Here is a 67839-nt window from a genome sequence, read left to right on the forward strand (position 1 = left end):
GTGTAAAACCATTCAAACGGGAAAACCAACGGTCTTATCTATATAAACAAAGGTATGGTTTGTTCAATAAAAGGACATCATCAATATATCTGAAAGTAAAATTAAAACATTTCTTAAGGTGCTTTTTTCTTTTTGTCTTATAGACAGTATTGAATGAATTCTGCTTCATACGAGTACAAAACCAAATCGGCCAGTAGGGGTGCACAATAAGTACCCATTTGAATACCGACTGTCTGTTGAAATCAATCCTCCAAACTCAACAAATATATTTTCGATCAAAAACTTCAGTATTTTGATTATTTCATCTTCAGTATATTTTCTGGTAGATTCAGTGTGGTTCTTCACAAAATATGAAATTTTGGTACCCAAAACAAGAAATTTGAACCTACGATTCCCATTATTATAAAAAAAAAAATCTGTTTAATGGGATGTGAAGTCGATCTTTCAACCCTGCATGGGGAATAGTGGTGTAAAAAGGTAGAAAAATAAAAAAATCTTTATGTTGCTGCAAATTTCAAAGATTGTGATAATTAAGCAGTAGATCTTTCGAACTTTTGAGAATCCCCATCCGGTTAACACCACTGGTGGAATATATCTCATCACAATATTTTTGAAGCCCATCTTTAACTGAAAAAAGAAAAGTAGTCAGTATTTTAGAAAGATGTTTAGACGAACATTTGATGACCCAGCTATGTATCGCTCTTTGTATGGTGTTTTGTGAAGTTTTGTATCCAGTATAATGACGATAAATTTTCTTTGTTTTTCTTTTATGTTGATAAAAAAAGAAAAAAGGACAGATTTGTGATTTTGTAAAATTGCATCCTAGGTAAAAGATGTCAAAGAATATGTAAGAATAATAGTTGATGTTTTTAGTCCAAGCTCTATTGTAAGGCCTTGCAAATAATGTTTTTACATATGAATACAATATTATTGGACGCTTTATCTCAATCTCCTGGAACAGGTCATATTACAATTTGGTATTCTGGACTTTTTTGTATATCTTATTACATAATGATGTGCAATAATATGTCAGACAGACGGACTGGTGTCTAAACAAAGATGAAGGCATATCAGCAAATTACGGGCACTCTTGCCGACACAAAAAATGCAGAAAATTATATTTTATTCGTAAAAGTTATACATGAATAATTTACAAATAATATAGATGTATTCAATATCATCAAGTGTTTGTACAATGGTTTGTACAAAATAACATTCTATCCCAGAATCGTCAATATAATTTTTATAATTCATACATGTACAACAAAACATAAAAAATCTTAACACATTATGCATTTGCTATACTGAAATGTTTCTAACGTTACAACCTAGCCTTTTCACATAGTTACACAAAATGTTAAAATACCATTGTGATTGAAGATTGAAGTGTAACAATAATGTTCATCGCTTATTCAAATTATTAGATTTTAATCAAGGCTGCTCATAACTTTTGGCAAAAATGGCCAGATACAACTAACACAGCCAAGTTTATTCCAAGACAAAACAGTTACAGCTTGGCAGGACCTAATTATATTAAGTTAAATGCATTTTTTGTTTCGGAAAATTATAACCTTTCATGAGTTTTAATTAAATATGGAAGGAAAACTTGTTTATTCATGACACATACCAGTATTTACTATATGTACATGGGGAAAATACAAAAGGGCAGAGCTTGTTTTGGTTTTCCATTTATTTGTACTGTTGAGACCACCTTTTATCGTGCATATATCTATTATGACCGTGTCTTTCTTATGTCCATATCAATCAATATAAAACTAGTCTGTATCTACCGGAAGTGAGCTTCTGGATTTGTACACAACCGAGTTCACATTTTACAACTGTAACATAACATTAATAGAGCCAATTTTACTGCACCAGAAAAGCATTTTAAAATTAATATCTCTTCATTAATGTCCGATGCCAAAGTAATTGAAAATCCAAAACCTAGTAGAAACATCTGATAGCGCCAAAAAAGACCTAAAGTACAGACAAATCTGGACAAAGAATCAGATCATTGTTTGAAAAAAGGATTTTCGAAATTTATTAATTTCATTTTTAGTGAATCACATTAAATCAGCGGATGAGTAAAATAAAAGAAATAGAAACAGATTGATGCACCCATCCATCGACAGGATGGTATATGTTATACTATAGTTTGTCCGTTTGTCTTTTTATAAAAAAAAAAAATATACATATATCGACATGTATTACGATAACTTAATTTAGCTTTACCAAAATTATATGAAATTTTAAGACAGCATTAGAATTTCCAAGGGAAAATTCACTTTCGATTTAGAATTTGATTAGGTTTGCAGCTCAAAGGTTATGAAACTATAACTATCAAATCTATAACAATTTATTTACGTATCACGCACCAACTCCAGTTGACATAGATCAATGTAGTCCTAACACTGTTGCGTTGAGTGATAAAAGTAGGTTCCACTTTGAAGTGTTATTGTCGTTCCAGAGTAACAGGACTTTGTCTTTTATGTTTTATACAATTTTTCAGATGATTAGATTTATTAACTCAAAACTTTATACTATTACTTGGATTGAAAACTCCCTTTTGATTTTGAATATGTTTTGTTTTATATCTTAAGTCTTTAAATACTTTTAGATTTGTGTTGGTATAATAACTATTTTTTTTTTTATTAAAAGCAAGTTCACATATGTTAACCGCCATATGTCTTTTATTTGGTTGGTATCTCATTTGGGGTATATCCAAGCGAAGAAACAGTTCAGAACAACACGTTGGATCATTGTATGCGTTCGAAGCTTATTTCTGGATTTACCTTCATCAGGTACGCGCAAGACCAAATATTTGTAACCCAATGATGTATAAGTACCGGTACAGTTGAAAAGCTATATGACAAAAATAACTTTAAAAAAACCAACTCCTTCTAAGGTCAACTTTGCATGAGGGAGTTGAAACCTTAGAGAGCCGTGGTGTAGTGGTTAGTGCATCGGACTACTAACACAAAGGTTCCTGGTTCGATTCCCGTTTGGGATGAAAATTTCAGGAACTCAATTTTCGGCTCTCCCTTGACACCATTTGCGAGTATGGTCTTGAGGAAACGATGATAGTCCGTCGGACGGGGACGATAAATGGCTGGCCCGTGTTAAGAGAGAGCCATATCTCTTGCACGTTAAAGACACCCTTGTAGATTTCGAAAAAGAGTAGGCTAATGCCGCTACAAGGCAGCACTCGCACCCGCAAAGTGGAAAGGGATTAATATAAGTTGTAAAACTTGTTTCCCAATCCACTATAAATAAATATGTTTAAACTAAAGTCCTTAGTTTCTTTGAAAATTTAAAAAAATTAAAATTTATGAACGGACATAGGTTTGTTATAAATCATGCCAGTACCGAAATACTGATTACTGAGCTGAGGTACCCTCGGGGACTGATAGTCCACCAGCAGAGGTATCGACCCAGTGCTGTAAAAAAAAAATGAAAACAACACGTTTACTATTAAAATCGGACACCAAATTTAGTCATCATCCGTTCCTTCCACATTGATTAATTACTGTAAACATCTTTTAACATTTTAAAACTAATATACCAAGAATTATACGTAAAAAAACCCTCATCTAGATAATTTCTGACGCCACTATCTCTTATACGTATTTTGTGCTAATAGATTACAGGTGAAAACTGTTACCGCTTTGATCACAATAATTGTTTGATATTTGAAATACTTCAAAATAGTTTGACATTCATTCATTATACTAAAAGACACTTGTAAAAGCATAGGGATGTGAAATATGATAATAATGTTTATTTTGGAAAGTGTTTCAGTTAAATAAGAATGATAACAAGCCAACGGTTTAAAGCAAAAATAGCTTTTGACATTTAAAATACTTGCTTTAGCATGTCCTTAAATTCACACTCGCAGATATTTGTAGAATACAAAAAGGGATTACTTATGAGCCGGTGAACTATTGCATGTCAATCTCTTTTGCTTTATTATATTTGTTTTGGATTAAAATTGCTAGTTCAAACCAATTTTATTTTTATTCAAAAATGTTATGGTGGGTTTTTGTTTGAAAGTGATGTTTGGTCTGTGGACCAATCTTGTTTATTCTGCTTAGTTAGTTGTTTTGGATGAAACACTCGCTGAATTCATTGAATATCTTGCAAAAATACACGATTTTATATGTGTCCTGTTTGTTAATAAACGTTAAATTTCACACAGCAGCTGTTCGACTGTCCGAACGGAGTTTACGGTCACTAATTGTGATTTTTTTTATTTTAGGAGCATTTTGATATGAGACTCTGTTGTTTGAGCTGTTAAACAGCAGTATACTACTAATGCTTTTATTTATAGATATGTATAGTGGTCTCAGTTTTGATGCTTTCTCACACGCTGTTTCTGGAGGTCATTTCTTCTATTTTTTGTTAATAAAGGGGCTTCTGAGAAAAATAGCCATAGAGTAGACCTTAGAAATATATGAATGAAGGAAATTTGTGGAAAATATCAATAAGACAGCTCACCATCAGTAGAAATGACAAAAAAATATATAGAGGTCAACATACATTATATATATATATATATATAACTTTTATCACGATGAATAATACAGCGATAACTCTCTTTTATCACGATGAATAATACAGCAATAACTCTCTTTTATTTCTCACTACTTATTCTACATGTTTTCTTGAGAAGAAGAAAAATTAAAAAAACCGGTTATTTCTTTTTTCATATAAATAGTTTTTCTAATAAAATTTTGCGTCACCACAAAAATTCTACATAAGAAATTTCTAAATGTTACATTTATACAATATACATAATATGTGCATAACCTGGACAATAAAATTGCTGAATGATAATACTTTGGATCATAGATATTCGTGGATTACTAATTGTTGTGGATTTCTTAGGCTTACGTGCACCATGAATTCAAGTGTCCAACAAAATACCAATATTCCATAAATCTGTTTGGAGAAATTGTTAAAACTATGAATTCAAGTTTCCATGATTTTTTTTTCTCAATCCACTAAAATTTGTAACTACGAAAATAAATGAATCTACAAAAGTGTCACATCTTATATCTTAAAATTCTGAAGAGCAAAACACATATATTAAGTTTTTTGATACAACAGTACAGAATTCTCAGGAAAACTGCCATATCTTCTAAGTTCTTTTATTTAGTTTTTAGTCTTTCTTTTCAAATCAACTGAAATGATTAATACAGGCTAAAAATTGAACAACCTCTTGAGGGCTATTGATCCACCCTCGATTCTTTAATCCACATCTGTGTATAACTAAGAATTGTTTTGCTCAAATAAAAAAAACCATATATATATTACAAGACAGGCTACTGTCAAATAAGTTACTTCTCTCGACATACAAAGCTTGATATATATAACAGCACCTAATGAAAAACAAGATAGGAGTCGCAATGCATATATATAACATGATAAGGGATGTAACAGACTCAAAACTGACAGCTCCATTTCACAAAGCATTTTTATTTAAATAGTATTAAGTTTTGTGTTGAAAGTTTTAACACTTGATTAGAATAAAAAGATGATATGTTTGTTTATAACACATCAATGAAAGCTATAAACTATTTGTTGTAAATGGTTTCAAGTTTTTTATTTGAAGTTAACTTAGAACGCACTAATTTTTTAAAACAAAAATGGTTTACACCTCTTAGAATCACATCTTTTCCCTGGAAAATATATTGAATCAAAAGTTTGTAATCAAAACAAGTTTTATGTATGGGCTAAAATATGTTTTTTTATGTTGATACATCTCTTTATTTCATTTCAAAATGCAAAAATATTCCTAAGACCCATTATCTACCCCTTACAAGCCACTCAAATAAAACTTGTTGTTCTTTTGAATTTTTTCTTTTGAATACAAGGAGTATCTATACTTTAATTTCTCTTTTTTAAATCTACAAAAAATTAATGAACAGACATAACAAATGTTGATTAAACAAGAATAGTATGTCATTCAACTTTATATAGGAGCTTCTTTGGCAGAGGAAAACTTTTAAACTTAACTTTAAAAAGAATAACAACAGAATTTAAAAAAAAACCCATTTCATTTGGGTTGGCCTTATGTCATATACAACTTCTCACCATTGGAACACTATTACTTGCGGTTACATCCATACAAAATGCATTACATATACATGTATATATAATAAACAGACGCAAAATATGCAGTGTTTGATTACTGGAGATATATCACTTTGTGAGAAAAAAAATTAGCACTCTGGATCGGTCTGCATTCTATTATTCTGCTCATTTATAACAAATGCATGTTTAATTTCTTAAAAGTTAATAAATATCATTGAGAAAATCGTTTATGAATGTTGTGTATATTTTCTTAATATAAGAATTAGTTTAGAAATCCGTTAATATGTATGAAAATTTAACAAACTTTTTATGTATAATCTAAGAATGACAATCATTGCTTTATGGTTTATATAAAGCATGTATCCTGACTAAAATAATATATCTACAGTAAAAATGTTCATGATTTTGTGAATTTGACTTTTGCCTCAATTCGAATTTTATTTTAAATTATAAGATCTTTATACAGGAACGTCATATAAATCCTTCTATATAGTTTATATTATAACAAGCCGTTTAAAGTATGCATCAATATTGTCATTACAACCAAAACCTTACATGTTTTAACCAATTAGCCACTGTTAAGGCACTCATCATTCATCTTTTTAAAGGACTGGTCATGTTTTTTTTAATATGGCTAGCCATTTTTTCGACTTCAAAAAACAGACTTATAAACAATTCATGACTGCTAAGAAGGCAACAATCAAACATGATTTAGATTTAAACAACTATAAAACGGATTGATCTTTGTAAAATTTGTCAAACAAATGTATGGTTTTGGTTGTAAAAATATTTGTCAATCCTGTGAAGCACAAAATTGAAACAATGTACAGGGTGCACTCTATCAGTTCATCATGTTTTGTGTACCTTTCTGTCATCATGGTTCATCTAATAACGATTGAATAAACAGTTTGGTCACCATCATATGAATGTCATAACAACTGATATTGATGGAGATGAATCCGTTGAATTATGTCTCGACAGTCCCGAAACACCCGTTTTATATTTTCTGTATCCACGGCACATGTAAAATGTGGATAGCAATGATGGACTGGGTTGTGATGGCCACCATGTTTACCTTCATCCGGTGGCATACTTATTCTCTGAAATAATTCAAACAAATTTCATATTTATTAATCATTTTAAAACACTTGTAATAAGAAAAGAAATTTCAATTTCTCAGTGTCATGAATTAATTTATATAACAAAAATACCGAACTCCGAAGAATATTCAAAACGGAAAGTCCGTAATCAAATGGCAAAGTCAAACGAGCTAACACGTTAAACTGAATGCCATCATGTAAATTCAGATTTTTTTAGGTTATTTTTATTAATGGGGAAAATTGACAGTACAAGGTTTATAATAATGAAAACTTTGTTTCACAATTTCTATAGTTTATACTGTGAATCATTCATCAATATTTTTAAATTCGCATTTTAAGACTTCACAGTTTTGCCACTTGCCAATGATTCACAATAATAAATGTCACAAAATTTTAATTTTTTAACGATGCTTTATATATAGATGTTATTTTCATTTTCTGCTGTTGAAGAAGTCTACTGTTGCTTTTTTTTGGTTGTTTGATACAATGTGTTAATTGTCTTCCAACAGGAATTCTTTTTTAAGATGAATATCTACATTATGAAAGGTTTGGTCTAATTTGATAAGATAATTGATATAGATAAATCACAACTTATTTTGACCTTTGCAAATGTCAGTAAAACAAAGGCATGTTCAGATGTATAAGATATTAAAGGGAATAACATTTTTAAAGATTTTTCTGACCAAGTAAGGAGATTTTTTTATTCTGACCAAGCATAATTGTCAGTTTTTTTTTAGATCTACTTATTTATTAATTAAATTACAGAAAAGAGTTTTTAATTCATGACAATTAATCTCTTTGATGACATGGAAATATTAAATCAAAGAACATGTTTTTGTATGATGCACAAGTAATTAAAATTAAGCATTGCCATAGTTTGTGAACTTGAAGCTCTACAACATTTAAGAGTAAAATATAATTTATGATGATGATCTATTATTTGTTAATCTTGTATTGATGACCCAGTTTCTCTCTATCATTAGCTTTTCCAAAACACAAACAAATTGCCATTGATATTACTGTTATCAGCATTTTTGAATTTGCGGTAAACTGTTTTTGCCAAAATCGAGGTGAGGTTAACATGTTAACAGACCACCTATTGTCCCCTTTTTCACATGATAAAGCCAGACAAACCAAATTGGAAAATATGAAAATGAGAAAAAGTAGAATAATTGCCAATAATAGTAGACAAGTCTCCAAAGGTGACCAAATGAAAAAAATTGAACAACTGTGGTCACCGCACATTCTTCAACCAAGAGCTAAACCCAAACATAGGCCATTAGAAACCCCAAATGACAAATGTAAAACATTGTTTAGCCAGCCTAGTAGATTGGTCCCTTTCGAAGGACACGATTCGTCACAATCAAGTGTGTAGTGTTCGCTAGATCTTTAGTTGTCTGTGTTGTGTGAACTTGTGTGTCGATTCGTCGCAAAAATTGAACGAAGCCAGAATTCTTCAGGAAATTTGCTAAACCAAATGACAAATTTCACTTCAAAACGGTCCCAGTCTTTTTAATCCACATAATCTTCGACTTCAATAAAAACAAAAACAAAAAATCTACAATAAAGTGGTTGGCATTATTTTCGAGTCGTTTGAAATCTTAATATGTACTAAGCCATTTCTAATGGTATAAATACTTTTTTAGTTTTCTTTTTTGATTGTCATTTTGAAGAAAGAACATACTAATAGACGTATACTCTGTCATATTTTTTCTATTAATGCAGCTCATCCCCGAGCACTTGTGTCTGAACAAAAATTACCATTAGTATATACTTTCAAGTATTTTACCGGTAAAACAGAAGAGGTAAGACAAAGTGAATGCGAGCACAACCGATCATTTACCATTCTATTTAGAGCTTGCTGAAGGGGCTTAGTGATTGCTCCTTGTGGTAGGTGCTTGGTAATTGCTCATTGCAGTAGGGGTTTGGTAATTGCTCGTTGCTTAATAAATTTCCTGTTCATAAAACTTTGAACTTTTCGAAAAACTAAGGATTTTCTTATTCAAGCCATAGATTACCTTAGCCCTATTTGGCACAACATTTTGGAATTTTGGATCCTCAATGCTCTTCAACTTTGGTATTTGTTTGGCTTTATAACTATTTTGATATGAGCGTCACTGGTGAGTCTTACGAAACGCGCGTCTGGCGTACTAAATTATAATCCTGGTACCTTTGATAACTATTTATTAATCATTTCAGTTTTCATTTTCTTTAGTATTTGGAATTGCACCTTTTTTGTACATAAATATGCATGTTAACTTGGTGAATTATGTGTTTTAGTCAGATTTGACAAAAATAACACACCACAAAAGGAGCCTGCATATGGCAGAATTTATCAAATACAAAACTAGTTTACTAGAAATGGACGTTAAAACAAATTACAATTGGTGAAAGTGTAACATAGTTTGAACTTGAAAAAAACCCTTACCAAGATCTTTTGAGGATTTTTTATTGGCTTGTTGCAAGGAAATTTTAGTCCCCTTGGTGAAAACAGTCTATTCCTTCGTCCCTGTCAGTTTTAATGCAAAACGCAATTCTTCGAATTTTATTTGTTTCGTTCTCATCCATTGTGAAATATTGGTAACTCTACGATAAGAATTACAATTCAATGACAATTTTATAAAAGTAGTTTCAACTGTCTGAAACTTTCATGTGTATAGTACTCAACTGCAAAGCCTCTGCATTCAAACTATGAAATGTACTTATGCTCATCCATTTACCATAGAAACTTATTATCATTTAGGCATGGGACTAGTATAAAAGTCCCAGTTTAGGATGTATTAAATATTGTTGACCTCTAGAAGATATTCATTTGTACATTTCAGATTTATTTTAAAAACAGTTTTAATACATCCTGTCCTTCAATTCTTAGTTTCTAGTATATAACAATCCTTCGTTTATTGTGAAAGAGAAGAGCAAGAACACATCAATTAGGCAAAAAATATTCTTTACTGGGAAAAAATGGGGTATCCATTCCGAAAGTGGCCTGTATTATAGTAAATTACACTCTTCCTACTTGCAGCATTAGACATGAAATGTCATGGTGTATAGCCACAACTCTACACACCTGCACTATCCCTACTTGTAGCATAAGACATGTTTTCTCATGGTATCAAGCCACAGCTCTACACACACGTGCACTGTCCCTACGTGTAGCATTAGACACGATATATCATGGTGTCCAACAACACCTCTACACACACGTGCACTGTCCCAAGTTGTAGCATAAGACATGATATCTCACTTGCACTGTCCCTACGTGTAGCATTAGACATGATATCTCATGGTGTCCAGCCACAGCTCTACACACATGTGGACAGTTCCTACGTATACCATTAGACATATCTCATGGTGTCCAGCAACAGCTCTACACACACGTGCACTGTCCCTACATGTAGCATTAGACATGATATCTCATGGTGTCCAGCCACAGCTCTACACACACGTGGACAGTTCCTACGTATACCATTAGACATGATATTTCATGGTGTCCAGTCACAGCTCTACTCACATGTGCACTGTCCCTACTTGTAGCATAAGACATGATATCTCAAGGTGTCCAGCCACAGCTCTACACACACGTGCACAGTCCCTACGTATGGCATAAGACCTGATATATCATGGTGTCCAGCCACAGCTCTACACACACGTGCACTGTCCCTACGTGTACCATTAGACACGAAATTTCAAGGTGTCCAGCCACAGCTCTACACACACGTGCACTGTTCCTACGTGTAGCATTAGACATGATATCTCATGGTGTCAAGCCACAGCTCTTCACACACGTGCACTGTCCTTACGTGTAGCACAAGACATGATATCTAATGGTGTCCAACCACAGCTCTATACACACGTGCACTGTACCTACGTGTAGCATAAGACATGATATATCATGGTGTCCAGCCAATCTAATCAGGTCAATAGATGTTCACCAAATTTTTATACGAATTGGTAGAAGCGTTTTAGACTTATTGTCCGACATGTTGATGATGGAGGAACAGACGACGTTATACCATAATACGTCCCGTAAACGGGCGTATAACAATAACAGTAAAAGGTTATCTGATTATAAAAAACTCATTAGGGTTTTCTCTTTGACTACAAGTTCTAATAATAAGATTCAACAAGTTTCTATTGTGTGTGATAGTGTTCTATCAAACGACATGAAACAGACCTTAAAAATCTCAAAACCTATAGCAATAACTTGTGAAACTTTTCTATCCATTTAATGGAATCAAGTGGTATATAGAATTATCTTTTTTACATATCTGTAAATAAGTCATGAATACTGTAGATTCAGAAACTACTCCAGAGGTTTTTAAAATTGGGACTTTGTGGTTATTCTAATAAGGAGAACTCTCATCCTGCTACTTATATGTCTGTTGTTGAAATTCCATATATCAATCTCACTTTTTTTTTATCTTCAAAAATTGCAGTACACACAATAATTTCTAAATTGGTGGTATTCAGTTGTATTTCAGTTGTATTTTTGAAGAAGACGTAGTTTGCCTTGGTTTTTGGCTAATCCATTTAAGTATATACTGTGATACTGAGATCTGTTGTGAATATCTTATGTAAAAATATCCATTAATTTGTAACCATAGTATTTTCGACAGGGACAAGTGCTTACTAGAGCCACAATGTTATGTTTCTATAATTCGTTTTAATGATACAGAAATTTATATATCCAGAGATTATACTGTATCTAGGAAACACAGTTGTCTGTGTTGATGACCAATCATTCAACAACAAGCATTCTGAGAGTATTGCATGGCATTACACAGTCCCCTAACAGTTAAGCATAAATTGTACTGGAACAAAATGCAAACAAGATCTATAACTTGTCATGGTGTAAACTACATGTATATCACAAATAACAAGTCAATCATAACGAAAAACAGTGTCGATTATTTAAGTGAATTACCTAGGACCAAAGACCATATCTCGGTACACAATCATCAGCATTGAGGACCTCAAAATTTGAACTTGAACTGTAACTTATCATGATAAAACAATATATCAAATATATGTCAGACAGACAGACAGACGTAGTGCAAATCTAAGGTCCCCTTTGACTTTGTCGGTAAGGGACTAATAGGCATTCTAAAAACACTTTAAAGGTTATGCTTTATCATAATCCTTACGAATAGCAGTCTAACATTTGAAAGCCAGGGATGTGTAAAAACAATGTACATATAAAAATTGGCTTTAAGAACAAAAAGGACCTCAAAAGAATAGCCACTATCTTCCCGTTAACTGTGTCTAGGGGAAATGAAAACCAAAGTTACCAAAAACATGAGTAGACTTAACTTCACTTTACATCACATGACTACAAATTTCACTGAAAAAATACTAATTTCATCTTTGAATACTGTAAATTCAGAAATTAATGCGAGGTTTTTATTATTGCGAAAAATGCGACGGAGTTGTCAACAAAATAATCTAAACTTGCATTTTGAAATATTTTATATGAATTTAACAGGATTTTTCTCAAAATCGTAATTAAAATCGCATTTAAGTCTAAAATGACAAAATCGCAATAATAAATGCATGTAATAATTTCTGCATTTACAGTATGTATATTCAATTCCACTTTCAGATTTGATTGGTGGTTATGTCCCTTAATCATCAGATTTTTGTGTAGTGTTAATATGTGGAGTGTTGTTTTGTCTTTTCTTCTGTTGGCAATGTATTGCATGTCTTTTTCTGATTGTGTTTTTCACTGCTTTCAGTCTTGTATCTTTTTACATTTTTCAAATTCCTTTTTCCATTTGTCAGTCAATCAACTTGACAAACCTTCTGATAATTTTGGGTAAGAAATTACTTATATAAAAAAAATAATAATATAACTTTACAAACGTAATAAACTGAAGGTCATAAACTTTAGCTCCCTATACTTTTACATTTTTTTTTATCAGATATTTTTTCTCACCTTTATTTGTTTATTTTCAGAAAAAGCAACTCTTTCTTATAAAAGTTTTAATAGTTTAAGATTTCAACTGATTACTTAAATAAAAGTTCATACAATTTGTTTGCTGTCTTTCACATTAGATCTGACATATTACACTACAATGTATATCTTAGGATATACACTGTCATTTACCAAAAAAAATGTGCAGTACTAAAATAGGTGTGTAATTTCCAAAACTGTTCTCTTGTCCTGCATTTGTGTATTTCAAAAATTGTGAACTGGTGAAACCTGACCATTCTTGTACAATTTATGCCCATCCAATAAAACAAGTTTTACCGCCACAAAAATTTGCAGCATTTTTTAAAAATTCCAAGTACATTAAAACATGTAATTTGTATGGTAATTCTGCATCCCTTTTTAAAAACAAAAATGTCCTGAATATATGTCAATCTTAAACAAGAGACAGGCAGACAATTTCTTTAACCACACTGCCCTTGTAAAACAAATCCGCCCATGTGGGCAGAAAAAAAATGCACAAAAAATAATAAGAGACTTACTCATATCCTATCAATATATTTTAGCAAATTGCATGATTGTATAAATAAGACATTTCTATCTGATATATATATATATCTGTCAACAAAATCATTGTAACAAATAGGTTACAGAAAAAAATTCAACCATAGCATTAACTAATGATTAAAAAAAGTCAACCTTAGCATACACCACTCAACAGATATAGTATCGTAACAACACTTTGTCAGTATTGGCGAATAACATGTTGTTTTGTACCCTGGTAAAACATCTTCCAGGCTTAATTTTATTATACTAGCAACTTTTTATGTACACCTGATCCATGGATTAGTCTTATTTAATCATACAAGGTTCCTTTATATTCAAACATCATCAGCAACAGAGACCTTGATAGTTTTGTGCCATCACTTAATAAGCAGCTACATATGATTGATTGGTATGCAATGCCACTTTCAGCACTATGGTGCTATCTTGTCGCAGTCAGTTTTTGCTGGTTGCGATTGAGAGAACCACCAACCTACTTAAGCTATGGGTAAAAATCTTGTCCTAATAAGCAACAAAGACATTTCAGTTATTACTCCCTTCATGTCAAATTCTTGTAACGAATAAGCTTCGGATTGTACATACATTCTTGGTTCCAGGATTATAATTAATACGACCAGAAGGCCATTCGGTCTACTTCAGTGACAGTCCAATAAAAATAGTAAGAAAGCCAAACAAGTATAAAGTTGAAGAGCATTGAGGACTCAAAATTCCAAAAAAGTGTGTAATACTCCTCAAATATATTTAAGATAGGAAAATTCCAAACTCTTATCAGATCTTTTCTCTAAAAGTAAACTTCCTTATGAAAAAATTCAAATATTTGAAACATCACTCTAATTTACTGCACTGCATGTCCAAATTTATTTATGATTTATCTTAAATATGCAAGTTTTATTGGGTATGAATTGATCCAAAAATATTTAAAAAAAACCAGCCCAAAAACACCTCTCATATATGGGAAGATGTAGCATTTTTTATTAATAATTTCATACACATGTATTGTACATTAAGGGTTAGATCCATGAGGGCAGGAATAAATATTTATCAAGGTGCCTACCACCCCTTGTTAGCATCCATCAATGTCACTGAAGCCTTCATAATTTGTCATTCTATCAAAACATATAGTAGGGTCTAACTAGTTATATGTTTATCCAAAACGTTCATTTAACAAAATGTTTACCTTTATCTTCATAAGGCTAGGATACCTTATTTTCACCCTAATTTGGGATACATTGCTTAATCTTGACTGGCTTAGTAAATTTGTGTAACCAATGTATGTTTTTATCACAAAAGCATGAGAATATGACAAAATGACATCATCATCAGGATACAAAACAACATGTGCTACCATAATGACCTAGGCATGCTTATACAATGGTTTCATGTCACATAGTTTATACAAGTGTGCAAATTTTACATAGACAACACACACATGCATTCACATTCATGTATTCCTCCACACAATTTCACTCACACGCTCACAAACAAACACAAACCTATTATTCATGTATTCATCAAACACTCATTAAAATCTGTGAATTGTTTGGCTGTAAATAGCCCACAATGAACAGACATATTCTGACCTTGTTTCAACATAAGAGCCAAGGCTATTGAAACAAGGCAGAGTCATTAAATGATATATGAAATCTCTCTCATCATTTCCAGCCTTACTGCAAATGTACGTCTACCACTAATTACTGGGTATATACTAGTAATTTACAAGTTGTTCCCTGATCATGCATACCTATAATATCTAAAGTGAATCATATTTATGCATTGTCCACCCCTCTTTTTTACTTCAGAAGCTAGGAAAGTTATCTTTATTTGACATTCCATGTATGTACAGTAAAACTGCCACTTTTTAATGTAGAGGAATTTCTTTTCTCAAATGTTAACTGGATCTCCTAATTATTTTTAAATCCATCTGATTTCTTCCAAATACTATGAATTATAAAAGTTATTGCTTGGAAATACCAATTCATAAGCTTATCACAAGTCAAATTTTTAGTAGTTTCATAAAAATAAAATCATGACTGGCGCCTTCCGATGAATTTGCCTCAGAACTTCAAGAATTTTTAATAGGAAAGAAGTTGACCTACATGTAGGTGAATATCCTATGTTAAAGCCCTGACAAATCTCAACAATGTCCAAAGCACTGTGAGGTTAAGATGTTAAGGTTAATGTATGGCAATCCGTTGATAACTTCATCTTAATAAAACATGACTAAGATGCTTGGGCTTAATAATAACTGTCATTCACCTACTGTCCAGTGGTCATTTATTAATCCCAAAGAAAATATACCTGAATGTGCACATGCAATTAATTGAATGTTTTTTTTGTGCAGTAACTTCAATATTAATAGTACAGGACCCATTTGATGACTTATTACATATCAATATTTACAAAAAATAATTTCCTTGATTGACTGATGCTGTTAACTTATGAATGTCCTGTGGCAAATACTTGAGAAAGCTATTTAATGAATTGGCCCATTTCCATTGATTTTTTTCATTTCGTCTAAATCCATAGTTATGTCAGGTATGGGAGGGATCATTATTTTTTACGCCACTACATATTTAATCAAACCATCCAAAGCAAGATTCTGTCAAAACAAATGCCCCTAAACAAGTTATTCTCTTCTATATTGTTTTCCAATTACCTGATAAATTATAGGTCATCTCCTTGGTGTTTTTCTACTTTTTATTCTCAATTCCTTAAAATAAGTCTTCCTTCACTAATGAAGGCCAAAGAAAGTGATTGGGTAACATAGAATTGCTCATCCAAAATAGTTGTCAAATTGACTGTCGATATAATTTTATACCATTAATGATTAGGATTCAAAACTTGTATATTACATTTTAGAATAATAACTTACTATTTAAACTACTTGCACAATTTATAGAACAAAAGTAAATGTCAAATTTCATCAATCTAACTTCAGTAATCAAAGACTCAACTTTAAATTCTAAACTGCCTTTTTAGATTAATTTTTAAAACTGAAAATTTCTGTTATTAGAAAATTATTTACAACTACATCCTGTACATGTGAATTTTGAGTTACTTCTGTTAAAAGCATGATGTGAATAAAAGGCCTTTATGAGACAGCAATTTAACAACACAAAAAAAACATATGACATTTAGAGGTTAATATGCCTACACTAATTTTATCGTGAAAGTCTTGTTGCAAAAATCTAGTTCTTACTGCCATTTAAAAAAAATAATGGGAATTTTTAAGACATCACTCAAAAATGTTTCAGTCTATTTCTAAGGCTGCAAATTTTTGCAAATGTTGTCTAGAAAAAAGTCATTATAAAAAAATATCAGATTATGATAAATTTGTAGAAATCATCGATGGTGGATCTTTTCTGTATCTTTTTTACATTTTAAAATATGTTTGAAAAATTTTGATGGTAGTAAACATGTATCTCCTTTATTTTTGAGCGCCTTGATTGGCAATTAAAATATTTGATTTCTTGGGTTGTTTTTGTATCCCTTTAATTTAGTTAAAAATATTTTAAACACACCTTTTTATCAGTGTACATTGATTTTATTTCTGCAGTACATTTTAAAAATTCTGTCCATTCAATTCTGAGCCCATTTTTGACTTGCAATATAACCAAGGCTTGAAAGCTTCTAAAAATATGCTGTTGCCCTTGAGTGGAGTAGTATTTTAAGTCTTGTCAATAGCAGATTATAGATTTAGTATTAACTACTCAAAATATTTGTTAAAAATTTTGCTTACAAAGTGATGCAAAACATTATTTGTAACTGGACTTTTACAACATTACTTGGTCCAAATGAGATTTCAACTTACAGGTCATTAAAGCAAAGCAATAAGAAAACTCTCTGTCCTCAGAAAGGTTAAAAAACCTCTGTTGACAAGATTCAAAGAGTATTTTGCAGTATTCAACATGATTTTATAATAATCAGAACACCAAACTTATAACAACTATACCGAACAGTGATACATTATAATTCTACAGAAGGAAAAAAATGAATTGAAAAAATAAAGTTAAGGCCAATTGTCTCTAATAAACGATACACTTTTATGTATGACAATGCTATGAGTTATGGATGGTACATGTATATGAAGATCCACTGAAAGAAACAGAAAACGATAAACACGATTTTCTTGATTATTACTAAGATCTTCACACATGGTAAACATATACATTTGCAGTAACTATACAGTACATAAACAAATAACAGTTAATACATATGGACATGTATATATGATGTACAATTATTAATGCCAATCTTAAATTCTATTTCTTTTTTCTCAACTTAAAAACAAAATTATGTTTTTTCACTAAATCTGTACAAACAAAAATTTCTTTTGTGTATGTTCAGTTTATTGAATGCAAGGTCTGTTGTAATAATAACCCAAGTAAGTTGCTAATAACATTTTGTTCACAGAAAGTCAGAAATATACTACCTTAAAATGAGAGCACTGCCAACCATTTGTTTAAACATCACTTGGATATTTGCCTTTAAGTCTTGGGTAAAATATATGGCTAAAACAAGCTTAATAAGTTCTTTCAGCAAAAATTACTAGGGTTGTAAATTTCTCATTCAAATATTAAGAGCACTTGTCTAAGATTCCTGGCTCTATTAGTCCTTAAAATGAAGTTCAGAACATACATGTTTTTTTATAGAGAGTTTAATGCCACTCGTCTTTCTGCAACCTTGGCTATATCTGTTGATGGAGGAAGCAGAAGTAAATCAGAAAACCAATAACCGTAGCAGTAAAATGGGTTACAAACAAAAACAAACCTCCACAATAAAGAGATCTTCACTTTTAGTTGTGTACTGGTTTTAGAAAAATGTCCAAACAATTATCACATAAATTTATTGCTTTATGTATATTTATAATGAAATAGACGACAAAATGTTACAGGGGTAACTGATATCTCTAAATAATATTGGCATCACTGACAACCAGGCAAATTTTTGTAACAGTTTCAATTTAGAAAATGTAAAATGCTGATGGAAAATCAAAATTATTTATACATTATTCAGATTTTTCTTCAAATTGAAATTAAATAATGAAATAGATTATCTAAAATCAAATGAAAATTAATGGAACATTCTGTGACTAAAATGTCAGAAAAATTGTGTGCAAAATTTTCAAGTTTCATAGAAGCAAAATATCTAAAACTAATGAGAGAATGAGAAACATATGTGTATATGCATTTTCTACAGATGTGAGCACAAAATATATATCATGACAAAGATCTGAATAACAAAATGTTTCAGGAGGGATAAAACCCCCAAAGTTATTACTTATAATCTTCACTGCTCTTATCTTCCTGTTTTTGCCGTCTTTAACCGGACAACTTTCCAAGCAAAAACATTCTTGTGGTCATGCAGTTACAGAAGTATGCATAAATATGTATCCAATCAGAATTAAGAATAAATATGCAAGAAATCTTTAAAATTATCCAATCAAAGCACTTTTACAACTGAAATAAAATGATCACAATGCACATTCTTCAATGAAGTTATTTGTTGATGTACTGTAGAAAACAAACATATTCTCACTAAAGAGTACAATTATAGGACCGAGTTCAGTGTAGTCCCATCCACAACTGCCCCCAGACAGTTGTATAAAGCACTTTCTATAACAAATCCTTGATGAGGTTTAACGGTAAGCGATCCTGGTACTATACACTGTAAGTTGTCCAAGTGTGTACAGTATTTATACAATGTACATGTTAAATCTATACACAAGCAATTCTTTTTTATATCACGCCATGTGTTGGTCTGTTCCCACAACAGGGAAACAGTTTTGCTAAGTTTTATATTGAAGATCACAGTAACTCATATTGACGCAGATGCATTCTCTGAATGATGTCGCGACAGTCGTTGAATACCCTCCGAATGTTCTCTGTATCAACAGCACATGTGAAGTGTGGATAGCAGTAATGTCGACCCTCTCCACTTGATGTGCTTATCCGCTGAAAAGTTAAAAAGAAATAAACATCACTCCATGCCTTGTTAGAATCAACAACTCAACATCAAAATTAGCAAAAACTTACATGAAACATAGATTTACTTCAATACATTACTTAAGTGGTATATGCTAAGGTTATAAAACAACTTGTGTTTTATATGGACATGTGAGGTAGACATCAATGAGACACTGTAGCCCAACACAATATATTAACAAGAATGTTAATGGTAAATAAAAATCTGTGTGACAGGTAATTATCAAAATGTTACATTTTTTATTACAAGAGATTATTTTTCCTTTTCAAACCCCCATCTAAACTGAAAATAAAAAGTTTTCTAGATATAACAATTTTTAAGAAATATTTAGAACAATAATCTGATACCTGTGATATCTAAAGTAACTTGCAACCATGTGAACGATTTTTTTCTGAGATAATTTTTTTCAGTTTTCTATTTTGTTTCAATGACCATGATGACCAATGTATTTGAACAGAATTGAACACCAACTATCACCCCACATAGATATACCAATATCATGTACAACACTGACTTAATATTTTCATGTCTATATTCTCCTTACAGATGCAGTTTACACTATTTTCTAATCTTTTAAATCTAATTATGTTGCATATTTCATTAGATTGCTTCATCAATGACAATATTTGGCCTACAGTCAAACCTTTATTTAAGGGTCATCCTAACAAGGGAGACGAGTTTTGATTTGAGTTATAATTTATTTTTACCACAGCAGGAAAAGCAGAAAGTGACCTGGGAATATAGGTTTTTGTTAAATCAAAAGAGGTTCAATTAATGACAAAATTTCAAGTCTAATAAGTATCCAATAAAAAAAATGTTGCTTACTAGAAATATATAAATAACATTGGATCAGAGCTCTTCATCTTTCTTCTGGAATTTTATTTACTATTGATCTTGTAAGACTCCATAGTTATGCATTTTGGATATATGCAAACTTCCGCTTAATTGCATATTTTTTTTTATGACAATGCTATGCAAATAGGCAGATTTAACTGTACTTATACAATGTATAAATACTAATTAACAACTTCAAAATATCATATTTTAATAAAATGCTGGTGTAACTGTCATCAAAGTCCAAACAAATTAATTACCTTAGTTGCAATTTGTTTGTCTATGTTTTCCAATATATCATGTGAAATACCTTTAGTTTAAAAGACTAAATTTGACACCTATTAAATTCTTTGACCACAAATGAGTTTTTATCAAACTTGAAATTATACACATTTCTTTTTTTTATTCAAATTCAATGCCTCAATTCAAGTACTTAAATAAGAACAAATTAAATGCATACCAATAATTGGCATGGGAAAATGAAAGTAAGCAATTTTTTCCTTCATTGTAAACATTGCTTTGTATTATCAATGTAACATAATTAGGTAATATCCTGTTTGAGTTATTTCCCTTTGTTCATAAGTGTAGGTCCATACATTTTTCAAAACATATTGCAACTATTGTATCATTTACTTTACAAAAAGTACACATACATGTTATTAGTAAATACAGTGTCCCAATTTATTTTCTGACTTGCACAAGTAAAGAATGTTCACCCTTATTCAAGTATGTTATTTGTCCTAGACTAGCACAAGCTAAGAAAGCTAACCAGCCAGAGTGCAATCTGTATACACCAATAAAATCAGGACATGTATATATGTCAAACAAATGGTAAACCTATGTCAACAAAACCAATATAAATCTAAAACTTATCAGTCATTTTATACACAAAAAAATTGTCAATTGTATCTCAAGCTATTTAAGTAAAGTCTAAACAACTGTTATACTTTGGAATGTCAGAATAACAGGAGAAATGAAAGGGTAACAAATTAACCCCATTCACTTGCTGACAAACTGTGAAGGGATGAACTATCAGGAGTATTGCACCAAACTAGGATTCCACAGCATCCTTTTACATGTTGCTATAAACAGAACTTGACATTATGCAAATGCGTTATCATTAATTATAAATGTCAATATAACTGTTAATTTCTAATGCCCAATGTTGTCAAGTATAAACCATTTGGAATGGTTAAATAAAGGTCTATAAGCTGGCTCAAAATTCAAACATTGATGAGCAACTGCAGCATATTTTCAAACAGTTCATTTCCAACACTCCACTTTACTAAAATACTGAAAAGATCAATGAGTCTTTCTGCAGTTAAATCTTGACTTTCAAGGACTTTTAATGACTGTTAATGACTGTCTATGAATGTCTGTGACTGGACTTTACACAGACCAGTTTCTGACAGTTAAAAACAGTACATTTTTGTTCAATTCTTTCATAACTGAAGTGTTTAGAACATTTACTATCCAAGAAGATCTTGAATGGTCAGTATTGCATTAACAAAGGATAAATCACAGAACTTGCAAGATAATGTTGATGTTTTTACACAATTGACGTGGCAATTTTTAACTACCAAATTACATTTACAGTGGGCTAGGCAGTAATTATGTGGCATTTAACCATAACTTGAAGTTCATACTTAACTCTTGGACTTCTAGTAGGACATTTAGAATGTACAATTTGAACACTTACCCACATACAGAAGTTTTTACATCAAGAAGACAGAGGAACAACAGTATTACAATGTAAATGACCAATTTTAAATTTGTCAACGTTTTCTTTCAATCCTTGCAAACATTGATTTCCACATTTTTTTCGTTTTTTTTTTTTATTAAACTTGTTATAAAATCATTAATGTAATGATAATGAGCAAGAGAGAAAAGGTAGCAAACAATGAACTATGATTGTCTTTCATAGGGAATCCAGATTTACTTCTTCTGACAAACCCTCAATAAAAATAAATAAATATCTTTTTTCTTAAACATGAAAAAATAGTTAGTTTTTTGTTCTTTTTAGGATCAATGTTTGACTTGAGACCAACAGCTTCAAATACTGCATTTACTTAAAAAGAGAAGGAAAAATACATGTGTGATAAGAAAATATACTCTGCTTTGTAATAGATAACGTTCTGAACATGACGTACAACCCTGTAACACTATATTGGAGGGCATTCCACCCCATCACAACACATTGTTTTTCAGTCAAAACTGACAGTCATTTTGGGTTATTTTGAAGCTATGCGGTATTTAGGTTTGCTCATTGTTGAAGGCTGTATGGTGACATAGAATTGTTAATCGTCTCTTGTGGAGAGTTGTCTCATTGGCAATCATACGACATCTTCTTGTTTTTACAAAGTCTTTGTTCTTGCTCTTGAATTCTTAATTGCTGAAAGCAACATATATCAATGTATGAGGCAACCAACCATGATAGTCAAAACATTTGGAGTAATAAAACATCCAACTTAAACAGATTTAACATATTTAACACAACAATAAAAGTTCGGGAAAAAAATCAACAGAAGGGAAACAAGGAAGAAAGTAACAAATGTAGAAACATTGTCTTACAACTGAAAACTCACCACTTCAGACATTCTATATCCAGTTATAAGCTAATGTAGCACATAAAGCAAAATAAATAATACACAAAAATATGTTAACTAAAACAGAATGAAAACTTACAGCAAATAAATGAATAGTTTCTACAAAAATATCAAATTATGGTGGCACCTGTTGACTAGAAATCTAACTAGCTTTAGCAAATAATATCAAATAATAGAGCCTATTGCTGAGAGCATATTTGAGCCTGAAGCACCTTGCCAACTTTTGATACTATTGATTGTTGCTCGTTTAAAAAGCTTCTACAGCATGGAAAGGCATTGTGAAGTTGTAGCAAAGTACTGTGGATTCATTAGTACTCATGGGATATGAATTTCATGGATTTCGTGGGTTGAGATAAATCATAAATTTAAATGTATAACAAAGACCAAAATTTTCTATATGATGGCAAAATCACCTCATAAATATAATAATACAATGATTTTACAATCTATCCTCAATCCATGAAATAAATAAATCCACAGTATAAGATAAATATAAAATAAATATATGCATCTTTATGTGATCTAAGAAAACATGAAAAATGCATATATTCAATCTTCTGAGTGGTTTTGAAATGGTTGATATTTTTTAATGTATTTAGAATTTGCATCTATTTGATGTCTTCTATGAATAGGTAATATGACGAAAAATTAGAAGAATGGCATAAAAACGTAAAATACTGCAACTACTACTATTCTAATGGTTCTATTTAAAATATATAGCTATCTGAAAACATATATTAAATTGTAAATCATGTGAAAAGAAAACATTGAAAGCCAGCAGAACATGTCCTCACTGTTTTCTGTGCTTTAATTGTGAGATGAGAAGCTACATTGGTAAATGCCTTTGTATAAAAATAGCATTTCATTAGAATTTAAAAAGATTTAGAGTAAAATCAAAATTGAACATGTTTAATAAAATGAAATACGATCTAAAACTAAAGACACCAATCTAAAATTCTAAATCATATCAGAATGATACCAATATACGACCAAAACATTTTCAATTTTTGCGGTCGTATAAAAATTGTCTATATATTTTGTTTGTGCATTGACCAATGAAATTGATAACAAATTTTTTTAAAAAACCTAAATCCACTCAATTTTGGTAACCACTCTACAAATTCTAATAACTACCAGGGTCACAATGACAATTGAATGAAAAATAAAATATAAAAGTAATTTTGGAGTTACTTAAAGTTTAATGACATCACTTCAAATGCTAAAAGTTCAAACCAAGCTTGAGAAAGTTTTATTTAGTACTACAGGTGTGTATTAATATAATACTTGTGTGCAATATCACTTCTAAATAAGTATATATTTAATCTAATGGAGTGAGATTAAGTAAAGAGAAATTTTACTGCAAGTTCTTACCTAATTTTCATTGTTGTTAAATAAAATTTCTCATGTTATTGCAGTCATTCCAGTGAAGGAAATATCTATATCCTTTTCTTGTGGAAAAATAAACGACGCGACTTATTCTTTCTTGAATCCGAGATAAGTAATCAAGGACTATAATAACCAGATTGTTTCAAATTCCTCAGAAATCTTAAATCCTTTTTAACTCATTCCATGTAAAGCAATTTTTAGGTCCAATCTAATTGTAATGTTGATATCTTCTATATATTCTTCAGGACATTATACTTATCATATTTATAGGTTCAATGGCATGCATTTGACACAAGACATTTGTTCTGCACAAGAACCATAAGCCTTGATATCATTACATTTGTACAAGAAAAATAACTCTCGGTTAAAAAAAATACCATTCTGATGAATTCAAATTAGCAATGGTGTACGATGCTTTGGATTTATTTCTTATTTTGGGGAGGGTCAGGACGAGGGTAGTACAAAGTTACATCTTACTCAAAACTGTAATCAACCATTATATATAACAACTCCCCATAACATATAGGCTGGCATGAACCGACAGATAAGGCTATGAGTTAAATATACAGTAGATGCTCGCTCTCACAATTAAAGCAGACATAACAGCCGAATGTAAGCCAAGTTGACATCACACTACAAATAGAACCTACCAAAAATTCATCACGTATGAAATATTTTGCTCTAACAACCTCTGCGTCTTCCCCTGGATCTACACAAGCTGAATAATAAAAGTATAATTATAACATTACTTATTGTACAATGCATTCATTGGTCAACTCCTCTCTATTTCGTTTAAATAATATTTTCTGGTAATTATATCATGTATATATCAAAGTTCAATGATTAATTATAAATATGTATTACTATCTTGCTTTTATATGTAATTAAACAATCATTATGTTCTCTTTTTTTGTATTGTCTGATGAGTATTATGAAACCTTTTTTTTATAACACAGTGTTGCTGTCTCATAATTGTGTATCCCACAACAAATACTGACCACGACAGAAGACATTGAGTGTGATAATATATTTTGGGCTTTTAAAACTGATATACTCCTTTAATAATGACTGCAACTGTGCTCACTGTAAAGTAACATTCTTTTAAATCATAAATGTATAAATTATACCATTTCATTTAAAATTTAAAACACATGTTACTTTTTCAGGTTGTAAAAAATGTACATGATGTCAGTATTTCATCTTTTTGCACTGGTATATTCCTCTGCTTTTTGTGTTTTTTGCTGTACACATACTGATTTGTGTTAAAGATGGATGGATATCCTATATCCTTTCTTTTCTATTGTATGGCATCATTGGTAACATTTTTTGTGACATTTTAACACTAAGATGACCCTAATATACCATACTGATTGTATGACCATACTTGGTTTTTAATGTCAGAGTTCAAATAATGTCCATACATTGTTTGTTTTTTAATATCTCGGTTCAAATAATAGTTTTCATCAATCATCATAGGTCCTTCTTGAAATTCAATAAATAATAATAAATGTTCAATGATCAAAATAAGGATTATGATATATTAGTAATGATAAAACTAAATAATAATAACAAACATGCAGGAAAAAACAAAACGAGCAAATAAACATATAGACATCTTAATCTAGTACAAAGATGTATGCATTGGTCAAGACATCAGAATAGAAAAATTGTAGAAACTAAGCGCCTTAAATGTTAAGATCAGACTAGAAGTCTCTTTCGTTTCCAGTAAAATATTGCAACTTGGATTTTTATATATTCTATGATCTATATGGTATAATATAGTTACAGATAATTTCAGGTTGATTTTTACAGAAGCTTTTTTTAATAAGGTACTGCTGGTTCATTTATTGTAAGAATACATGTACCAATTTTCATGGATTAATTAAAACTTGTATTTTTATGGATATTTGATATTGTGGTTTTGCCAAAGTCTGCAAACACAACTTGTTTTTTTTAACTTTTGGGTGCAACAATTCCCTAAAAAGCATGAATTCTGGTATCCCATGAATAATTTCACGGAAAAGATTTAAACAACAAAGTTCAACAACAATAATACATGGACTATTTCTCACTTTGAACCCATCTATGATTTGGAGGGTAAAAATCAAGATTTGATAGGTCTGTGTTTTGGTTTTCTAGGAATATGAAAATAAAATAGACAAAAATAAAATAGAAATAAATATAAAGTAAACTAAACAAAAGCAAATCAAACTGTAATAAATGAAAGCATAGGTGTCAAACTTCATACCTCCAAAAAGGAAATCTCTGTCCCATAAGGAATTTCAAGTCCGGGTATTAGATTAGTTTATTATTGTACTTTTTACAGTTGATTTTTAATATTTCTTTTTCAATCAATATTCAAATAAACACATCTTTTGTAATGCATGTACAAATGATTAGCAGTTTCCCCAAAACTAACTCTCAAAACATTACGATGATGATTTTCATTTTTCTTTTTTAAATAGGGATGAGACTCCAATTGACACCTGAAGACTTGACACCTATGTCAAACAAACTAAAGCAGTGATGTAAAATAAAGACAATGAAAATGATAACTTGTGTACCTGAATACACAAGAGTTTCTCAAATTGTTGGCCATTAATCGACCAGAAATTATTTCATCTTAAGACACTGAAAATTGTCTTTTACAATTAACATAACAAAATGTCATTGATTAGTATTACCATTATGCTTCAAACATATATATGAATTAATCATGTGCAGCTAGATATAGATATAGCTAGATACAATGTTAAATATCATTTCTGATTTTTTTTAAACGTCCATTGAAACTCAAATATACATCAACCACTTATAAGCTTAATGCATAGTTTCAAATTGGGATATATTTCTCTAAACATTTGTTTTAAAAGCAAGCAACTTAAGAACTGTTGTGATGTATCCATCTTTTTTTTTAAATGTGACAAAATAAAAGTGGCATTTAATATTTAGACACATAATGAAAATTCAATTGTAAAAGCATTCGTTGTTTCCAGCGATTAAAAAGATTAAATCTTACTTTAATTTTAGACATAAACTGATCAACCAATAGAATTAATAAGCAGTTAAAAGCAGCATAACATTACAGTTAGTTTATAACATCCCATTCCAAAATTATAATGCTTAATCAAACATATAATATCATGAATATTTTCGTCCTGACAATAATATCTTACCATCATTAGGTATTTGGTATCGTTTAAAGTCTGGGAAATAATCTTCAAGCTTTGATTTGCCAGCCTTAATTTTTTCAGCTAGAAGGTCTTGTTTGTTTAAAAATAATATAATGGAGATTGTTCGTAGCCACCTGAAACAGATAAAAGATATGTTTTAAATTGGTTAAGAACAGCATAGATTAAAGCAAAAATGAAATTACTTTTCGTAATTCATAAAATTGAAGAAGAGTCACAGAAGAATCACAGGATTAGGTCATAAAACTTTGCGCAGTGCTCAGAGCACAAAAATCATGCTTAAAACATTACGTCGAATATTTTGATTGGTTAATTTGGAGTATGAGTACAAAAATCTGACTTGAGAGTTTTAGGACTGCTAGGCCAGATCTTTTAAATATATATGCATACATATATCAAAGTAGATTAAAAATTGATACTGCATAATTAACAACATCGAAAGCTAATGTTTCACACTTTTTTGGCCACATTATCATAAATTCAGAAATAATTGTATGCATTTATTAACGCAATTTCAACATGACAGACCAAAATGTGAAAATATATTTAGAGAATACAGGAAAAGCTGATATGTATCAGATTTTTGAATGCTAGTTATTAACAGCAATAGAAACCTCACAATAATTTCCTTATTTACAATAGGTACATATATATACTATTTATTCTAAGCGATAGATATATTGCCTGTATCAAGTTGGGCTGTTTGGGTAACATGTTTTGATTTTTGTTATTTTTGTATACTATTCCTCCAAAGAATGATTAGTTGGTGAATGGTGTGATCAATGTTTTTTGTAATGCTTGGTCACCTTTTCATGTGGTATACCAATTATAAATCTTGATTTTGTATCAGACCTTTGAATACACTTTTTGCCGAAACCTAGGTGTTGCTCAATTTGTGTAATATTGTCAAAAATAAATTGTTTCTGTTTTCTTGCTAGAAATTTCAGAAATCTTTTGTTATGGTGAGGCTGTTTTAGCTATGTTATTTTTGTAGTTAAATATACTCATGTGGTCTTTTTAAGTTATTTTCTTTTGAATTCTAGGAAATAGACATGAGAGACCTTTTTCAACGTTGTTCCAAAATCAAAACTTTAAAGAAACAGCAAATGAGTAGTATACAAATATAAAAAAAAAATCATATATTAACACGAGAGAATAAAATTTGTAACCACTTACTGGTGACCCAGAATATGAACCAAATAAATATTTTCTGAAATCTAATTGAGGAGTCATTGTTCACAAACAGACAGAAGATGCCCCAAAATACGACAAGTTTCATAACATTTGGTTATGGGTGGGTTAGGATCCTGACAACTTAAATAACCCTGCAATATTTTGTATGTATGTGCCTGTCCCAAGTCAGGAGACTGCAATTCAGTGCTTGTTGTTTGTTGATGTGTTACATATTTGTTTTTGTTCATTTTTTTTGTACATAATTTGTTTTACATTCGTCATGTCAGGGTCTTTTATAGAGGACTATATGGTATGGAATTTGCTCTTTGTTGAAGGCCACACGATGACCTATATATATCATACCACATTTTCTTTTTTTAAATTAAGTCAGTGAACGGAAATCCAAAATTCAGCCATTTTTTCTTCTGTAAAGGGCATTACTCTAGTATATTAAAGTGATGCCATCAAAATTCAATCTGTGTTGTGCGGTAGCATTGTGTATAAGTTCATAACATTTGGTTGAGGCAAACACAAGTTACAGAACAGAAACCAAATTTGAGACATACAACAAACATTGTATCTACCTGTTATTCCAAATACTTTGGAAAAGGTTTAATGACTCTCTGAGTCTATTTGTAGTAGCATCCTCTCTTAAAACAAGGTTATAACTACTGCAGGCTGTGACAAAAATGATAGCTGTAACATCGTTAAAACACTGAATCCATTTTCTTCTTTCATCTCTCTGGCCTCCTACATCAAACATACTGTAAAAAAAAATTGAATCATTATTTAAAATGAACCAATGCCAAAATAGATGATCATCACTAATTAACAAGAAATATTTGCCACTGGACATTAAGTAAATAACAATGAATCAATGGTCTATCATGGATGCTGCTTAATACAAAACAAAAATAATCTATTTCATATTTTACAGTAGTTTTTTCCAGTGATGGGAACAAAGACTTTTATCCCCAAATAAAGATCTTTCTTTTTTTATGTGTTTAACTTATACATTAGGCTCTCCTGGTGATATTGGTATCTTGGGATGATACGACATTTAATACAGAATTTACCATGTATTATTCTCTATAATTGGTATCATGAAAGAACAAGTACTTTGCTAGTTGTTTCTGCATCATATATTTTTTGCAAGGTATGCTTCAATTACATTTGACCTGTTAGTAAAGTAAGGTGAAAGTATATATCTCTTCTAACTTTGACCTAAGTCATATGCTGTTCTGTTTCATTGGGTTTTGTTTTTACATTTGGTCAGTGGTTGGTGCAATCAGCTGAATTTCTTGAACCTTTGTTTAAAAAACATAGATAAGGCCGTAAGTTTTCTCGTTTGAATTATTTTACATTGTCTTATCAGGGCCTTTTATAGCTGACAATGCGGTATGGGCTTTGCTCATTGTTGAAGGCCGTACAGTGACATATAGTTATCAATGTCTGTGTCATTTTGGTCTTTGTGGACAGTTGTCTCATTGGCAATCATACCACATCTTCTTTTTTTACATATAGTACATTATTTCTCTTCAAAAGTATATAGTTACTTTGTGTACCTCAAATATTTTAGGATTAACCAATTTTCTTTTTGTTCGTAGCTAGCTGAGTCTAACCTAAATATGAATTTCCTAACTAATATATAAAGTCACTTACTGAAAATTAACTTTTTCCACTTGAAATTTTGTTTCAAAGATTCCTGACGTTAATACTCTACACCGTAATATATCCTGCAAATGAAAAATGAAAGTCTTGATAACATTCGGAAATTAACACAAACAAATTCATGTGTTCAACAGACAAAACATATGTATCATAATGAATTTGAAAGTATAACAATGTGACTCAAAAGTGGTACAACAAACTTCTGTCCATGATCTGGTTCCTTGACTTGTTATTCCTTCGTTCATAGATAGTTGTATGTATAGATTACTGGGGTTTCTACACATTGATATCATAAAATACTAGCTGCCTTCCACAATGTGAAACTTTTTCGTAAATGAGTGCAGCAATTAGCCAAAAAGATTCACATTATGTCAAGCGGTTGATATTTGATAATATCTATACGCAGAAAATCACGAACTGCTCTTTCTTAGGACAGGTATAGACAGTGAATGCTCTTGAACATACAGTTCTGCTTGAAGGGAATATAAGAGATGTTTTTCCATTGACTTCAAGTGATTTATTTGGTTTAAGACAGAAACTGAAACCTTGATACTTTTATGCATCATCATGATCATCAACACAGAAATTAGACCTCTTTAAAAAACTATAAGAGTACATTCAAGCATTTCTGTCAGTGTTATAGTCAATCACTTTTTATCTTTTCATCATATCAATGGCCTGTTGTAAATTTTTTACCCAATGACTTTTGTCCAGTTATGTATTAATTATATATCCATTTATAACATAATTGGGAAATAACAGCCATTCTTCCAAGGCTAATAACAGAAACTCTTAGGCTAGACAGACTATAGTTGTGCCAAAAATACAGACATGAAGACAAAATTTAATAAGACAGCAACCTATCGACACAAAAAGTCTAGAAGTCAACCAACCATCTTTAACAACAGACAAGTACCAATTCAATATGGCATTTAGCTCTAAATCTCCCAGGGGCTATAAAAGTTGTGACTAGATCAAACAAAGATAGGTAAAGATGAATACTTTAAAACTGATTAAAAGGTGTCAAAAAGTAATGCAAGTCATATTCTACCAGTTTTAACCATGCTATACACTGGAGTTTTGAGTCTTACACATTATACCTAGACTAATAGTATTAATTCCAAAACTTGGCAAGCCATACATTATACATGTGCATTTACAAATGGTATATAAAAGATTTAAATGTGTCTATATAATTTTCCATGATCTAATTCACCTTAATCTAGGTTCAAGTTCATTGATAAAGAAATTTAAATGAAATTCTCAGACGGTATCAATATTACTGCACAGATCTTGTACAAAACAATATTAATACACAAAACAGAGCATGACTTTCTGTCAACATCTTATATGATCAAACATTTTGAACTTTTTATAATGAATAATTTCATCCCCACTGAACCCCCCATAACTATTATAAGTAGCCATTTTAAAATTAAAAGCCTTCTAGATTTATTAAGTTATTTAGTTAAAGAATGGGGTGTTGGATTAAATGCTGTACTATCTCTCTGAAGGTGCAAGTCTCTGGACTGTCTAATGAATTATTTTTTGTAAAGTGTTTTTTTCTTGATGAAAGGTCAAAAGATCAATTCATAAGTCTGAATGATAAGTACCAAAGCTTTAATACAATAGATATAGGAAAATGTGGTGTGAGTACCAATGAGACAACTCTCCATCTAAATAACAATTAATAAAAGTAAACCATACATTTTCCATGTTAAAATTCTTGAGGGCACTATTGAAAAGAATAAGGGTCTCTGACCTTATATTTGAATGCCATATTAAATAAATGGTCATTAATAGGTTGAAAATATGCAGCTGTGCATTGAGAACTTCAAAACAATTTGAACTTTCACTAAATCCTTTAATACAACACGATTTAAGAATGTAACCTTAGGCCCTAATAAATGAATGTTTCACTCTTGAATATTTTTTAAGACAAAATATTACATGGTATTACTGGCAAAAACTATGACAGAATATACAGAATCTGTGTTCCTGATTATCATTACCAACAATTGTTTTGCTATCATGTTTGTAGACTTTTGATATAGTCAATTACTCGGCTAGATTGGAGTATAAGTGCATCCATTGGAGCATCAGGTTCAAACTCACAACATCATTGTTGACTGGCTAGTGATTACAGTAGTAACTACTAAGACCCGATTACAGTAGTAACTACTAAGACCCACTGGCTAGTGATTACAGTAGTAACTACTAAGACCCACTGGCTAGTGATTACAGTAGTAACTACTAAGACTGACTGGCTAGTGATTACAGTAGTAACTACTAAGACCCACTGGCTAGTGATTACAGTAGTAACTACTAAGACCCACTGGCTAGTGATTACAGTAGTAACTACTAAGACTGACTGGCTAGTGATTACAGTAGTAACTACTAAGACCCACTGGCTAGTGATTACAGTAGTAACTACTAAGACTGACTGGCTAGTGATTACAGTAGTAACTACTAAGACCCACTGGCTAGTGATTACAGTAGTAACTACTAAGACTGACTGGCTAGTGATTACAGTAGTAACTACTAAGACTGACTGGCTAGTGATTACAGTAGTAACTACTAAGACCCACTGGCTAGTGATTACAGTAGTAACTACTAAGACTGACTGGCTAGTGATTACAGTAGTAACTACTAAGACTGACTGGCTAGTGATTACAGTAGTAACTACTAAGACCCACTGGCTAGTGATTACAGTAGTAACTACTAAGACCCACTGGCTAGTGATTACAGTAGTAACTACTAAGACCCACTGGCTAGTGATTACAGTAGTAACTACTAAGACTGACTGGCTAGTGATTACAGTAGTAACTACTAAGACCCACTGGCTAGTGATTACAGTAGTAACTACTAAGACCCACTGGCTAGTGATTACAGTAGTAACTACTAAGACCCACTGGCTAGTGATTACAGTAGTAACTACTAAGACTGACTGGCTAGTGATTACAGTAGTAACTACTAAGAACGACTGGCTAGTGATTACAGTAGTAACTACTAAGACCGACTGGCTAGTGATTACAGTAGTAACTACTAAGATCGACTGGCTAGTGATTACAGTAGTAACTACTAAGACCGACTGGCTAGTGATTACAGTAGTAACTACTAAGAACGACTGGCTAGTGATTACAGTAGGAACTACTAAGACCGACTGGCTAGTGATTACAGTAGGAACTACTAAGAACGACTGGCTAGTGATTACAGTAGGAACTACTAAGACTGACTGGCTAGTGATTACAGTAGTAACTACTAAGACTGACTGGCTAGTGATTACAGTAGTAACTACTAAGACCCACTGGCTAGTGATTACAGTAGTAACTACTAAGACCCACTGGCTAGTGATTACAGTAGTAACTACTAAGACTGACTGGCTAGTGATTACAGTAGTAACTACTAAGACCCACTGGCTAGTGATTACAGTAGTAACTACTAAGACCGACTGGCTAGTGATTACAGTAGTAACTACTAAGACCCACTGGCTAGTGATTACAGTAGTAACTACTAAGACCCACTGGCTAGTGATTACAGTAGTAACTACTAAGACCCACTGGCTAGTGATTACAGTAGTAACTACTAAGACTGACTGGCTAGTGATTACAGTAGTAACTACTAAGACCCACTGGCTAGTGATTACAGTAGTAACTACTAAGACTGACTGGCTAGTGATTACAGTAGTAACTACTAAGACCAACTGGCTAGTGATTACAGTAGTAACTACTAAGACCAACTGGCTAGTGATTACAGTAGTAACTACTAAGACCAACTGGCTAGTGATTACAGTAGGAACTACTAAGACCAACTGGCTAGTGATTACAGTAGTAACTACTAAGAACGACTGGCTAGTGATTACAGTAGGAACTACTAAGACCGACTGGCTAGTGATTACAGTAGTAACTACTAAGACCGACTGGCTAGTGATTACAGTAGTAACTACTAAGACTGACTGGCTAGCGATTACAGTTGTAACTACTAAGACCACTCAGACAATGAGGTCCCTTTTGTAAACATACAAAAAATATACCCATGCACTTAAAAGTGGGGTCTCATTGGGGTCTAAGTGTAACTTGTGAAAGTCATTTAGCTTAAACAAGAATGTGTCTATAGTACATGGATGCCCCACTCGCACTATCATTTTCCATGTTCAGTGGACCGTGGAATTGGGGTCAAAACTTCAATTTGGCATTTAAATTAGAAAGATCATATCATAGGAAACTGATCTACCAAGTTTCAAGGTGATTGGACTTAAACTTCATCAAAAACTACCTTGACCAAAAACTTTAACCTGAACTTCACACTATCATTTTCTATGTTCAGTGGACTGTGTAATTGGAGTGAAAACTTTAATTTGGCATTAAAATTAGAAAGATCATACCATGGGGAACATGTATACTAAAGTTTAAAATTGATTGAACTTCAACTCCATCAAAAACTAATTTGACCAAAACCTTTAACCTGAAGCACGGCGAACAGACAAACGAACAAAAGAACGAACAGACGGACGGACCCACAGACCAGAAAACATAATGCCCCTCTACTATCATAGGTGGAGCATATAAGTTGGGGCATAAAAAAGGAAATTAAAAGGCCTTTTTATTGCAACCATAAGTAGGATATACGATTCTGACAAAAGTATAATCAGAAACCAGGATTAGATCCACCAACGAGACCCCACTACTTGCAAACTAACATACAATTTTCTCTATATCCTAAGGTGAAAACAAAAGTCCTGCAGATATGTTAATGATTTGAACTATTGACTGGATGACATAATTGACCTTACTTTTGAATGACATTCTTTTTTTGCATGTGTTTGGTAAATATGTAAGCATGTGCATCAGGTTGCACAAGCTGCTCATGCAAGCTGTCTAGATTTCATTATTTCACAGCTATTTGCAGAACTGCAAACGGCAGCTAAAACAGATATATCAACTGCAAATGCATGCCTTTGTTGTGTTTATTAACAATAGTATAAGATCTTGGTGAGAGTGCATGGGAAAAGGCATTGTAACCAGATATGCATAAAAGGGACTTAATAATGCTTAACTTTCCACAAATGTGCATACTTGGACCAAACATTGCACTTACAGTCTCATGGGTATACAATAACTGCAAAACTTATGAAACTCCACTTCAAAAGTGGCAAATGGTTGAAAGGGTCAACAACAACTAAGAAGCGACCATTGGAAAATCTGCTAAAGTTTCATTTTATGACCAATTCATAATTATTCTACAAAATTGAAGTATATAAAACTATGCAAAAATTAAAGAAGAGGATATAAAAAGGCTCATTCCATAATACCCCCACCTACAAAAAAAAGTTTGCAGGGGGTATAAATGTAGTGTTTGAGCTGTTAAATATTATATATATGTACATGCGTTATTTAAATCAAGTAATTTAAATACTAATTTTGAATGTTTACACAGTATACTCTGCCATGTTGGTTCTTCAGTGATTAAATCATTTATAATCGGGTGTAAGGACACAATATTTACTTTATATATTACTAAATGGGATATTATTAGTGGCTAAAACAGGTATTCAATGGTCAAGTACTTTCAATGCTCATTTTCTTTAATACTCTTGGTTAATTCAATTTTCCAACATCATAATATTCCCCATACACTTAAAGCTTTTAAAACAGTGGCTAATCAGTGGTTGTTAAATAATTCATTACTTACTATAAATTCAAAAAAAATGTGCGTTCATTTATTGTTACAGTAATTGACCAAAAATTATAGAAATTAATAAATATTGTTATGTAAGGAAATACTGTTTTAAATAATACAATAAAAATTTCCACATCTGATTTATTTTTATATTTTTGAACATATCCTCTTGTAGAGTCAACAAAAGTTAAATAGAGAATGTGTACATCGAACACATAGGATGTCATATAATGTTATAAAGTGGTATAAAGTTAAGACACCAGTTTTGATACGTACATACGTACAGAAAAGGGCAACACTTAATGCCCCCATCACAGGGGGTGGGGGTTGAGGGAGGCATACAAATTATGAATTATCAGTACACAGTATAAGAATAAGCTGATGAAACACAAACTTGGTGGACCATTTTCATTAATACATGTACAACATTCATATTTTAACCAAAAACCGTATAATCATGCAAAATATAATGTATACAAATCAGAACATAACTTATTTTTAGAATGAATCAATGAAAGCACAATTATACAACTTACTATATTCTATCATTTAAATTAAATTAATGCTGATTAAAAAGATAAATCTACTTAAAACCACCCTGATATGTTATCCCATATGGTTCGGTTTTTATTGTGAGTTCATTAAATTATTTTGCTTCATAACTACATGCATGCAAGATTTCAACAAAACATTATATTCAACATTTTGAAATATTTAACATACGAAATATGTATTAATAAATTGAAGTATATTCAGGTATGACTAAAATCTGCTGGTACTTGTCAATGTACTTAGCTTATTTTTCAGAAATTTAAATCACCTCAAATTTTGTGCTAGATCAGTTCAAAATAAAGAACCTGTGCTCATAGTAAATATTAGAATGAAAGCAGGAATTTCAGAAGACTAGTATTTGACAACATTCGTTTAAATGCAAATGGGTAGAAGTAATGAGCCCTTATCATACCCGTAGCCAGGGGGGGTTCGGGGGGTTCGGACGAACCCCCCCCTTGAAAACAAATAAGCACTGTTAAAGTCAATGTTCTGTTCGAATTGTGACTGTTAAAGTCGAGTTTGTGAGTCAAACGAACCCCCCTTTTGAAATTCCTGGCTACGGGCCTGCTTATAGAACTGCAAGGTTGGTCATCTTTGATGATGTGAAATTTACAGTGAAATACCTTATAATTGTTGCTGAGTTCATAAAATAAATGATAGATAGTTTTTGCAGCACTGCCAAGTCGCACACATTTTATGTGAGACTCACACATTTAATGCTTATTTAGCAGCATTTTCCTTTGGTCTATTGTATTTTTCTTTTTGATCTTTACAATTTTTGCCAAATCTCACGCATTTGCTTCATGAAAACTTGACAGCCCTGCAGTTGTATAAACTCATGAACCAAATCCATACACATGTGTATACACTAGACACAAGTAAAAGCTGTCTCAGAGACTCCTTTACTGAAAGTCTCAGTGACAAACTACCAGATTTTATTGTTTTTCACCTCGGAAGTTGTTATTATTTAGTACATGTATACTTAAGTTCAATCAAACAGTTTAGGCTGTATGATCTATCAAGGTGACAAAGTTTATAATTGCAACATTGACTGGAACCATAATTTTCTATCAACAATTCAGATCAAATGGTGGTGACAAGGTCAAAACGCATACATACGATAGCCCCGTCTGAAGATGAGAAAGGTTGAGGTTTTACTGTCACTTTATAGCCAGTTTCTACAGTAACTCACCTGTTCTGTTGGAGTGTAATCTGGTTGTTTCACTATATGAACTCTGTCTAAAAAGCTGTAAAGAGACAAAAATTCTTTATTAGTTTGTCAACCTTAAATCATACAAGGACGTGGATGCCCATAAGGTCAAAACTATATAAAGTAAACCATACGCAAGATTCTATCAAATGAGCTCAAATGTTGTAAGATATGATGTACCCCTCTGAAAAATACATTCAACTGTATCATATATCTTCTTTCAGCTCCTGGCAAATTGAGCTATAAATAGATTTATAAGGTAAAACAAAAACTAGGTTTTTCCATAATATATATGTTGTATGTTGACATTTGAGTGGATGTACATGTAAATAACCTCCCTCAACTAGATTCATATTGTCATATCTATAAATGCATATATAACTACTCAATCAATATAGGGACACTCAAGTATATTTCTTAAGTCAATTTTTTCTTTCTTTTTTTAAATCAAATGTTCTAAATGATTTGCTGTATACTTTTGAGTGAGTTTATTGCAAGAGACAATTGTAAAATAGTAATTTGAGACAACCTTCCATCCTACCTTTTAAATCCCTCCCCCCCCCCCCCCCCCCCCCCCCCCTAAAAAAAACCCTTAAATTTCATTTCAATAACATCGAAAAACATGGTACAAACTCTTAAAATACCTCAGTCATTGGATACAGATTAAATATTTTTCCCCACTCCCCTGCCTTTCCCTCTACATCTTTTCATATACATTACTATTGTTACTATGGGTGTTAAAGTGCTGTTTAATAAAGTATGAATCTATTATCTTTACAAATGTCTTCCTTTCCAACATCAACCCTGAACCCTCTTGTGTACCCCTTTTGGTAGAACAGAGAGTGGGTATGATGGCCTTTGGCCAGGTGAAAAGGAAAACACTAATATTGTAACTACTACATCAACACACTCTAAAAATAGCTCATCTCATAAATAAATGACACAGCTGTTGTTCTATTCCCTTATGTAAAAGCTTAACTAACCTAACATATTCTTATGTTTACAATAATCATCAGTATAAACTTGTTTTAGGTCTTGTTTTAGAACTTATAATTATTAGCCATCCAAAATAAATGAAATGTTCACTTTTAGAAAATGACCCTATTATAAATGAAGGGTGGTCTATTGTTTTAATCCAACTGGGTAAAACTCAAGTGATCAATTCCAATTTGGCTTGTTACTGAATCTTTAATACTTCCCCAAATGACCTAGATATTGGAGAAAAAATATTTGAGGTCAGAAAAACTGGATTATTCCAAGCTGCTGGAACCAGACAGTGGATATAAGCACTGAAGGGGTTCATCTGTACCTGGCTTTCATTAATGACTACAACAGCACATACTCAACTGTCATAAAATCTAAAATATTATATGTGTAAATGATCTTAAGATGTCACAAAATAAAGAGGAGACCCACAGGGTTGAATCAGAAATAAAGAGTGCCCCCTTGGCAGAGGCCCTACAAACCAAGTTATTTGCCATGACCTGTGTTAGCTTTTGTAACTAGATATGGCTGGGATGACTCAGTATGTTTCTATTAATAGTAACACAGTGAATAATTTATAGCAAGTAAGCCATAATCTATGCACACATAGAGATTTAAATAGAACACATCAATATTTATATAGGATATTCTTTGTTCAATGTGAAATTAAGTGTCGCAATATTTGTAAAATCCCACAAAGCCAATAGAGTATAAAATGTAATATTCTATAAATTCCTACTTATGTCTGAGCTATATTAAAGTGTTGAATGGAATCACATTAACATTTGTTATACTAAATCTTTTTATTTATCCATTTTTACATTCAGTACAATATACTTTGCTTTATCAAGTCTAAACTAGCAAAAAAAACGACAAATTCTGTGGTGTACTTTTATATACAAATGATAGAGGCAGTCTAAGTTCAGTAGAGGGGTATTATATTACTCATGAGTTCAATAAATGAGTATAGATAAAAGAAAAATAAACTCCTCATAGATATCAGGATAAAATAGAAGAATTTAAATTTACGTTCTCAAACAACGAATAAAATGTCTATACTGTACAGCTTAAACTTAAAATCAAAGAGTTCTGACAAGCTATTCAATATTTTACTGAAAACTTAATACTAAATTCCTCAATAGATGTAATAAATTATAACCAATTACAGCAAGGTTCCCTGATGAACTTTATATTTACTTGAAGCAGGATGAAACTAATTATTTTAGTGTGCAATCCTTCCCATTTCATCTTATTCCATGTACAAACAAAAAGTAGAGAGGAAAATAGTCCAATCAAATTCAACACGGACAAAAGAACTTCCTAGACCAATTCAAATTCTACATACGGATGACAATAATTCTTAGAACTCCTGATTCTTTGTCCTAAAGGGGTGTTCCCTTAACTTTAATGATGTCAATAAAATGTGCCAGATTACAGGATGAACAAAATAAATTGTATTGTGGGTCTCATTGGGATCTAAGCGTGACGCGGGATTGGCGATTTTTTTGTATGCATGAAACGTGAAAGTCAAATTACTGTGTCATGACAACGGGAAATGGGGCCTTGATGGACCCAGGAAATGACAAAAAAATGAGAATTGCTTACATACATAGTGTAAGCAGGATACGGGAATGTGACAAAACAGAGAGCAGGATCCTGGATCAGAACCCCCCAATGAGACCCCTGTATTGTTTTAGGAAAATGCACAGGCACATGTAGGGTTGATTGGACAAACTGTCCAAAGTTAATTACTATGAATTGACTACATTTTTTTATTTAAAATTTCATTTTGTTCCATTACAGATAAAAATAATTCTGTTGAGTAAAAAGAAAACCTGCTATTGAAAATGATTTGGTGTTTTATGTAACCTGTATTCATGAATTTTCCTTATTTCATATCAACTTAAATCTGAAGGTAATTAAAAATGTAGGGTTGAGGAATATTTCCTAGAGCTGTGAATATAACCTTTTATTAATTATCTAATATTAAAGTTCTAGAGATCTTTACAAAGTTTAAAATAAATGTCTTTATTGCAGAATAAATAGTGTACTAAAAGACCCTTTTTTTTCAAAAATTTAAATGCATTTTCACCGGTTCATAAAATGTTTCAATAGCAGAAAATTGTTGGTGTTTGTTTTCTGTATGTGTCACAAATCAAACAAGGGTAAAACTTCATGCCCCCCTCCGCTACGGAAGGGGCATAAAATTAAACTACAAGAAAAAGGACAGGAGAATCAGCCTCAGCCACATAATAAATCCAATTGTGAACTCACACGTACCAAATTAATTGTTGAAATTTCTAAAAATACAATTGCATATGTTGACAACAAAATAACAAGCGTGATGTTAAAATAATGCATTCCCCTAATGTAGGATGCCTGATTTTATCCTCGGTTTTATCAGATACATTGATGAAAGGGAAATCTAACAAGTCTTCACCTGTACTGTCATATATAATTGTGTTGAGGGGATTCTACTACGCCCACATAAACACATCGCTTACCTCAATCTTGTGTGAAGAAGAAATAAACTGATAACAACAAATCCAATGCAAAAATATTAAATCATCTTTGGAAATTAATTGCCACAGGATCATTTCATACATTGCCACTGAATTATATCCTTGTATTAACACTTTGCAGAAGAAATACATTTGTATTAACTTATACAATGTATTCCAAACCCTCCGACAACATACATGTACATGTATTTAAAGCAATATATTTCATGATATTACTTATGACACTGATGACAGACTGATATAAATCAAAACTGTTGACTTTTGACCTGCCTCCTTTGTAATTTTGAATTGAATTATGTATTTGTACACATGTTCATAAATTATTTGGCAATGCTACTATCTACTCCACGGATTACTCCAAAGTTCTTCAAATTTTTTTAAGCTATTTCTGCTAATTTTTTTTAAAGATGTTAGAAGTTGAATGGGCTATCTGTTTAAAACTGTTCAAGTCAGTCATGTCACCACATAAACCAAAATATATAGGCACTTTGGCACAGCATGAGTATTAAACATGATATTTAGAACTAGTTCCAAGTAAAAAGGTTAAAATTTGATTGGATTTTGATTTTGATTAACAGAATTTGATTTACAAAATGTAACAGTTTAAAATTTTAATGATTTTATTGAGTAATTGTTACAAATTCCTAAGGAATAAATCACGCTAGTTTTGATTTAGAGACAAGAAAATAAACAAACAGTTTCAAGTTGAATTTTACAGATCAGACTTTTTTTTTACTATTGAATAAGTACTAGTATTTCAATATTTAAAAATTTAATAGTAACTTACAAACATGGATGCTCCAGTATACTATCAAACAATACAGAGTGGCAGTATTATTAAAGTTAAAAAAAATGAAATAAAAAATTAAGAGACACAGTGAAGGACAATAAATCTTGGGAAATTTTACAAATTATTTTTATTTAATATTATTTTATCAAACCCTGGTTTTTTTTTTACTTATTGCCTATTCATTATATTTTTCATAAAATTGACAGTCCATTCATTAATTAGAAAGCTTACAGACTGACCTAAATTTAGAACACTGCTTTTAATCTTTTTTTATTGCCATAAATCATAACATCCTGGTACAAGTTATTGAAAGTGCTCAATTTAATTGATATGTTTGACTTGTATCAATAATTCACATCCTTATTAATTGATATGTACAATCTATTAAATATAGGAATAGATTTGTTTGGTAAATACACAATTAAAAACTTTTTGTCAAGGACTCTCTTTCTTCATTCTAAAAATAAGAATATTTTCTTATTACTGTTTATGATATAATAATATACATTGTATATACATTGGAAATGGGAGTTCATTTTATAAATTTATTGTTAATTATGGTTTGTGAATCATAAATTAAATTTATTATTCAGTTTTTTTTATGATGATTTTATTATGCAAGTTTCATGAAAAAAAATATTTTAATTGACCAAGTCTTTTGAATATAGTAGACATGGCATTACAACACTTATAACTTTTTATAGTTTTCTTGAAATAGAATTATTTACATGGATAATTAATCATTTATGAATGTTTTCCTTCAATCCTGAAAACTACCCTCCCAATATTGCTAAAAAAGATTACTCGTATGTGATAAATTTGAGAAAAAAGAGAAAAAATTGGAAAAAAAAATTATTCTAAAATCTACATGAAGATTATGCTTCAAATATCCATATTCTTCGTGTTTCTGTTTGATTATGCCATGGGAAAGAGAACACTTGGTCTGGATGGGGGTTAACAGAAGATACAATTATTAAGTGAAAAAATACAATGAATAGATAAAATTGGCCTCAGAAGTTTATGTCAAGAAATGAACAGTCCCCTATCCAAACCTCAAGCACCATTCTATGGCATGTCATCCAATGAAACAAGAAAAGACTGGATATATGTGGAATTGATGTGGTAGTTTTGAAAGAATGATTGGAAATTAATATTCTGTATAAAATTATTAAGTTTTATAATAATAAAGTTGGAGAAAATACATTAAAGCTTAACAAGTTAAAACTTGCATAAGAGGTGAACAAATCATTAATAGACATTATCCAGGCTAAAAATACCACATACTTATTTCATATTTATTGGGTTTATTGATTTTAACAAATTCCTCCAGGGTATTGAACCAAGAAGTCGCTGCACGTAGACTGAGATCTCCCCATTGCAGGGCCCCATTATTCACATAGGGAAGCAATTTTCTAGCCCTGGATTGTGTATGTACTAAAGCTTTTAAACTGTGTCAATAATGAGCTATTTTTGGACAAGATCAGATAAAAGGGGTGCTAAAAATAGCTGACTTTTGTAATCTCTGAGAGTGGGCTTAGATCTCCTGATTGATTATGTGTATTAAATGCCTTTACACAGGTATATAGAAAAGGTGTTAGATTTCCTATGTCATAAGTGGGATTTCAAATCAGACCTGCCAAATATTATTTTATATTAATCTCGGCTTTCGTTTTTCAGTTAGAAGTTGAATGACCGTAGAACAGGCAGCACCTAAGTGCATGTACATGACAACTTACGAAATGTACTAGTGTAATTATCTTGTTCACTGTATATATGTCTTATATCCAGATCACTGTATTAATTAGAATATTTTACTCTATATTATGTAAATATGGCATTTCAAAATCATTCTTTAACCAAAGGCCAAATTCTTACAGGTTTTCCCCATTAAAACATAAAAAGATAAGGATCAAAATAAAAGAAATTATTTGACCATTTCTGGAAAATGTATTTTAACATTAAAATTTAGAAGTTTAAGCCAAAAAAAATCCTCATGTAGACTGAGAATCAGACACCTCATCATCAGTTGTTTATTCTAGTCTTATCTTCATTATTTTTTACATTTGAGCATTCTAAGTTGGTAACAGATCTTTGAAATAGATTTAAGAATGGACATGGTGAATGTGTCAACTCCCCTCAAATAAAGAAAAGCCCAAGGTCACTGACAGGTCTTTAATGCAGCAAGAAAGAAACTAACACTCAAAAAAAGTCTGCATATAGAGGGGGTCTCATTGGGGGGTGCTGATCCCGGATCACGCTTACTGTTTTGTCAGATTCCCGTATCCCGCTTACACTTTGTATGTAAGCAAATCTCATTTTTTTGTCATTTCCCAGGTCCAGCTATACCTCATTTCCCTTATTCATGACACAATAATTTGACTTTCAAGTGTCACGCTTAAAAAAATTGGCAATCCCGCATCATGCTTAGACCACAATGAGACCCACATAGAGTAATTTAGAGCTTTTCCTGTATCAAGCCAATCTTAAGATTCATGTACAATTATATTCAATCGGTCCCTTTATTGTTAAGACCAAATGTTTATTCATATATCTGCATGTATTTTTGTATTTGCAGGTCTTCCATTCATGTAGTACCTGGTACAGTCACCATACTTATACCCTTCTGAGGAGCTAGTACCTACCTAGTACTTATGATCCTTCTGATTAGTACTGTCAAATTTAGGAATTATAAAAAAAAACTTATTCAAAATGCATAGAAAAGTGAGGCAGAAAATTTGAAAAAAGTTTGAAAAAGTTAAAAATGTTGGTTTCAATTGAACCAATATGTATGTATACCTTATTACATATACCTCTCTACATAATATATGGAGATCATTGTATAAGGGATTACCAGTATCAAAATTGATCCATAACATTTTCTTTTTACTTGATTTATCAGTTGGTATAAAAAATATTTAAAGTAAAATATAATTGCAAAGTATTCAAATGCAAATTGCATATTTTTTATCTGATTTGTGCTACATGTACATGTATAAGAATTCACTAAGGATATATACCTTACCAATTTTGTTAACAAATACAAGAAAATTCTAAGTTTTTAATACATGTACTATTTTTAAGTTTCCACTGTAAACTTATTACTATAATTTACAAATAGTTCGCTCGTATGCATTGTTTAGTTTTGGAGTAAGTACAGTGACACCACCAGAAAAATCTAACATCGACCCCCTTACTATGACCCTATTATTTCAAACTATCAAAATAACCTTCTATTTAACAAAAATATTAATGACTTGACCCAATTACTGTATATTGATTAACAATAAATCTGACCTAGTTTCCCCCCCAAGGTAAAAACCATAGCAAATCAATTATACATACTTTACAAGTGTCTATTAATTATTTTAAAATCAGGACAAGCTAAATTTAAACTTTGAAGAAGATTTTTAAATACAAAGTCTGTTACCTTACAATTTTCAAAGTAAAAATATACATTCAAACTTAATGAAATAACATCAGGTCAATAAAGAGCATGAGAAGCATTGGTTGTTGCTAATCAAATATTGAGGGGGGAGTTAAGAAGGGAACAGGGAGAAAAGGGGAGAATAAAAGGGGGGAAAAGAGAGGGTGGTTACTGAGAAGCTGGTCTCATCCTAAATTCCTGTGAAAATAAAATGTCTGTTCCTGTATCATCAAATCATAAATCCATGGTCATGCTGATCCAGACTATTAAACTGGTTACTGTGGATTCATTTATTTTTGCAGGTACCAATTTTCGTGGATAAAGGTAACTCTTTATACATGTTTGTGGATATTCCGTGGTTTTGCCAAAGTCTCCATACAAGCCTATAGAAAATTTGATATTCTTTGAACATTTAATTTTGTGGTTCACCTGTACCCATGAATTCCTGGAAAAATTAGTATCCAAGGAACAATTATGAATTCACAGTATCTCTGAATTCCAGCAAATTTATCTATTCAATCCAAGTTCCAGAAAAAGGTATCCCCCCCAAAAAAAAACCTACCCGAAAAGAAAGGAAAGAAAAATTCAGAGGATCAGGATGAAGAAAAGGACTCAGGACAGGGAAAAAAAAGAAGACACTTTAAACAGCAGATCTAGAAAGATCAAATTCATTTTTTTACCCCTTAAAATGTAAATGTCCACTAGAGACTGATTTAAGACTATTTAGTCCCTTTCAAATACTGCACTTGTACTTTTTTTTGCGGGTACTTATTTTTGAGGATTGTGTATTTCAAACACGTTTGCAGGTATTTATGTTCCCGATTTTATAATTATTGCTTTTCAGGTGAAAGGTTTGATTTAGATTTGTGTATTTATTTTCGCGATAATAAACCAACCGTGAAATTTGTGAAAACAAATACACCGCGGAAATAAGTACAATGACAGTAAACACATACTGCAGTACAATTCAATTTATTTAGCAAAAGCTTTACTTGCTTTTAATTTTTGCAGTTTTCCAAGAGTTTTATAAAAATGTACTTTCTAGCTGCTTTTTCAAATCCTGTATTTATGTTGTTTTAATAATTAGATTTGTAGTCTTATTACATTTTTAAGGTGTTAAAAAAAAGTGCGGTGAAGAACTGTTTTTGAACAATAAATATGTTTTCACATTTCTGGGCATTTTAGTTCAAGGTTTATTCAATAAACACAATCATAAATCAGAAAACTTCTTTCAATTAATGACATACTTCCAACGAACCATTCATTTTTATTCTGACAAGAATTCTGCAAATGACATATTAAGGAAAGACTGAAGGTGAAATCTGCTAAAGAATGTCAAACCGGTAAACTTCTCCATTTTAAAGGGGATTCCCCCTAATGAGAGATATTGACTTGTTCTTGTAATCTTGCATTATATAATATAAACAGAATACCTCAAAACACATTTGAAGGGGTTAAAATGGCATTTAAGTACATAAATACTCATTCAAAACCATAGTACAGTGTATATTAGATTAAAATCTCGTTCAGCATGTTAAAGAGCAGGATCATAAAGAATTTCTGCTGAAAATCCTAAATGGAGCTGTAGTGAAAATAGCAGGCATGCATCAAAGTAATGTTAAATTCAAGTTACTCAGTATAATAAAAACAAGTAAAGGTACCAATTATTACAAGTTCCATTTCCCAATCTAGTCTTAAACCCTTAAATACACTTATCCAATTAATAGTATTATATGACTGTGTTCAAAAGTGTAATAATGTATTTGTTTCCATACAAACAAAAAACACATGTTAAAAATACATGTACCATGCTCCAACCATCAGAAAAATAATACCAAATTTCACCTCAAGTGCCCCATTGGAGCATATTAAAATAAATCTTCCCTATTATTTCTCACAGAACCAAGTGCACTTCTTGGTACATTGTACAGGGTCTATACACTTATTGGGTTAAATATGGTAACTTTGATGCTGAAGCTGGAAGAATGTTAAATTCTCATGGTAATACTAATGTTCCTATAAAACTAATTACTCACTATTGGGCACAATCAATTAATTGGTATTCATTAGATCTTTCATAACAGTTTTGCACACCCTTATCTTTCCATAAAATTTCTGTGTGCTCATAGAATTCCTGAAAAAGAAAAACAAACAGATATTAAAATAATGAACACAATTGCATTCAATGGGTTAAACATATAGTGTCCCATTTTTTGGTTAAAAAAAAAACATAAATCGAAAACCTTAAATAGAAAATTTATACAAATGGAAAGTGAGCTCTGATCGATAAAAAATATTTCATCATAGATTTTTTGCTTAACACATTTTGGATTTTTTTTCTGAAAACTGGAAAATCCCCCTTTTTATGAATAACACCCCAAAAACTCTGGAAATTGCATGCAAATTGGTTTAAGCCTTTTTGAGTCACTGTCGTGAATATATTGACAACTGATGACCAGACAGACAACAGTATACCATAATATGTTTCGTAACCGGTCAAAAATACTGTCATGGAGGTATCACCCTATTATAAGCAAACTGCTAGTAAATTGAGTCCAATGATAAATTTTAAAAATATAGGGATCACACACTCACACTATAAACAACATTCATTCTCAGAGTCTATTCTAAGCTATACACAAATATATAATAAATTAAATGAAGAAAAATGATGGATGTGACCTTGTGGAAAAGGCCAATGACATTTCATCCTTCTCATCAAACAGGGTAAAATGATTTATAAAAATATACACCAAAGGTTTAAATATGGAACTAAATACTATTTTTAGCCGACAAACTGTGAGTTTTAAAAACGAACACTTTTAAAATACCAATTACATAACTTTCTAGTAAACTATGGTAAAGGTATACATGTATTACACAAATGTGTAAAAAAAAAGAAGAAACAAATTTGATGAATTCAGCTCATCAAAGTTTTTGCCCATCATTTTTCATCAAGAGTTGATCTTGCTTTAATCCTTTGCATATTTGCAACCACATACAACAATAAATATGTATGCATGCATAACTTTTTAAAATTCTATCACATTTCATTATTGAATCCATTTGCAATTGAATCAATAAAAATCTATTAAAAAGACAAGCCTTCAATTATCTTGACTGTTTGGTAAACAAAGATACCCTTATTAACCAGATATATACATGAATTACTATTTATCAATAAAATAAGCAATTATATCCCCTTGCTTGTACCCCCTACTGTCAGTCTGTGTATTCACTAGTGTGTAGTTTCATTACTGATTTTCTATCTGTCCCCTGGCAAGCTAAATTTATCTAACTCTGCCTATTTTCTGCAGTGAATTATGCCATCTGTTGCTAAAAATAGTCTGACCTGTAGCCAGTATAATGCTTCCCAGCCAATCAGACTTTATGTACACTTTACATGCTATGTTGTTTGAGGAAAAATCAATTGTATTTTTGATCAATCAGCAAATAGCAGTCAGAAACTATACCTGCCTAGGTTAGCTACAGAAATTAAATAATCACATTGATTCTGTTGTGAACACAATTTTATCTTACAAATTTTGCACAAAAAATATTATTCGGATCTTAAATAAAACGAAGAAATGAGAGAAGCTAGCAGTATACAGCAACAGGTTAATCTATCTCTGGAAGAATACATATAATATGCTAAATTTATGGAAACTATAATCACTTCCTGAATTTTTTCCCTAATCAAATATCCATTTGAAAGTGTACCAAAAAGAAAAGGAAAATCAAACAAATTTTATCACATTATTATCAAAAGACTTTTTATAAAGATAGAACTAAATATATAATTAAATATTTTAAATTGCTTCCTTATAGATTATCAGGTTTACGAAAAGTTTTCCTTAAAAGGTTCTATTTCATTTGTCCCGTCAATCATGTCAATAGTATTTATATAATGGCACTTTTTTTGTAACTACAGAGTTTGGATTACCAAGGTTAGTGTATGAGCTCACTCCTGGACAGTTATTAAAAGAGCAAGGCTGCTGCTCAGGAAATAAACTAGGATATATATAATTAGGTTTATTAAGGTACAAATAGAGCATTGTGTAATAGAATTAATTGCTAATCCATGCATCTACCAAAAATTCATTAACTTCAAAATTCATGAAGAACAAAAAAATATATTGACCTAACAACTTTTATTTACATTGTTGATCAACATTTCTGTTCATTCAGATATGCACAATAGTTCAGTCCTGATCAAAGCGGAATAATGGCCATCTGAATTCTTCAAGACCTAGGCCTGGCTCTAGACAGACAAAGCCGATGTAGGCAGGATACAAGGCAACTATAAACCACAAGCAGTTATCTTTCTTTATCAAGGATGAACAGCTTCTCAAACTTTAGTCAGCCATTCAAATAGTCTTCTGTCATTGTTTTTTTACATTGTCACAAAACATTTTTCATAGCCCAAAATATATTTGAATACTGAGGAAATATTATATATCATTACCATAAAACAATCATATACTAGTAGTCTTATGATAACCAGGCCTGTGGGTATCCAACATGAATAATCTGGCCATAGCTTCTCCAAGACTGTCTTGAGAGTGGCTCCCATTAATTTTGCCATATGGGATGCACAAATACATGTATGCAATCCGACACTACTGTCAGAATGGGGACATGAAATATGGATCCTATAAAGGGAAATTGTTGCTTCGTGCAATAAAACAACCTGATGCCCTGTCTACTGGAGGCAATTTGCAAGGCAAATTTTTTGCCCATGTACAACATTAGATATTTTCCAAAGGTTCCTGTCTGAATTCTAGCTGACCAAACAATCAATCATTCCAAATGTCCTATGGATGGACAACTTACAAATTTGTGCAGTTTCCTGTAAATTTCCTAAATCCCAATGCTTCTGTTATCATGTCACAAGAACTGATTGTTATATGACATAGTTTACCCGAATTGAGCCCATGTAAAATTCAACTGGTGTAAACAGATATTGTTGTTTTTTTCCAGTATGTAATGCATTGATTATACTCATAACACATTTGAACATTTATCCCTTATGCTTTTAACTTCTGCATAAGACGAAAACATTTCTTGGAAAGTTTTGTAATGAATAAATAATATAGCGTCGCTGTTATGCAAAAACCTCGTATCTAAGGTTTTGATAATTTTACACCAGGCAGTAAAAACTGAAATCTTTTAATCGATTTTTTAGAATGAAATATGTATGTTCCACTGTATGCGACAATAACTGATCTTCTAACCAATCAATTACCAAGACGAGAAAATATTTCTGCACCTATGTTGTTTTTTCAAAGCTTTTCATTATTTCAAAGCTATATTAGCTTTGAGAACCTAAAATTGTACCTGTTATAATGTCAGCTGCCGTGCCATGTGTTTTTCTTTTGAGATACGATATTTTCGCACAAGAAAATGTCTCACCAATCCGACTCCACTTTTTCGTCACATGTCAGAACTCAAGTTAATGATTGGTTAGAAGATCAGATATTTTCGCATACAGTGGATCATACATATTTAATCCTAAATAATCGATAAAAAGATTTCCGCAAAAAATTGAGATACGAGGTTTTTGCATAACAGCGACGATAGGGTTAATATCACTTAACTCCTACTAGGAAAAACTGTCTTACTTTTGGCTATAGAACAAAGCAAACAAAATCAATGACAACCTTCATCCCATTTATAATGACCCATCATGAGGTCACTAAATGGCCAGAAGTTTACAACATTAATCATTAAATACCACCCACAATTTTTTGTCATTTGCTCACAGGAAAGACATGTTGAATTTACATAGATTAAAGTATTTGATGCTGGACATATAATATCAACAATCAATCAATCTACAAAATGCAGCTTTTTTTGGCTTACTTTGTTCCTAAGTTATTCAGAGAAGTGCATACATTTGTACTTCAATGACCCCTACGTTGTAAATAATAATTACTACTAAGGGCTGTCAATATAATGTGGAAGACACATTGGTGGCCTTCAGCTGTTTTCTGCTCTTTGATCGTGTTATTGACTCTTCAACACATTCACCATTTCCATTTTCAATTCTATATTTTGATATTTGGAATTCGCAGTCAATTGCAAGAAGTCTTTAGCCCATCACTTTTCATAATGATTATTTAAAAGTGTAAATTCATAAATAATGTAGATATACCTTTTATAGTTTCGGATGTCACTCAATTATTTTCATAGGTCACAGTGCATCGAAAATCTATAAATAGTTGCTGAACACAGCCTGATTTGACCACAGAGGTAAAACCCTGAACAGCTGGGGCAAATTTGGACACACTATTCAAGCTTGATTCTGTCTGAATTTTGATAGTGATCAAATTTTTTACATAATTTACTGACACAAAATAAATGTGGTCAATGATCTTAAATATATCTATTGCATAATACTTGCTATTTTTAAAACTCTTTTTGGCAATTTACTGTGCAATTTAAGATTTCTTTGAAACTTAAAAAATTTGAAATTTGAAAAAATACTAAAATTTGGAAGAAAAGTATGAACCCCATAAAAAGAAATGTTTGACCCCATTGAGCAATTACCCGCAAAATTAATCCCAGCTAATCCCAACCTTCCCTATGAAGTATTGAACTGTGTAGTACAATTTTAGAGAGATCCATACATCAGAACACTTTAACACAACTAGTTGTGTAGAAACTAGAATAACACTTGTTTTTGACCCCTTATTTACCCTTTATTCCTGCATGTTAGGGGCAATTACCCCTAAACTCAATCCCAGTCTTCCCTTTAGGATATTGTACCTTGTGGTACAATTTCAAAGATCCATAATTCCTAAACTATTGGTATAACCCCCAAAACCAATCCCACCCTTTCTTTTGTGGTATTAAACCTTCTTGTAAAATTTACTTATACGAAAACAGACATTGTCCAAATGTGTCTTCAAAAGACGATGACACATACACCGACGAGATCATAGCATTCATAATGCGAACCTAAAAAATAATTTGAGGTCGTATAAAAAGGCACATTGGTTCAATTGAGCAAGGAAATCAAAGGACATTTTAGCACCATCATTTTAACATTACCTGGATTTTCTAATAGGATATTTGAGTGTAGTTAAACCACAATGTTATTTAAGTTAATTGGATTATCTTGATCTTATCATCATTTATTCTAAAATAAGTCATTTCCTGAAAACTTGCCCTATGATGACTTTCACTTGTTCCCGATACTTGAAGAGCAGTTAATGTTGAACCCTGCTTCTAAATTATTGATACTAGTAGCTACTACTTTGCAATTACTATAACATCAGGTTGTATAATGTGTAAATAGTACCCCATAGGTGTTTTCCAATACCCTCAGGTGTATATAAATATATACATACAACTCGTCTAAACATCAACCCAACAATGTTAGATCTGTAAATTTGCTTTTGCAAATTTTTTGTTCTTCCCTCTCCGGGATTGAACCCATGCTACTGTGATATCATGACACCAAATGGCCTGCATGCTCGAAAGCGTTATGCCCGTGAGGCCTGGTGTTTCTTCTATTTAACTGGAATTTTCAAAGAACTTTTATTTTTTTCACTTCTTTTGCCAAATAATTGATGTAACCAACAAATTGGTCTTTTTTGGCTGGTGCTGCATCAAGCAAACATCATTAAAAAATGCTAGATAAAAACTGGCTTTGTTTTATGATACCTTAAATTCAAATGAGAAAGTACTGTCATTTTTATACGTAACTTCAGCAGGAGAGTTCTAGATTACTTTTTTTCCATGGCAGAAGTTGAAGAAAAGTTTGCTGGTCCTGAACATTATTTATATTGCAAAATACCAAAATTGTACATGTGCAATGTAGCTCAAGAATAATATCAAGTCATAACACGGTTATATTTGTAAGTTAATGATTACCTACAAAAGTATCAAAAGAAAGACAATTTTTTTATATTTAAACACACATATAGATATTTTATCTAGAAGAGTCAAGAGCCCTGGACCTTTTCTGAAAAGGTATGTCCAAAGATGCATCATAAATGTTTAAGCTGAATAGTCAACATTTTTTTTTTCACGTACATTTCAAGAATCTGGTTAAAATTATTCCCAATTCAATTCATTTCTTTTTGATGAGATGACTTGAACAGGGAATTCTGGCTTAGATATTATAATCCACAGAACTTTTAAACTTGTATTGTTAAAAATCCAGAGTTCTGTTTTCCTCGAAATCCTTAGTAAGGCATTGATCATGGAAATATAATGTGAGTTGATTTGATTTGATTTGATTTTTGAACGCCACTTTTAGACACTGCATATAGACTATTTCGTGGCAGTCAGTTTTTATTTGTGGAGGGAGCTGTAGAGTCCAGAGAAAACCACAGACCTTCGATAGGAAAACTGACAATCCTTAAGTCAATTTAGATTGGAGTCCAATACACTGGCAGGAGTGGGGTCCAAACTCACAACCTCAGTGTTGACTGGTTAGTGATTACAGTAGTAACTACTAAGACCACTCAGCCACCGAGTCCCCTGATGTGAGTTGAACTACCACAGTTGGATTCATTATATATACATTTGCATAATCATATGTTGTACTTACATAGGGATATTCAAAATTTTTTTGACTGGCAACATCTTGCATGTAGTCCACTCGAAATTGGTTATCTGGATTTTCTAGAAGAACGGGAGGATTAAGTGTAGCCATGGCCCCTGTTATTGTCTGAAAAACATGAAAAATATAGTACTTGTTGTGAACATGTAGTTAAAATAAGTAAACAATTATGCAGATTACTACATGCTGTATATTAAATTATGCTTATCCTGACAATGAAATTAAAAAAAAAAAACAAATATCAAACAAAAACCGAAATCTGTTTATCATTTCTACTACATTCTACACATTATTAAATTACATGATTCTGGGTTGATTCAATATCGTAGCAGCTACGTAGCTTTTTTACTACTAAACATATAGCTAGCCTAGCTGCTTTTTAGATCTATATAACAGCTAGGCTAGCTACACATTCAGTAGTAAAAAATCTACATAACCCTATGTAGTAAATTTGATAACAGGGTTGAGTTCATTATCGTAGCAGCCAGGAGAACATTACTTTTCCATTTGTCTTCAATTCAAAAGTTTGTATTTGTATTATATTTGTAGTCGAATTTGCAGAGTAGTGATTCAGAAGAGCTTGTCATGATTTTTTGACTCAAATCACATTGTTGCTTTTATTCTTGATGTTTTCAGTCTCTTTTCTCAGCATTGTAATTTCAGACAAATGCATCACCTAAAAATATGATTTCAGAAATATGTTTCCCCAGGAATTTACTGCCCGCCTGCCAAAAGCAAGAATAAATTTCAGTATTTGGCAATTTATGTTGATATATATATATATATGAATATGTGTTTGTTTTGACAATTATTATTAATGGATGTAAATTGTAATAATGGCTATTTCTATATCTTGAAAGTTTTCTGTTCTTATCTGTTGCTAAATTTAGAGCACCACTGATGAGTAGTGTGTGTAGACGAAAGCGGCTCTGGCATACCAACTTATTAGTCTGATATCATTGATGAAGTCTTCTGTTTGTATATATACATATACTCAAATAGTCCTGTATCGAAAAAATACTAGGCATATACATGTACATGTAAAGATTCTGTGTATTGCAAAGGGAAACATGCCATTACCCCCACAAACCCAATAGCACCAAGACAAACTGGTACCGTAGAGGTATCAAATATTATCCAAAGTTCATCATGTGTACTTAAATCATACTGTACATAATTATGAAATAAATTTGCACCCATTCGTGCATTTCTATAAATATACATGTATGGAGAGCTTGATAGATTACTGATAATGTGAACTAGTGAAGACAAGATTTTTTAGAAATACATGTTCATATATCCGTGTTGCAATTGTAGAGTTCAAGCAGAAGTTTATAATCTAACAACACAACAACACCATGTTATCAGTGAGTATCTTTTCAATAGTTTTATAATTTAGGTGCAAATATGAAATAATTACACCATCATCACTTAGATGAGTGAACATTCTAAAAATAACTCTGTTTATTATTGTCTGTGTAACAATAATGATGTCAGTTTTTATGTGTTGTTGTATTTTCATCAAGTGAAACAATTTTATTAGGTGAAACTGTTTTCATTTCTAATATTCTTTCAATTCTGTCAATGAAGACTTAGTATATTTTCTGGTAGCCATCTTGGAAGACTTGGGGGTCATAAATTCATGTTTGTTTTGAAAAAAAATACTCACCAAAATTGCATCTCTAATATTCTTTTTAATATCTTCTATTTTGTTTTTTCTTTCACTGTAAAATTAGATAAAACACTATTTCAATTTGGAAAGCAAATTTCATATCAAAATTAAATTACATCTCCCTTAAAGAACCTCAATCCAAACAAAAATTGACAGTTACTTATGCATACATAATATGTGATGTTTATTCCGATTTATTTAATGGAAACAGATAGATAAATAATTCCACTTACTCTGCAGAGAATCCATTCACATGCAATATCCTCATTTGTTTCACAATCGTCGATTTTCCAGATTCACCGGCACCTTTCAAAAGAAAAACATAGTTTTTTACATGACCATTCTATATTTTGAAATGGGTAAAACAGGTGTGAAATGGACGACCATATTCGTCTAATACCTCCACTTACCTAATAATAACAACCTATGTGTGGCTCGATATACTTGTTTCTCCTTTTTAAGTTCCTCATCTATCCGTTTATTAATTTGTTTTCTAAGTTTATCTTCTTCATGATCGTCTCCCGTGCCTCCCTTTGGCTTAAAACATCCCATACTGTACAGTATCGACGAAATTTTGCCCGTTTTTGTAGACAACCACACAACAAAAAATATCCCCTCCTGCTTTACGCCGGGGATAATCCTTCACGTATCCTCTGAATTGTTATCGATGAATGATTTAACCTACTGATAGATGGTTTCAATTTTGTCTAAAAGTCCTAAAATGCCTGGCTTAGACATTAAACTGGTGTAATTCTCCTCGTCTGCCGACATTAGCAAGCAGGCAACCATACAGATACGTCAATTTGACAAGAGTTGGGTGGGGTTAAAAGGCATTATGGGAGTTTATTAGAATTAGATAGCAAAACTTGATGACATCACAAACATGTTCTTACGAAATACACAATTTGTGTATTGCATACCAACAAAGAATAATTCATGGGGTTATGCATATTGTTGATTATGGGTAATTTGGTATCGGATATTTAGTTTTATTACTAGCAATAATACCAAGCTGCGTATATATATATAAGTTATAAATTAAAGAATAATTTATCGTATTATTTAAACAGAGACATATATAATATTATATTGTGTCTCAATTTAAAAAAAAAATTATTTCGAGATAAATTATTTTCATTTTCGGCGGGGTTTATGCTCAAGGTTTATGATAATAAATATAAAAAAATATAAACTACTGAATGTGTCTCTGGTTTGAGTTTAAACCAATTTTAATTTTATTTTTATTTTTATGATTTGCGCTATGTCTTGACTGGTTTGGGATATTTTTGTGATCACCAAGTTTTCAAACAATGAAATTTGGAAATGACAGTGTAACAATGTTATTCTTTAATGACAGTGTGTGAAATTTGTAACATTGTTATTCTTTAATGACAGTGTGTGAAATTTTTAACATTGTTATTCTTTGATGACAGTGTGTGAAATTTTAACATTGTTATTCTTTAATGACAGACGTTACGCACGATACTGGTGTCACTTCTTACTTTGACGTGTATTAACATTTGGATGGCGATTATGTACTTCAGTTAGTAAAACAAAACTGTATCATTATATACCAAAATATTCCGTTTTAATTGTATTTTATCATTATTAAATTAGATAGTCGTTTTATAAAATGTGTGTTTGTCAATCCGCCTGTTTAAACCAAAATTGTTATGAAAGTAACTTGTAAGATGTAACAAAATTTTACCGTAATAACTCTAGTAATCTCTTAAAAATATTTCAAACATTGCATAAATTCCGCCAAATTTCACTCAGTAACGTCATAACTAACAAATTAATTGTGACGTCTTTTTTGGCGAAAAAGTCATGTCAATAGGCAAAATGGTGGCGGAAAACAATCAAGGTAAGCATTGTAATCATTTGATTTTAACGTCACTAGATTTGCATATAAAGTTTCTTCTCTAAATAATTTCAATATTTTAAATGACTAACACTATTTAAAAATATAGAAAGATGGCTCATAAACTATACTTCAACGTATAAAAGTTTGCTCAAAATCGTGTTTGTTTTGAAAACCAAACAAGCTATATTTCTCAGTCTTACAAAATGTCCCCTTATTCTACATTCAACGTTTCCTTACACATTTTCTTAGATTGTGTCATCTCAGTTCAGAATGCGAAGCTTTCACACTTTGTACTTAATGCTTATCAGATTGCTCATGGATTAAGCTTTATAATTGTACCCATTGTATTGGTATAGCCGTTTAGTTAATTAATAATATTTCTAACTTTCTGAGACTTACAAAATGTCCCCTACGTCTTTTTTCGTATTTCAACGTAAATTTATCTTTTTTTAACGTCACCTTATTCGACGTATTTAATTTGCGATGTGTTTTAAATTAAAGATATTTTTGCAACTGTAGGTTCCATCATGAAATCAAAAGGTAAAATTGACAAAATGAAAATGTATAGAGAAAGGAAAAAACAACAAAAAAGTGAGAGAAATAAATTATACTACGGGTGGATATGTTAAAAGACAAGCTGACTTAGCGATTTTAAGGAGGAAAGCAACAATTCAAACAGCTCATGATTTTTATAAATTTGCAAATGAAAACCTACAGGAAACTAGAGATTCGTCAGTTCGTTTAAGGCGTGTTTTCAGATTCCTAGACAACATAGATCGGAATCGCGACAGGTACTTTAAGTCCATACCTCAGAACAGAAGTATTCATCAAATCATTTCAGAACGAGAAGGATTACTTTGCCTGATATACAGACGACGAAGGAGAAGACTTTTATCTAATGAAGGCAGGATCATGTCAAGAAAAACCGAAAAGTTCGGAAACTGACGATTAGCAGGGTCAGTACCTAGAAGGAACTACCGTTATTCGTGGATTATATTACAGAAAAACAGGACCTTTATCGTACAGTTTAATTAAAAGTTAAAATGTAATTGTGAGTGTCAAATCTGTCTTATATGTAACAAATGATATTTTGACGGACTCCGTAATTGATTTGTCCTTGGCCATTCACGAAGAAATAATTGGACTGGCAGAGCAAAGCAGTTTATAACAGACTATTCGGAATAAAATTGAACGAGCTATTTTGTCTTTGAATTGCTCTTATATTTTGTATTTTTCTTAAAAAGTAAACAAACAAACATTAAAAAAAGACAAACTAAAGAAACAATTAACGTAAACTGAAAGGGAAATAAACAAAACAAACATACAATCGAATTAAAAAACATCAAATTCAGTCTTTCAATGCCGTCGTTTTTCAACGTTTCATGTTTCCATGTAGAAAACGTCGTAATTCGACGTTACGTTTGGTGACACCAGTATCGTGCGTAACGTCATAGTGTGTAAATTTAGTCCAGTCAATCTAGCATAAATTTGACCCTAACCCGAAAGTAATTGCAACAGAAGATATTTAAGTTTAAATCTTTAGCATTATACCCCAAATATACACAGAAAAAAGTCCCATAAAATCTAACTTGAGGAAGATTAAAAAAAATCACCATTTAAAATTCCTATGGAGATTTGCAATGAAAAGGGAAGTATTTTTTTTGCAAAAAAGGCAGAAATATCAATAAAAATTGATACAAAATTATAACTTTACCGCTTCTATTTATCAGAATGTATTGATTCTTGATATTTTAGCGGTCTTTAGAGTATAACAAACAACTCTAAAGGTGTTTTCATATATTTTATCAAGCTATAATCTAGATTTCGTAATTCATTAGTTGACCATTTATTCAATTTTTCAACATGTCAATGTGAAGAATCTCAAATTTAATAAAAATAATTGAGCATGTATTCTTCTTTTTGTGGTTTAAAGTGTCTTTAGATAAGTAAGTTGCTGAAAAAATATAATATACAGATATAAACAATACCAAATTTTTCCATTATTTTTTTCAAAATGGTTGCAAAGCTTCAAATTTGCAATTTCTTCAATGAAAATTGCCCGAAAAAAATAAAACTACCCATAACAATTTTGTTTTGTACATTTCATGAGCAGAAGATTATGTAAACTAGTCAAATACAAACTTATAACCCCATCAAAGTATCATACTTTACATAAAGTTCAAGAAAAACAACCTAAAACTGACAAAAAAAAAAGACTCATTTTTGCAAGAGTTATCTCCCCTTCTAATGGTGTTAATTTCCATAGGACATTAAAAATGCTGATTTTGAGTTTTCATCAAGTTAGATTTTATGAGACTTTTTTCTCTGTATATAAAGGGCACAATGCTATAGATTAGAACTAAAACATTTTCTGTTGCAATTAGTTTGAAGTTAAATCTTAGTTTGACTGGACTAATTCTTAAATAACAGTGTGCCCAATATTGTAAAAAACAATGTCACAAAATGTCAAGTTCAACTGAGAAATATATAACGCTGTCAAAGATTCGGTGCTAGCAGGCGAACTCAATGTTTGAAAAAAAAAATGATTTTCTTATAATTTTGCAATATATAGTTGCTGTTCTGCCCCCAATATTTGGAAAACTAAACAAACTCACTTTGTCAACTTATATCATGTACCGGCAAATACACTGTTGATAACAGGGGGAAGGGGGGAATAATAAGAGATGTTTCGGCAACATGTCAGTGTTCGGGTCACAATACCAGTTCGGCCATAGCCGTTTTTATGGAACGCGCCATCACTGCCGCATGTTAATTATCAACATATATGCAGTGCTCACAATAGTATATGCAGTGCTCGCACCATTATATGCAGTGCTCTGTGACAACATTAAATGCCATTCTCGCACCATTTTTGCAGTGCTCACAACATCATATGCAGTGCTCACACCATTATATGCAGTGCTCACATCATTATATGCAGTGTTCACATCATTATATGCAGTGCTCACATCATTATATGCAGTGCTCACGACATTATATGAAGTGCTCACAACATTATACGCAGTGGTCCAAACATTATATGTAGTGGTCACAACATTATATGAAGTGGTCACAATTAACGTTATATGCAGTGGTCACAACATTATATGCAATGCTCACAACATTATACGTTTTTTGTTGATGAAGATGATGATCGGTGATGGTGATGATGATGTTAAATGTATGATGCAATTGATGTATGATGAGATAGTGGTGGATCAGATTCGCTTAACTTCGTTTATTTGAGCGGAAATTAACGAATCCATAATTGGTTATGCCCAGCAAACAAATTTAAACAGTTATTAAAGTCATGTTATCATGGAAATTAAGAAGTATGATCAATTTACCACAAATTTATTCCACATCATGGCATTTTAAACTTATTTTGATGATCAGTTTCATCATATTCACTTAATGTGTTTATACATGTACTTTAAGTGTTTAATAAATTGCTTCGCCGAACGCAGCTGGATACGACCGCAGAGGTCCAACCCTGAACCGTTTGGACAAAAATGGACACACTATTCACGCTTGATCAGGTCTGAATTTCGGAATGTAATTAAATATTTGACACATAATAGGTTTCTGACACAGAATAACTGTAATCAAAGAATTAGAGTTGGTTATATAATATGATTTTATACTTAATTTTTGCTTTTGCACTACGCTGTTGCGAATCCCCCTCCAAAAAAAATTACCCACCCTCCTTTCTTAATTGATTTTTTGCAATACACTATGCTGTTGCATATTGACCCCAACCCGAAAAAGAAAAGATAAATGTATCCCACCTTTTTTTATTTCTGAAATCTGATATCGGAGAAAAAAAATCATATTTTCTCAATATATACGCATTAACTGATTTGACATACATTTGACTGTTGTGAAAAGGATTATTTCTTAACAAATAGTCGTTTTGTCATAAAATGTGGTATAAAACTAAATACTAGATTTTCGTATGGCACACATCATTACTACGAAAGGAAGATACCGATTTCACTGAGCCGCAACTCCTCTGGAACCATACAAATTCGGAAATATTTGTATTAGGACGTAGCTGAAAGGTTATTTTTGTAATTTCTAAATTTGTCTTTAAAACATTTTTTCTACAGAAAACGCCAAATTTTGAGAAAATATATTCGTAGACATTTATCGATCCGTGTCTTATACGCAAAATAATGTTGATACTTCAAAGTGCTACTCGGTATGTTAAAGGCTTAAATATTTGTTTTCATTTATAATCACCATTTAACGAATATTCTTGAATACTATCAGGCATAATTTGATACACACATTTATCAAAATTGTATAAAAAGCATACATCCTTGCTTTTTCAATGAATTAAGATGAAGAATTGAAATGTTGTTTTCTATTTGTTATATTTCTTTTTTAAACAGACATTAGAACTGAGGACAGGGGATTCTTGATTTTATTTTTTTAAATATATAGATTGTTTACAATTTACAGCGAATAACCATCCACAAGAACTTGCAGTCATCCGATGTTCAGTACTTAAGTACTTTGATTACTTTTGTATATATGTTTTGTATGTCTTATTTTCCTAAGAATTTTGTTTTTGGTTTATTTGTATATGTTCTCATTCATATAATGCCAGTTGCAAGTGCTACTGTCACAAATCTTTATAAAGTGATTGATATGGCAATAAAATTAATTAGAATCAAATAATATTATAATTTCTGCTTCTAAAAACTACCATATTTGCTTCCCTTTACAACAATTGAAAAACCTTAGCCGAAACGAATTTCAGTAAAAGTATGGCCGAACTGGCAGTATGACCGAAACGATTTTGACGGAAACGACTTTGGCCGAACGTGCGGTGTGGCTGACACGACTCTGCACGGAACTGGCAGCTAGTGTGACATAAACGTCTTGCATCGGAAGTGTGCTGAATCTTGATTGTCACTGTTAGTAGATAAAGGATGATGTGGTATGAATGCCAATGAGACAACTCTCCATCCAAGTCACAATTTATAAAAGTAAATCATTTTAGGTCAAGGTACGGCCTTCAATACGGAGCCTTGGCTCACACCGAACAGCAAGATGTAAAGGGCCCCAAAAAAATCTTGTGTTAAACCATTCAAACCGTGAAACGGGAAAACCAACAGTATAATTAATATTAAACGAGAAACGAAAACCACGTATGAACTACATAAACAGTCAACTACTACTGTATATCAGATTCCTGACTTAGGACAGCTAGGTGAAAACAAGATTAAACGTTTTAATGGTACCAAACGTTCTTCCTTTTCTGAAACAATAGTATAACATCCCAACATAGAAAGACACACTATGAAATATCAATTGGAAGGCTTAACTCAATCAAAAAAATATGTATAATTTTTTGGGACCTTGTGTGAGCCAAGACTCCGTGTTGAAGTCCGTACCTTGACCTATAATAATGGTTGACTTTTGTAAATTTTTATTGGATGGAGAGTTATCTCATTGTCGCTCATACCACATCTTCCAAAATCTATATAAACACTATGTAGAACGCTTGGCATGTTATACATATAAACTCTTGTCTTTTATTCAATAGAAAAGCAAGGCCGACGAAGTGTTTGATTTCCAATGAGACAAGCATCCATCAGAAAACAGAGGACGAGCTATAGGATAGCAGCAATTATACAAGCCATCGTATGGCATTTATAAATGAGAAAATATCAAACCGCATAGTATAAGGTCTTCAACACAGAGTTTTGGATCACAGAACAGCAAACAATAAAGGGCACTAAAAAATGTCTTATGTAAAACCATTCAAAAAGGAAAAACAACTGTCTAATATCTATATAAAAAAACGAGAAACTAGGAAAACTTATAAACCACATCAAGAAACGACAACCCCTATACTTTTTTTTTTTAAAGTATAACGGAGTATACTTAGAAAAAAATGTAAATAATTTGCATCCACCAACGTAACTAAATAGTCACAAAGCCTAAGTTTAAAAATAACTCATTTTCTGTCTGAAACCGATATTCAAATGTTTTCCTCATTTCAATTATTGGTGTACTGTACCATTTTGTTAGGTGCAATAACTGTCGCTAACGATGATGGAAGTTTTAAGCTTCAAAAAGGAAAGCTCGAATCATTCTATAATAAAGACAGGTCCTTGTCCCAGAAAAGATTCGCTAACATCCTGATTTACCATAGAAATTGAATGTCATTTATTTTTTTATTCAAACCAAATGAAAGCAAGCAATCTCTACACAGTTGCATGAGTCGCGAAAGGGCTTCTTTGCTCTTGCTATAAAACATGGCCAATAACTGCATCCCTGTGCATAATTGATTGAAATTTCAAACTATCAGCAAACAGGATCTAGCTGAACGGCAAATAAACAAAATGCTAATTTCAGTGAAAATTTTCTACCTAAGGACTTTTGAACTTGAAAGAAAAAAGGAAAATATAGGATGATTGCAACTGATGAGACAACCCTCCACCAGCGATTAAACGAGATTGAAGTTGATAACTATATTTCAGCATACGACCTTCAACAATAAGCAAAACCCATACTGCTGGAAATTTGTATATCACAATGTGTTGGCAGTCTCAGTTCGGACCAAATTAGTCGAGCGGCCAAGTTACTAGAACTATTGGGGAAGAAAGTAATAAAGAAATGATAGTCACTTGCATGCATGCTTTCAAGTGGTTTTTTTTTAAACCATAGCATTTTATTCTAAGTTTGCAGACCTTCGAAATACAAAAATGAACTAGTACACAATTGTATTTAGTGTACAGCTCAGGACCATCTCTGGATGCAGGACTTTCTCGTTGCGTTGAAGACCCATTGGTGGCCTTCGGCTGCATGTTGGATGCTCTTTGGTCGGGTTGTTGTCCCTTTGACATATTTCCCATTTCCATTCTGAATTTTATCTGATATAATATGTTTAATATTTTGAATCTTAGAAGTAACAGTTCACATACAAAATAAATTTGTCTAATGAGTTGAATGCAGTATATCCATACAAGTAAAATCAATTATACTTAATTATACTTAATTATACATGCTTCTATCAATTATTAACATTTATTATATCTATAATTTCGATAACTTTCTCAAATAATAAAATTTTCTTTTTTTATATAGTTTTGCATGCAAGAAGAACACGAAGAAGATGTAAAACAGTGTTTGCAGAGCTAACAATTCTCTTAACTTAAACTGGGTTGTTTTCATACAATATACGTAGTTATACACATTTGTAACGTATGACCAAATCAAATTATTTCTCTTTCAGGCAATTGGATTCCATCATGCATTTGTCAGTGTTTGTATGATGTGATTTAATTTTTGTTTTTTTTTCTGACGCCACTTTTAAGCAGCGCTTTTGGCCAGCTATTTTGATGCAGCCAGTTTTTATTTTTGGAGGAAACCCGAGAGTGCCTGGAAATAACCACTTGGCCACCGATGCCCCGGTGTTTGTATGACTTGAACACCAATTGTAGATATACATGTATGAACGTCTTTATAATAGTAGTCTAGGCGCTCAAGAGAGAAATAAGACTGTTTTGAAATATGAAACAGTTACATTCATGTAATGACAAAAAATACACCCATATTTATTTTATACGTGAATTATTTTTTAACAAATACAGTTAAATGATATAGAATATAAACATTCAATCATGTCATGTCGACTTTATAAACAATTTTATGAATCAGTTTCAGAAAATTAGAAATGTAGGTGGGTGACTAACTGGCATTTCTTTTTAAATTATGAAAGGTTATATTCACAAGTAATGTATTTTGATAATCAAAATTTTAATATTTATTTACAACAATATCACAATTAGGATTTTACCTTAATTTGCATATTTTAAAATATTTATGTGAATGTACGTGCATTGGCATGTGTCTTTCCATTGAAGTTTCCAATACATAGTATAGTATACATGTACTTCAAAAGTTTTTTTCTAGCTGAAACCACAAACATTTATCAAGCTCGAAAGAGTTTAAGAGGCGCTAATTATCGTTTTGGATACATGTACTTTACTTCCTGTCTGGCTTTCGAATGTATTCAAAAACATATATTTAGGGGCGAGCTAGCACGCCTCATGGTGCAGAATTTTCTCGCTGTGTAGAAGACCCAATGGTGGCCATGAGCTGTTTCATACAATTTGCCGGGTTGTGGTCTCTTTGACATTCCCCATGTCCATTCTATATCGAAATTGTAGCACAATGCCAAATCATCACCTATTCGAGGTAATATCAGAATTAGAAGATGCGACATGAAACAATTCTTCCCCAAAAACAAAATGACGTAGAAGTTAGCAACTATAAACCGACATACAGCCTACAACAACGAACAAAATCCAAACACAATAGCGAGATAATTAAATCAAGTTACTAAAGTGCATATGTGTACACAGAAACAGACCAGAACCATTAAATTTAAACACGTTTGGGGGAGGGAAGGGCGCCAACCCTACACTTATCTAGGACAGTGGTGTAACAATACAACATAAAAACAAACTATAAAAATCGTTTGAAATATGAAAGGTTTGAGACAACAGATCGATTCAAACAAAATCATATAATACAATACACATGTATCTGATTCAAAGCACAAACACAACTAACAAATGCACCCAACAAATAAACTAAAGATCTGAGAGTGCTTGCAATTACTGAAGGCTAGTTCAAAGCCGATAGCAAATAATGAAAAATCATGTATGTAAGACTAAATCATGTATGTAAGACTAAATCATGTATGTAAGACTAAATCATGTATGTAAGACTAAAATATGCGTCAATCTGAGAGGAAATGACCTTTACAGTACAAATGTCACAGGGTATTTATTTAGTCTATGATCAGTATTCACGACTAAGATATATTCATTATCAGTTTTTGTTTTTGTTTTTGTTATTGTTATTATACAAAAGTAACACTTTATACATGTAGTAAGTAATGAGAAACTATATTAAAAGTGCTGACGTACAAGTGTTATAACACTTGCAGTCCAAAGATATATATATATACCATCATCTCCATACCTTATACATCATGTACTGTAGGACGCCGCTAGATTAAAACTGATGAGGAAAGGTAACACACGGCCACTGAAAGCTTTATTTTAGAGCCCAGGTGGTCTAGCGGGACGGCTGCAGTGCAGGCGATTTGGTGTCACGATATCACAGTAGCATGGGTTCGAATCCCGGCGAGAGAAGAACAAAAATTTTGCGAATTCAGTGGTTGTCGTTTGATTATGTGTTACATATTTGTTTTTCGTTCATTTTTTTTTTATATATAAATAAGGCCGTTAGTTTTCTCGTTTTAATAGTTTTACATTTTCATATAGAGGCCTTTTATAGCTGACTATGTGGTATGGGCTTTGATCATTGTTGAAGGCCGTACGGTGATCTATAGTTCTTAATGTCTGTGCCATGTCGGTCTCTAGTGGACAGTTGTCTCATTGGCAATCATACCACATCTTCTTCTTTTTTCTATTTGGGATATGTTTACCAACTAAGACATTGTCACATGATGATAGACCCCTTCATGGCGCGGACTCAGGATACTTAAAACATTTTGAAGTACCTTTTAAAGCTCTCTATTATGATATTGACGAAGTTCTATTTGTTGATAATTACGACGGTTGCAATACATGTAGCAGGAACTGGCTGCTTACCATTCCGGATCACCTGAGTTCACTCCCTGTTCGAGCTAATAAGTTTTTAGTTTTGCATGCCATGTTTTGTTGTTGTTGTCTGTCTTTTTGACGATATTGCTATTTGTTTTTATTGCACTAACTATTTACAATCGCTCCATTGGTGCTTGATTTTTTTTTACATGCGTCATTCTTTGGGGAAATGACATTCTAAGGATAGATTAAGATGTTAAACATTTAAAGAAAATGTGGATAAACTCATCATATACCAGGCTAAAATTTCGTACGTCTATCGTCTACATTAGACTCATTATCGGTGACGTTCTTATAAAAAAAACTTTAAAAGGCCAAAAAAGTATGAACTTGAAGAGCATTGAGGAACCAACATTCCGAAAGGTTTTGCTTACCAAATACAGCTAAG

General features: G+C 31.7%; 1 protein-coding gene across 4 annotated transcripts; it reads right to left on the reverse strand.

Moving 5' to 3' along the window:
- Positions 1-3297: 3297 nt before the first annotated feature.
- LOC134721635 (guanine nucleotide-binding protein G(s) subunit alpha-like) lies at positions 3298-56766 on the reverse strand. 4 transcript variants are annotated; one of them, XM_063584758.1, is made up of 12 exons: positions 56345-56766; positions 56168-56240; positions 55932-55986; positions 54251-54370; positions 47727-47824; positions 37953-38007; positions 30521-30594; positions 29443-29622; positions 27671-27801; positions 25145-25212; positions 23088-23117; positions 3298-7193 (listed from the first exon to the last, which is right to left on the reverse strand). In XM_063584758.1, exons 1-12 carry the CDS (start codon positions 56484-56486, stop codon positions 7023-7025), a joined length of 1197 nt encoding a protein of 398 aa, XP_063440828.1. In that variant the 5' UTR covers positions 56487-56766; the 3' UTR covers positions 3298-7022. The 4 variants fall into 4 exon arrangements, with proteins under 4 accessions (XP_063440828.1, XP_063440830.1, XP_063440829.1 ...); XM_063584759.1 differs by lacking the exon at positions 3298-7193 and adding an exon at positions 18513-19637; XM_063584760.1 differs by lacking the exon at positions 23088-23117.
- Between the last annotated feature and the right edge of the window lie 11073 nt (positions 56767-67839).

This window comes from Mytilus trossulus, chromosome 6, assembly GCF_036588685.1.
Source record: "Mytilus trossulus isolate FHL-02 chromosome 6, PNRI_Mtr1.1.1.hap1, whole genome shotgun sequence".
NCBI lineage: Eukaryota > Metazoa > Mollusca > Bivalvia > Mytilida > Mytilidae > Mytilus > Mytilus trossulus.

What these genes read in the sequence shown, in the direction of transcription:
- LOC134721635 (XM_063584758.1), bottom strand. Translation starts at nt 56,486, where the DNA reads ATGGGATGTTTTAAGCCAAAGGGAGGCACGGGAGACGATCATGAAGAA. An exon ending in TTAATTGATTGTGCCCAATA is followed by an intron (nt 38,008 to 47,726) that starts GTGAGTAATTAG and finishes GTCTCTTTACAG; the next exon opens with CTTTTTAGACAGAGTTCATA. An exon ending in ATTACACTCCAACAGAACAG is followed by an intron (nt 30,595 to 37,952) that starts GTGAGTTACTGT and finishes TTTCATTTGCAG; the next exon opens with GATATATTACGGTGTAGAGT.